We start from the raw sequence: 70,048 nt of genomic DNA on the forward strand, positions 1-70,048 counted from the left end.
ATACCCGAAATCATGTGTTTGATTCTCTCTATCTTCGATGTTGCTTGTTTTTTGGTTCAATAAAAAAAAAAGACACAATAATATGCTACATTTTTAGACTAGTAATCAAAATAATTAAACATTGCAATAGAATCCTATATCCATTGTAAATATGGAATCCGGCTGACAATCAAGAATAGGTATCTCTGACCAATTGGATTCCTAAAAGAAATACAAAAGCTAACAATCTGCAGAGAAATTTTTCCTTTGGTCTGTAATACAAATGGTACACCACATGTTGTTATATAAGTGGTAGGAAATGTTATTTTTTATGTTATTACTTTTTTACACAGAAATCTCATCACAGAGACACATGGTGTACCACTTCGTATTTCGATCATATTGAAATATCTCTCCAATCTATGTATGATAGAGAGCGAAGGAAAACTTCTAATAAATTAGCCTCCCTCAAATCTTGTTATGAAATGTAAACAAGATTAATCAGCAGCATGCATACTTGTATGGCTAATAGAGAAATGAAAGGCTGCGTACTAATTTGACCTAGAAACCCTAGATCCACATGACTAAATTTGAATCAAAGAAAGTGCCTTTTCAAGATGCTTGCCCTTGATGTCAACATACTCCTTTACTGTGAGTGAACGGTACTTGGGCATTTGTCCCATAACCCTAGAGAGAACCGGGGAGACAGTAAAATCTCTTGGGGGAGCATAAAAGTAGGCCATGGAAAACCGTTGGATCTGCTGGTTCACCACCGCACGATGAAGAACACTTGTATACATCCCATTGGAGAGAATGTGGAGATAGTCACCAAGGTTAACTGTTAGGGCACCAGGTACTGGTTGCACCAGAACCCACCCGACTCCATCTTTGAAGACTTGGAGGCCGCTGGTTTTGGATTGTTGGACAATGGTGACAAGGGATGTGTCTGTGTGTGCTGCCATGCCCATGGCTCGGGTTGGGTCGGGGCAGGGCGGGTAGGAGTTTAGTTGCAAGGCAGTACCCGGACTACTTAACCCACTGTCATTAAGCCAATTCAGTTCCTTAAAATTAATGTTCAAGGATTTGAAGAAAATGCGGATTAGTTTCTCTGCTAAAGCCTTCATTTGGTTCTGGTAATCATCTATTGTGTCACTGCAAACACGTAGAAAACTTAATGTAAGTTGTATTTTGATTAAATGTAACACTTAAAGGATAATATATATATATATATATATATGTGTGTGTGTGTGTGTGTGTATAATATATCTTTCAATTTTCTAGAAAGTTGGATGAAACTTTAAAATTTTAGAGAGTATATTCACTAAAATATATTTCAGAGAGTAAATTGACAATTGGGTAAAAGTTAGGAGGGTAAGTGACAATTTATTTTTAAATAAATTATTGAACAAAGTAGATATCATTTCTAAATATAACATATATACCCTCTCAAAAACAAACTTTTACTCAAAGTTGCTTCCAACATATATCCCAAACAAAAATCATGATATGCAAACTTTATAATTAAGATAAAATTAATTTTGTCATTTTGCCTACGTGCATGAAAATGCATGGAGGACTTACCAAAAGCCTTGATAGTCTTGGGGCCAAAGTTGCTTAGCATGATCGATTGGAGACCCCATGATGGTAAACCCTTCCTGCCACATATGTCTGTCAAAAAATGGCGATATATGAGGACGACCGTACCCAGTGGCCCCACCTGGAGATCTTAGGGCTTTCAGTTTTTGGTCAACAGGGAGACCAAACAATTTTTCAGCTTCAAACTCCACATCCTCCATAAGCTTTGTAAGGCCATGGCCTATCACCTGAAAAATACCCCATGTCTCACATGCCTGGATCATGAGACTTGAAGCCTCCGAGTCCATGAGATCGATGACAGGTACGGGTAACGGGTCGGCGGAGGGGACCCCGAACAAAGATTCGTGAGATATATCATGCCATACATGAGATTCAGGCAATTTCTGGACTGAATTAAAGTCGATAGGGATGATATGATGGAGATGAGCTCTATAGGGATCTGCCATAGCACCCATTGGAAATTCTATAAGGAGAAACAACAAAGTTAGGATGAGAAAAGGTCAAGGTTTAGTGAGATCAATTCGTTGGTGTTTGTTGATTGGATATATCAATTTGTTGGCACAGAGATTTATATATACATGAAGATAAGAGAGAAATATGTATGACTAATGACCTGACATTGAAGGGTATCTGATCCTTTATGGAAGATAATCTTATATATAGATTACCTTCTATAGATATAAACGCATACATGTATCATGTACATGCATGTTAATTAATATTATGAAATATGAAAAACCCATATGGAATGTGATATTCAATAGGGACAAATGACATTCTATATATAGATGATTGCTTAGGTTTTTAATTATAATGCTTTTAGTCGTCTGATATGAAATGTAATTTGTCTAGATCGTATCCAATGTATGCTCAATGTATATATAGCATATGAATTCACGTGCACATACCACATAGATCGCATTTACATACATATGAATTCATGTGCACATACCACATTCTTGGTTTGGATGAAACTCAAAGATAATCTAATGAAAAATGTTGTCTGATGTGACAATTGTTTTATGTCAATTAATGAGTTTATTTTCTTCATGATCATTTCTGAGATTTTGGGGGTCCTATGCGAAATTTATAAAGGGGTCCTTCCTTAAGATAGTTTTTAAAAAGGTAGGACAATGTATTGATGTTAGAAATCAATCACTTAAATCAAAACAAAATTTAGCACTCACTGATTGCAAGTTTAAAAATGTCATTAATAATAAGTATAAAGAGCTACAAACATAATGTTCACTAAATAATCAAAATCAATTCAATTTTAAACAACAACAAAACAAAAAACAAAAAAAACAAAAAAAAAGCTCTAACTTTGAAGTTTCACTTGAATATGTAACATTATTATATAATAAAATTGAAAAAAAAAATACCATTTTTAAGGTGTTATTATTGATATTATTGACACTCAAAATATCTCATTATACTCCAAATTTTTATACTTAAGGGAAAAAATTAGGCTTATAAGGAGTGCACAATGAAATTTAAAGTACTAATAAAATTAATTTTTAAATATAGAACATTATTACATATAAATATTATATGGTAAAAATTTTGGAGGCCTTTTTAAATTTGAAGCCTTGTGCAACTACATCTTTCGCTCCCCCTCAATACCCCCTCTAATTTTATTGAATACTAATTATATATACCATTTATCACATCATATAATATAATAATATGGTACAAATATGTGATCGGTCTAACGTTACTCAATCACTTAGGATGAGGATCCTCTCTAGATCCTTTTTGTAAGGATCTCAGGCGTTCTTACATCCTATTCGTTTATTGTCCATCGTTCGGCCAGTTTAAATAAAAAATTTGAAATGATTTATGATCGCACGATATATGATGAACGAATAAAATGCTTAGAATTTTCACAAAGAGAATCCGGATGGAATTCAAACCCATTCGGTTGTTATTTGCTTACATAATCCAAGTTTTTGTCGTATTAAGGGTTCAATGACACAAACTAATAATACTAGAATTAAAAATTGGAATTGGAGGGGATTACGTCCAATGATGCACAGTACGATAAGGGCGGCTGTTGTTCACAAAGTATGTCCGTTGTGGTTTTGGAGGTATTGTGGGATAATATTTATAGTTGAATGGGGACAAAAGAAGGAACAACAATTCAACAAGGTGTAACAATATTCAAAGATTATAAATTGAACAGTTTCGTTGTCCCATGATAAGGAGGACATTCTTTTTTGCTTTTGTGGACAAATGAAACTATGCCTTGTCCACAAGTTGGAAAAAAATAAATGAGTAAGGAGAGAGATTTGATTGAGGAACATGTTGTTATTGGGTATCCTATATCGGTGAGGGAAAGAAAGAAAGAAAGAAGAGTTTAAATATGATTACCATATTTCAACTAAAATTCAAGCTTTTTATGATAAAATTCACATCGAACGAGTTGGCAGTTGGCAAGTGGTAATTATCAAGTTAAGGACAAATGATTCTATATGTTTAAGTGCTGAACTAACTAATTTTATAAATAAATAAAATGAAATTAAGTTTGGTAGTCAAAATTTAGTTTTTGATCATTATAGTTCATTGCCCTAAAAAATTCATTAGGCAGAGATAACGACCTTGCTCCAAAAGTTAAAGAAATAGAAATTATTTTCATTTTCAAATTTCGAAATTTTGAAATTTCAAATAAGCCAATAAAATGTCTTTTTCATGCAACTGTTCTAAAGATTCTACAACATCTAAGTGCTAAACTAACAAATGGGTGATATGGTGGGTCTATAATGGTATCTGATCAATTTGACAATCAAGATTTAGTTTTTGATCATTTTAATCATTTTTTTTTTTTTTTTTGGTCTCAATGGAGGAGTCAAATCTTTGATCCTAAGCCTAACCTCTTTTTTCGTTTTTATTTTTCTATCAAGAACTATTCTCTAGAACTAAAGGGAAATATGATTCTCTAATAATTTATGTTGTGCTTATAGATATACAGTTGAGAATGTAATGTAGAGCTTATTGTTTAGTTTTGCATTAGAAAGATAACAAAATGGGAAGAGAAAAGTCATAATTTTGAATATATAACAAACGAAAAATATGAACAGAAAATTTTAAACTTAACTAAAAGGAACATGCATGGCTTCAAATCTTTTTAATACGGGAAATTTTATTTGAACCTATACAACCTCTTTATACACTGAATTTGTTTTTTACATCCATATTACTTTTAATTAAGATACCAATATCTCTTTAAACCCAAATTTATTACCTAAAATATTCTTACAAACCCAATTCAATTTGTAAATTAAGCTATACGCCCATTTATCTACAATGCAGTCGCCAAAATCTGTCACATCCCAGTATTGGCTTCGCTGTAGCACAATATTGTTCATTTTGAGCTTACCATTCCCTCACAGTTTTGTTTCTGGGAACTCATAAGCAACTTCCTGGTGGGTCACGCATCCTAGGATTGCTCTCATGCAAACTCGCTTAACTTCGGAGTTCCGATGGAATCTGAAGCCACTAAGTTCCCAAAAGGCCTCATGCTATATGGAGGTGGGCATGTACATATAAGGCACATCACCCCCTCTCCATTGGTCGATGTGGGATGTTATAATCCACCCCCCTTAGGGGCCTGACGTTCTCGTCGACACACTCCCACCACACGGCAGAGTGGTTCTGATACCATTTTGTCACATCCCAGTTTCGGTTTCGCCGTAACACGATATTATCCGCTTTGGGCTTACCATTCCCTCACGGTTTTGTTTCTGGGAACTCACGAGTAACTTCTCAGTGGGTCACCCATCCTAGGATTGCTCTCGCCCAAACTTGCTTAACTTCGGAGTTCCGATGAAATCCGAAGCCACTGAGTTCCCAAAAGGTCTCGTGCTATATGGATGTGGGCATGTACATATAAGGCACATCACCCTCTCTCCGTTGGTCGATGTGAGATGTTACAATCTCTGCTTTCAATTTTGCAGAACCTATCAATGTAGCATTGCCTCATGCCCAATATTTGCATCTACAGGCAAGGCAACCCCAAATTATTTCATAAATCAAACCCACAACAAAACTTCAAAAGGTCCTCCTTGAAAATTTTGAATTCTTACAACTTAATGTCATTTTGAAAGCTGGAAGATCTACGGTTCTATGAGTTTAAAATTTCTTTGAATTTTTAGCTCTTTAAAAATAGAGATTTCTGTTTTATTATTATTATTATTTTATTTTATTTTTATTTTACTATCAATTGCTTCAATGAATTTTTATTTGATCTTTTTCCTAAAGTTTCAAATTTCCAAATGGATTTTTGAAAACCCCATCCAGCAGATACCAGTGATGTAGAAAGATTTCATGATTTGATCTTTTTTCTTAAAGCTTTTTTTATTATTATTATAAGAGCTGTTAGGGGTTTTGTTGGAATGAATGTAGTATAAATAAGAAGTGATGGTATGGTTTAATTATAGGGTGTGGGTTTATTCATAAATTTTAGTTTTATTATTAACTTCATCTTGTACTCTATGATAATTATGCAATAGAGTAAAAAAAACAATTCACATTTAAAGTTTAAATTGGGTGTCGAGAGAGATTATGTAGCTTTAAATAAAATTACCCCTTTAATTTTTTGTGCCCTTTTCTGATTTTCCCAAAATATAAGCAGAGAATATTGAACAAAAGTAGGTTAGATACTGAAAATCAAATAATTAAAACCATGAAATTAAGTATGAGGTGAAATTAATGTTAACATTCTGCGGGCCAATATTGTGTTACAATTGACATTATAACATCCAAAACTTGCGTCGGCAGAGTGAAGTTGGATTTGATATACCCTTTTGCTAATTGTGCTGTAATATTTGCATGATTGCATCTTTTGAAATTGTATAACCTTCATGGCAAATTAATGTAATTAACGTATATAATTAGCTACCGAAGTCTAGAAAAATATGGCACCTTCTCGATGGAAGTTGATGTTTTATCATAAAATTAATTGGCAAATGGTTAGTAGCACAACTTACTTATAAGCTCATACGAAGTATTTTCTTCCATCAACGTGAGACATTCTCAATACGTTATCTTACGTGTGTCGAATTTTCAAGTCAAACACATGGACAACACAAATAAGGTGACGTAGAGCACATGTGTGACAATTTGCTTTGATATCATAAAGGACGTTGAAAGTCTACCATAAAACCAATTGAAAATATAGAAAGTAATCTAACTTACTTATAAACACATGCTTAAATTTTTATTCCAAAATTGTAAGATACATTATCAACACGTTTTCTTCTCCTGTCACTCGTAAGTTCATGAGTTCGTCACTGAGTCGAACTAACACAAAAATTTGTGCTAATTTTCTTTGTTTGCCGACGATAAATGAGAAGATGGTTGACGGATAATTCCAATTCCATGCGGGGAACAGTCAACCAGACGTTTAGTCGTCGGTGGCCCATTGCTGAAGTATTTTCTTCCATCAATGTGACTCATTCTCAACACGTCTTCTTATGTGTATTAAATTTTCAAGTCAAATACATGGACAACACAAATAAGGTGACGTAAAGCACATGTGGAACAACCTGCTCTGATATCATGAAAGACGTTGAAGGTCTACCATAAAATCAATTGACAATATGAGAAGTAACACGATTTACTTATAAACACATGCATACATTTTTCTTCCAAAATTGTAAGATAAATTATCAACACGTTTTCTTCTCCTGTCACTCGTACGTTCATGAGTTCGTCACTGAGTAGAACTAACACAAAAATTTGTGCTTATTTTCTTTGTTTGCCGACGATAAATGACAAGATGGTTGACAGAACTTAATTCTAATTCCATGCGGGGAACAGTCAACCAGACGTTTAGTCGTCGGTGGTCCACTGCTGTTGATGAAGTTAGAAGCTCTCTAGTTGACCACCTTCCATTGGAGGTTTTGAAGCTTTTGCAAATGGAAAAAATGCCTCCAAAATTACAATATTCCCACCACGTGCCAATCATCTCACGGAAAAAAAATAAAATGTGAAGCTTAAGTCAAGTGAGGAATAATGAGAAGAGAGATAACTTTGTATAATCAAGTTCGATTTCAAAGGACTTAATCATTAATCAGAGAAATAAATATATATTCAGACTTTATTTCAACCAACCCTTTATTCTAAAAAAAGACGATTCCAAATCAACAAAGTTCTTTTGTTTTGTGAGGGTCAAGGGAAACGTCTATCTTATGCAATCTTACCTTTATTTTGCAAAAAAATTGTTTCCTCGACTCGAACATATGACCTTTTAGTCACAAAGAAACAACATTTCTGTTACGCCAAGACTAACCCTACCCTTTTATTTGCTTTAGGATCATTTTATGGGAGCCGATTCATTTGAATAAGAGCATATGGACGGCAGATCCCTCTACCTATATATAATATGAATCATTTTATTTAACCAACGACCTTTTCATCTAGTGGTAATTATCTATTCAAAGGTGTATTGAGTTCAAATTCTCTCTCCTTCGCATCGACAAAAATAACTTAATGTAAAATGTCCGGAATCTAAGGATATTTGGAAATATAACTTCTTTTTTTCTAAGATCTACTCCAACTTTTGGAGTAAAACTCAAATTTTAGGTGCTAAACTCATCCCAACTTGCTCTAACCCTTGGGGCAAATATAAGTTTTAACCCAAAACTCATTTCTGGGCAAATTTAGGCCAGGATTTCCCTCTGGATTAGTGGGGCTGGCCCACCATATATGTGTATTGTTTTTAGTTTTATATTTATAAATTCATTGAATTCAACGGCTAAGATCAAATATGACCAAATCCAACGGTAAAAAAAATATATATATATATATATATATATGATGGTCCAAACAGCTAAAGCAATTAAAAGAAATTATTTTATGTATTTCATATTCTTTCATAGTGTTCCATGAGTTTTATGGTGTCGATTTAGTGATTTTTCAATATTTATTGGACTCTGTGGGAGCCAAAAATGACTCTTCCACTAAATAAGCCACTAGCACACCAAACATAAGGAGTGGAGCTACAATCAAGTAAATAATACCCACTCCATGGAACATGGAGAAATAGAAGGAAAGTGGGACTTGGAGCCCAAGACTTGAATGAGTATAAAAGCCCAAGAATCCCTCCAACCTAGGGGGGAAAAGAGGGAGGTATCTAATAGCTTTACAATGTCTTACAATTATTTCGAACAACGACTAACTTGAGCGTCGGAGTGTTTTTTTTGCTGGTCCCCCCACTCTCATTGTTGACAAGGGAAGATGGTATCCAAGGCTTCTCAACGTGTTCAAGATTACTTGTTGGTGGAGAATTGGAGTATCCGAAATTTTCCTCTCCAACAGTTGGCACCGTCTGTGGGAATTTGTACAGAAGCCGTATCAAAAAGTTATGGTTTCCACCTAAGCCACAATGGGGGCACGGGCCAAAACCCTAAATAATAGGTGTGCAGACTAGGCGTGTTCGGCAAGGGAAACACGCTTTTAGACTTATGTGCTGCAACTGTTGCTTTCGTCAGTTCTACAAGATAGGATAGAAGTTTATATAATATATACATATATGTATAGCATGTCAGACAACCTTTTCAATCAAATTTCGTCAGTCCTCGTTCGTAAATCCTCGTTCGTAAATCATATGTCAGCCCTCGTTCGTAAATCACGGGTTCGTAAATCATATGTCAGTCCTCGTTCGTAAATCCTCGTTCGAAAATCACGAGTTCATAAATCCTCGTTCGTAAATCATATGTCAGTCCCCGTCGGTCATAAATCATATGTCAGTCCTCGTTCGTAAATCATATGTAAATTCGTTTGTAAATCCTCATTCGTAAATCATATGTCAGTCATCGTTCTTAAATCCTCATTCATAAATCCTTGTTCGTAAATCATATGTAAATTCATTCGTAAATCCTTGTTCGTAAATCATATGTCAGTCCTCGTTCGTAAATCCTTGTTCGTAAATCATATGTCAGTCCTCGTTCGTAAATCCTTGTTCGTAAATCATATGTCAGTCCTCATTTGTAAATCACGGGTTTGTAAATCCTTGTTCGTAAATCATATGTCAGTCCTCGTTCATAAATCCTTGTTCGTAAATCATATGTAAATCGTCGTTCATAAATCCTTGTTTGTAAATCATATGTCAGTCCTTGTTCGTAAATCCTCGTTTGTATCATAAAATGTATGCCCTCACTTGTAAATTATACGAAGATATGACAGGGCAAAGAAAGCTAGTTGAGCACATGTCCCCCCGCTCTCACAAGCTACGAAGGAAGGTTGTTCAAGGAAGCCTTTAGTGAAGGATTCGACGAACGTAAGCGTGAGGATTGCAGTCAACGAATCTGTGGAAAACACAGGCATGAAGAGAAAAGAAAAGCCCAAAAGATCAGACAGTGAAGGATGATGCCTGATAAGCAACTTGCCCTTGAGGAATTACACGAAGAAACCATTTGAGGAATTGCATGAAGAAACCATTCCATTGGGGCAACAAGCACTCAAAAGATGAGAAGGACGAGACCTGAAACATTCAATTCTAGCTTGGGAAAACAATTGCACAAAGAGACAATGAGTTCAAAGCAAGGAAACACAATCAAAGTTCACTCTGGCTGCAACGGATGTAATGCAATTGCCTAACAGTTATTCGGCAAGCACCCAAGGGTTGTTAGCAAAGGAAATCCATTTAATTCGACAACAACGAAGTTGCCCAACAGATAAGAGTTTCTATCTTACACATGCTCATTAGTACTATCGATGTTATTCAAATTTTAATTACTCTGGAGGCATACTATTACTATATAAATTGATGATCGAAGATCATGAGACCATGGGTTGAAGACCTAGACCAAATAAGAGCCGAAACTTAAGACCGAAGGTCGAAGACCCAAAATTCATGGTCGAAGACCAATATGACCGCGGCCAAAGGCCAAACTCATGGTCGAAGACCATATGATCATAGCTGAAGGCTAAACTAATGATGAAATCTCAAGTTGAATGAATTTTTGCAAAGAAACATTTTTCCTTTACAAACTCTAAATGATATGTGTTTGCAGAGAAAAAATAAGGCAATGTGGGAGCCAAAAATGACTCCTCTACTAAATAAGCCACTAGCACACCAAAATGAGGAGTGGAGCTACAATCAAGTAACATAATACCCACTCCATGGAACATGCAGAAATAGAAGGAAAGTGGGACTTGGAGCCCAAGACTTGAATGTCTATAAAAGGCCAAGAATCCCACCAGCCTAGGAGGAAAAGAGGGAAGTATCTGATAGCTTTATAATGTCTTGCAATTATTTCGAACAACGACTGACTTGAGCGTCGGAGTGTTTTTTTTGCAGGTCCCCCTACTCTCATTGTTGACAAGCGAAGATGGTGTCCAAGGCTTCTCAACATGTTCAAGATTACTTGTTGGTGGAGAATTGGAGTATCCGAAATTTTCCTCTCCAACAGACTCTAATATTTTTTGGTTAAAATGTTCAAAAAATTAAATTATGATGGTCCACATAATTTTTTTTAAGTTACTTTAAGAAGAAAAAAAATTATCCTAAATTCATTCTTTGATAATCTCGGGCTAAAAATTTAACCCATAAGGGTTGGAGGAGAAAAACTGTTTGTAGGTTAAAACCTAAATTTGTTTGGTTAAAAATTTTAGGTTTTAATCCAAAGGTTGGAGATGTTCTAACACATTAAAGATTTTTAGCCATTTTTTCAAGAAATAGAAATATAGTTGTTGATATGAAGTTTGTGGAAGCGTTATAGCTATGCAGGATATGATTGCTTTAAGGCACGTAGTATCTAAGTCAAACCTCAAACACACCAAGAAATGAACAAGGTGACTCAAGTAAAGCTCATAAATTTGTTCTTAGTAGGAGAGCCTTTGTGTAAAACAACTATCTATGATCTGTTTGAATGAAGTGGTTATTTCTCGCGGGAATTCCTTCTCTATTATAAAGGATTAAGTGTCCTTTTTCTACTTGATAATTATAATTCAAATGCTTCGAAAATGTTTGTCAAGTTATTTCAATGTAACGTATTCCATATCAAACCTTCGAGGTAAAATGACACTATCATATCACTGAAAGGTATGAAAATTTCAAGTTCAAATCACAGTCCGACCGATCTTTGATCTAGCTCCGACCGGTAGTAATTTTCCCGAAAGCACCAAGGGTGAGTTTTTGGTCTAGTCAAGCGATCACTACATTGTTCTAAACATTTGCCCTGTATGGAACCTAAATCTTTGAGTTTCTACTAAATTTTGAATGCTCACCATATCAGTGTCGACCAATCAAACCCCTTTATTTTGATCTTTTTTTTTAAATAGTCACTCGATGCCACCTGAGTAGTGCTCCAACCCCCTTCAAGCGATCAAAATTGTGTCTATAACATGTAGCCCTATGGAGGTTCTGCTAAATTTTGACTGCTCACCATATCGGAGTCGATAAACCAAACCCCTTTACTTTAAAAAAAAAGTCACTCGATGCCACCTTGAGTAGTGCTTGATGAGTCCATATTATACTATATATTTTACTCTAATCTTAGTATTAATTTATTAGTTATTTTAGTAGAATTTTGATACTTTTTTATATATTTTCAATATAGCACATTCGACTTCTAGAGCAAAAAGTATTCAAACAGATGAATTTTGGAGTGATTCTAATTGGGCGATGTTTGTGAGTCTTTCAAGATATTTGTATCAAAATTTCATATTTTCCTACCAAGTCGTTTGACCGTAGAAAAGAAATGAAGACCCAGCGTGCAGCTTTCCCAAATTGATGTTTAAGGACGTTTTGGGTATTTTGAAAGTCAAGATGGTATATTTTGAGGAAAATTCCTTCTGATGATTTGTAGGGAACGTCTTCAGCTTTCAAAAAAGACCTTTTGGGACGAAATCATAGTTGATTTCGTTGGTCAAAAGTGTGATTTTCTGAGAACTCCGAATTCTAGTTCAAATAAGAAACCTTTTATTTTCTGTTTTATCATTTAATTATATTTCCTAGTTTTCTTCTAAGACCTTTTACTAGGAGGATTTTAATTAGAGTAGTATAAATAAGGCTTGTTAGCCATTAGGGTACGTTACACAACATTTTTTTTTGGGGGGGGGGGGGGTGAGGGGGGGTGAGGTGGTTGGGGAACGTACGTGGAGAATTTAGCTAGGCTTTGGCACTTTGTATTTTGAAGGTGTTTTCTATCTTTTTCCTATTTCAATAAATTTCTTTTGTTTTATGGTTGCTAGTAGCTAACTTTCGTTTGCTAGGGCAATACCTTGAGCCTTAGCATGAATATGTAGTTTTTATTTAATTGCTTATGATATTATGCATGCATGCTTTGAATTATTAATCATTGCGCTTTAAACTATCTCTATATCTTAATGCTTAACTACCATTGTGATGTTTAGATAAGTAATCGGATGCAATTCGGTCAGAATACCACCAAGGGATTGAGTATTGCTTCTTGTGGTTGATAGTTGTAATTTCACCTAGGGTGAATACCACGTCTTAGGGGTTGTATGGTTTTTCAAAGGCTTTTCCAAAGCGTAATGAGTCATACATGTTTATATTTGATATGAATACCACAGACGGATTGCATGTTTGATATACGTTCTGGCTTGAATACCACGAGTAGAATATGCATTAGGAAAACATAGCCTTCAAAGTTGCATGGGTAATTCATAAGTAATTGATAAATCTACATAGGATTGTTAGGGGACGGCGGAACCCTAGGCTTTTACAATTTTGGTTTTCAAAACTATTTCCTTTTGTTTTCTTTACTTTGTCAAGTTATTTATTTGTTTTAATTTAAAATTCATTTTTAATATTCGAGGTCATAAAATCAACTTTTTCCAATCTTTATTTTTAAATAATTAATTAAGATTTAGTATTTACATAAATTATTCATTCAATCCCTGCGGAAAACAACCTTGCTCGAGCTGTTTATACTATAACTACCTTGTTCTGTGGCAAGTATTTTTAAGTGTTTTTATCCCTACTTTTGCAGGTGGTAAAAATCCCTATCAATGCTCGAACCCCTTCAAGCGATCAAAATTTTGTCTATAAGATGTAGCCATGTCGAGATTCTACTAAATTTTGACTGCTCACCATATCAATGTCGATAAACCAAACCCCTTTATTTTGAAAACTTTTCAAAATAGTCACTCGTTGCCACCTTGAGTTCTTTTCAAAATTGGCGCTTGATGCCACCTTGAGTAGTGCTCGAACCCCTTCAAGCGATCAAAATTTTGTCTATAAGTTGTAGCCCTATTGAGGTTCTACTAAATTTTGACTGCTCATCATATCGATGCCGATAAACCAAACCCCTTTATTTTGAAAACTTTTCAAAATAGTCACTCATTACCACCTTGAGTTCTTTTCAAAATTGTAACTCGATGCCGCCTTGAGTAGTGCTCAAAACCCTTTCAAGCGATCAAAATTGTGTCTATAAGTTGTAGCCCTGTTGAGGTTCTGCTAAATTTTATTTGTTCACAATATCTGTGTCGATAAACCAAACCCCTTTATTTTGAAAACTTTTCAAAATAGTCACTCATTACCACCTTGAGTTCTTTTCAAAATTGTCACTCGATGCCGCCTTGAGTAGTGCTCAAAACCCCTTCAAGCGATCAAAATTGTGTCTATAAGTTGTAGCCCTGTTAAGGTTCTGCTAAATTTTATTCGTTCACAATATCTGTGTCGATAAACCAAACCCCTTTATTTTGAAAACTTTTCAAAGTAGTCACTCAATGCCACTTTGAGTAGTGCTCGAATCCCCTTCAAGTGATCAAAATTGTGTCTATAAGCTGTAGCCCTGTCTACATTTAAAGACTTCCCTAAAAATGTGTCATTGCTTACATTATGCAAGGGATATGGTGGTGCCCAGCCCACGAACCAACTATTAAGAACCCAATTGCTTTCCATCAGGAAGCGCTTCTTGACTGAGCACTAAAAAGTGACTTTAACAAAAGCACTAAAAAAATCAACATTTATCCTTAAACACACTTTTGTTAAAGGTATTCCCAAGCATTCCCTTTGCCGTGACCCATAAGTGAACTTGAGGGGAGAAGCTCTGCTATCACTGGCTTTCATGGCGGGATGTCGTTCACCAGAAGGCTTCGACAGAGATTCAAAATTATAGGATTAAATATTGTTCAATTGGAGAAGTCGAGACCAAACTGAAACATCAAGGAAACTACAATTGCGAATAAATACTGTATCCTGGATTCGAAATATGAAAACTCTCTAACATCACAGCTCATTTTTCTCTTTTGGACTGGGTTCCGCTGGTTGAATCATGTTTCTTGTATCTTTGGCTAAATTGCTGCCTTGGTGGCCACCTACAATACAAAGAAACCAAAGGAGCCATTGAATACAAGGTTGTGGGCTTATGTTTCCTCATCGATCTCTCGGTGTCAAACACCCCGTTGGATATGCATGCAACCATAATGGAGTTAGAAGATTACCTGCCGGTGTCAATGTTCGATCAGCAAAACCTGCGGCTTGACTAGAATTCCCAGGAATAGATAACCTCCCACGGTATTCTCGCAACAATGCGTTGTTACTTGCTGTACCGGTTTCAACCTCTCCACTAGGCATGCGACTTTCACTTCCTGGCCTCGCATTAGGTTTTAGTGAGTAGGTTGTTGACCAAGATCCTCCATTTGATCCAGCTAAAGCCATTATAACATCTGCCTGAAAAGTACCAAGTCACAACAATGTCACATGATGATAAACTGCGAAAGGGAATATGATATTCGAATACTATGTTGCTGATAGAAAAGATCGGTGAAGAAAAGGGAATTATCATTTTTTCAGACATCAATGACAAAGAAACATTCATAGTTTTCAATCCAATTCTACAAGAACAGACTCAATTCCTTACTCCAAGCTAAAATGTAAGGCACTTGTGTAAGCATATGCAGATATGTAAGGCATTTTAATCTGCTTTTATACATATAAATGGAGAGGTCCGCAGGGCCATTTATGGGTAACATATGAAAGAAAAACGCAGTAAGCTACAGGATGGAGACGAGACTTAAGTTTAGATTTGTTATTAATATTTAGGGAGTTCTTAGGGTTATTAATATTTAGATTTGTCCTATACATATGAATGACCAAACGATCGCCAATTTGATTGAACTTTTACATATAAGATCTTTAAATGAAGACTAAGAAAACGACTGATTCCAATTATGAGATTCACATGGCTAAAATACATACAATTACAATTGGATGGACAATCAGGTGCACCAATGGGGTGGACAACGCAAGCATTGTCCTTTTTTACAAGACTCTCATTTAAGGCATTTGCTGATTAGTTGAAATTACAAAGTTTACCCTACTCCCTCCCTCCCTCCCTCTCCCCTATGTGACATAAACGAGTGTATGAGAGACTTTAGCCTAAGTAAAATCACAAAAGAACAATCACCCTCCCTACACCATCCATGGCATAAACGAGTGTATGAGAGACTTTAGCCTAAGTAAAATCACACAAGAACAATCACCCTTCCCTACACCATCCATGGCCTATGTGACAAACGAGTGTATGAGAGACTTTAGCCTAAGTAAAATCACAAAAGAACAATCACCCTCCCCTACACCATCCATGGCCCCTACACCATCCACCCTACACCATCCATGGCCTATGTGACATAAACGAGTGTATGAGAGACTTTAGCCTAAGTAAAATCACAAAAGAACAATCACCCTCCCCTACACCATCCATGGCATAAACGAGTGTATGAGAGACTTTAGCCTAAGTAAAATCACATAAGAACAATCACCCTTCCCTACACCATCCATGGCCTATGTGACAAACGAGTGTATGAGAGACTTTAGCCTAAGTAAAATCACAAAAGAACAATCACCCTCCCCTACACCATCCATGGCCCCTACACCATCCACCCTACACCATCCATGGCCTATGTGACATAAACGAGTGTATGAGAGACTTTAGCCTAAGTAAAATCACAAAAGAACAATCACCCTCCCCTACACCATCCATGGCCCCTACACCATCCACCCTACACCATCCATGGCCTATGTGACATGAACGAGTGTATGAGAGACTTTAGCCTAAGTAAAATCAAAAAAGAACAATCACCCTTCCCTACACCATCCATGGCCTATGTGACATAAACGAGTGTATGAGAGACTTTAGCCTAAGTAAAATCACAAAAGAACAATCACAAAGCTTAGGTGTACAAGTCTTCAGTCAAACCAAACATAGAACACTCCCTCCCTTTTCTGTCTCTTTCTTAATTAGGAACTCAATCTCACATATGAATCACTACAAAAGACAATAAAAGGGCCAATACTAACGTATTACAACGTAAAACTGAAAGCAAATATGACGTCATAACTGATCGGCATGGAAAACCACTGCTGCATATTTCATGTGAAAAATACCAATGGCTACTCCATACCACCTGCATGAGAAACAGCAACCAAAGAACCTCCCCACACAAAATGAAAATGATGTAAAAGTGAACTTCCTCACATCAATCATGAAAAGCACTATAGGATGATATACTTTTTCTTTGTTACACCCATCTACATTGTAATTTCCACCAATTCGGTATAATAACAAAGAATCTAAGACCATGTAACATTTTTATTGCTAACAATGATTGTTTGACTTTTGAAAGCACTCAAATGAGGATCACTGATCCAACCAAAGTCATAGAATTAATGGAAGTGGTAAACCTGACTACAATGACAGGTGAAACCAGCACCAATGAGGAAGAAACAGTCACAACAACTCCGGTTCAGGGGCAAAGAGCAGATAAAAACTAAATAGGTCAGGAATGCAGTAGTATACTATAAAGTCAAGTGTGACCATAATGAACAAGAAAGTGTAACTCTAAACTGCCGCATACCAAGAGAAAACAAATTCGAGTCTTTTACAGCCTTGATAAATATCTTCATACCCAATTTCAGGGACTTCTTGTCATTAACTCGTCACCTCCCACAATCAGGGACTGACGGAGAAAGCAACTTCCACACAATCTTCAAACAGTACCGTGCTAATCCTAGCTAGGCATATTCTCAAAAACTAAAATCGACTCTTTTATAATGACTCCACATAGACATCTCAAAGGTCAAGCTTATAATAATATCAAGAAACTTTTATGACTAGAAAATAATTCAAGAAGCCATAACCACATTCTCTAGAATGCTTTCACTATACCTACATTAAGATCAGATCACACTTGTCCTGCAATTTACAGGCAACACCAATTTTACTCATCTGTATGCAATGACTACATGAGTTAGCCAATGTTGATATCCATAATAAATATATTCTTTAAAGAGACTGTCCACATATGTTTGCTATAATAGGAAATATAAACTCATAAATCAAGGAAGACCGCTCTACAACAATCAAACAGTAAGAAAAAAACCTTGTTTGGATGGACATCGTCAAAAACATGAGCTTGACCACCATAAAATATGGTCATCTGCCGACCAGCTGATGTAAATCCATATTGACTGCCACAACAGAAAAAATAAAAATAAAATAAAAAATAAAATAAGGCATCAAGTTTCCTCTTACTTGAAAGAAGAGCAAAAAATAGTAACAGACATGTACTATATCTTGTACCTTGGATTAGAAGGTTCTGACTCTACAATATGAGTCCCAGATTTCTGCCTGCTGCCACTTGGCAGCACCCCAGACGAGTTTCTTTCTGGAGCATCACTACCGGCATTAATAGAACTCAAAATTCCTGGGCCTTTAATTCCAGTTCTGGATCCCTCATCTGCTGCTGATTGAGAAATATTGTTTGGAATGGCATTGGCATCCCTAAATCGGTTTGAAGGTAATTGATGCACCATGGGTACAAAATGACCGCCTCGTGGAGGGTACTGTACTGCAGCACCCATATTCATGGGAGCAAGTCGTTCCCATTTGGTATCAACTCTACCAAGTGGAGACTGAAAAATGAGAGAAGCAGAAGTTGGCCTCAGTGGCTGTGTAGTAAAGACTGCTTCATCGTCATTGGACCTTCGAGGTCGCTCTCCCCCAGGTCCATGTCGAAGCATCTGATTTCAGGACAACTAAAATGCATCAGATTAAAAAAACATAGGGTGGGGCTTTTGTCTTATGCAAGAATAGGATATCAGTATCGTATCATGTCGCACTCACACCTTCATCAAATGCGACCTCTCAAGGTGATCAGGACCCATATGTGGGACACCATCTCTGGATGAACCCATAAAAGTCGAGTCTGAATTACTCCGCTTACTTCCTAGTAACCTGTTACTTATCTCAGGCACAGAAATATCACTCCTCGGGCCATAGAATGGAACCCCCTCAAGATGATTTCCAGCCTGTCTTTCTACCAAATTTAATGAGACAATAATCAAACTCATATCTAATCCAGATAACAAAGGACACACTGTATGCGTGTTGAATTTCAGTAATACAATCATAACAGACAACCAAGATTAGTAGTTAATGTGCATTCACCAAAGTCACAGACAAAAAGGCCAATAATATAACATAAACATCAACACAAAGTCATAAACAAATGCTCAAAGTCTCACTTTATAATGACAACTTTTGACAAACACTCTCAACTTTTTGCACTACCCAATCGTTAACAGCATCAAAAATGGAAAAAAGATCCCGCCACATTATAAATGACAACAAATACACAAAACCATTTTAGCATCATATTTCTCAAGCCTAATTCCAAATGCTCCGATAATACACAAATTAAGAGAGCCAACAAAGCAAGTGAAAAGCTTGCCCTCAATTCAACCTATCCATAAAAATGAACAATTTAACAAATCAAATGCACAGAGGAAAAAGAGAAAGACTACAACAGCTGCCAAACTCCTTCACTAACTAATCCATAACATAGAAAAGTATAAAAATACACAACTCCTTACCAACATCACTAACTGCATCAAAAACTGAAAAAGATAAATCCACTCACATAACATAGAGAGTATAATCCCACTCCCATCTTTTTCATTTGCATTTACACAAGCAATCCAAAACAACAATAAAAAAAAAAACAACCCCTCTACAAAAAATAGTAAAGATATGAACTTTTTCAAGCTGATTACAAAATTATATAAAAGCACTTTAATAGAAAATGATGGGTTTTTGTTATGAACTCAGCTAAAATCATAGGTAGTAAAAAACACCATAAATGGGGAGGAACTCACCGGAACCCAGATCAGAGGTGGTGGAGATGGGGCCACCGCCGGAGGAAGCCCCAAGGGAAGCGGAGGCGGAGGGAGAAGGCTCAGAGAGCCTACAATCGGTGGAGGCTTTTGGGGCTAAAACCACAGGGGAATCTCCAGGCTTCATGCCCAGAAAATCATGGAAGATGGTGTGCTTCCCCTGCTGCTGCTCCTCTAGCTTCTGCTTCTGTGGCTGCTGCTTTTGCTGTTGGCTGCTGAGAGTTGTGGCATTGCTGTTGGGGATGCCTTGCTGGGCCATTTTCAGAACAGCCATTCCATCTCCATCCCCATTCCACCACTCTGCATAGCTGCTGCTTATCTGCTAGCAAGAGAGAGACGGTGTTTTTGTGAAAAGAGAAGAAAAAGAGAGCTCGATTTTCAGAAAAGGAAAAAGAACGAGGACTTGAAAAGAGAAAGAGAGAATCTTTGGGGCTCTTTTACGAGCAGAGACCGAGAGAGAGAGAGAGAGAGAGAGAGAGAGAGCAAATAAAAGCGGAGGTTCTTGGGCAAGTGTTGTGACTTGTGCTTGAGTTTCTCTTTCTCTCTGTAGATTGAACGGGTGTGTCTCTGAGTGTGGGTGTTGGGTTGTTTGGTTGTGTGGGGGAATATATGTTGGGGTTGGAAGGTGTGTTTTTTTCTGGCAATTATTTGATATTTCTGTTGTGTTATTGCATAGGGAGAGGAAAAGAAAGAAGCAATCGAGAGCTCAGATAGAGTGTGATGATGGGTTTTCTGTCTCTTTGTGTATGCACTAACGTGGCCCGCTCCCACTGCCTACCTTTTCATGGCCACTTAATGAAGCATCCTTTTGTTTTTGTATTTTTTTCGTTTTTCATAAATGTTATTTGCATTTTAAAAAACATATCTTCTTCAACAAAAGGCCATATCTTTTCTGAGGTTTCGAAAGTACATGTTTTCATAGTACAATTTTCATGTCATGGCATCATGGCATGTCTCCATCTTTTTGCATCAAAGTTTGAATTTTTTTTCAATAAACAGAGTAAAAAATAAAGATTCAGTATATATTATCTAATTGAAAAAATGAGTAAAAAATCGATTATAGTTTCAAATAAAATTATCAAAAACATTAAATCATTTGCAAGTAATTACAAATATCTAGCATTTACCTTCAAAAGTTGTATCAATATAGGTATATGAGTTGTCCTTAGGGCAGTCTAAAGTTGACAATGATTAAGATGTATTTGGGATTTGTTTGGTTGTAACCTTGCACGTTCCTTCACTTGTTAAGTTGTTATCAATTTTTTGTTTCTACCCATTGAAAGAAGAAAATATGATGAATACTAGGTTTTAGCTCTTGAAAAAAAGAGTGAAACTTAGTCCTTAAACACTTAATACAAACCAACTGCAGCCATAAAATGGTTTGACATTAGGGGTGTTTTTTGAAAGGATCAAATTGGAAACGACGTTTCCAATTTCAATTCCAAAAGTTTGAAATTGGATCGGATCAAATCACAATTTTTAAACTGGAAATTTTTGGCATATTCAAAAATTTTGGAATCTAATTAATCTCAAAAATTCGGAAACTCATATATTTTATAAGTTTTTTAATATTCTATAACTTTTTTGTACACAGAGTTTATTGTTCTTTCTTATGTACAAATTCAATTAATTTAATATGCATATTTTTTTAATATATAAGTGTATGTTTAATATAAAAACAATGAACAAAATATATCCAAAAATAACAATAAAATACAAAAGTTGATTACAAAATATATAGTTTGAGTAAATAACTATAAAAATCAAAAGTTTTCGAAAGCTTTTTTTTATCGGAATAAGTTTGGAACACTTCGAAACAAATTGGTTTAGAATTCATAATTCTCTAAATCTTTAAATACATTCTAATTTCTGTTCCTTTTTTTTTTCTTTTTTTCTTTCTAATTTCTGTTCTTTTTATAATAATAAAAATATTCGAATTCAGAATTTTTGACTTCGGAATCGAAAATAGCATTCCAACTTGCAGCCCTATTTGGCATGCATATAATTCACACCCATGTTGTGCATTATATCACACATGAAATCAAATCAAACGATAAAACCACTCAGATATGTGATGATACCGAACAAAATCAAATCAAATGATAAAACCACTCAGATATGTGATGATACCGAACAAGACAAGATTATTCATTAAAAATGTGAAATACTTTGGTTTAGGTTCGAATGCACCTCCTTGATCAGTAGTTAATTAGTTTTTATCGTACGTACATGTAACAATCAACACCATTTCTTTTATAATCACCATATGAAGTGCACACCTAACAAAAAGTTCAGTGCATATTATCTAATTATAAAATAGTGAGTATGAAATCGGTTATAGCTTCAAACAAAAATATAAATAAATAAAAAATTAACAAACATTATCTACACTAAAGGGAGGAGGTGGGTTTAGCCTCACAATAGGCTAGCCATAATGTGGTTCAAATTCGTCTTTAACGAGAAAAGAACTTCAAATCTCTCACTTACAAGTGAAAAGAAATATCATTAAACCGTATTATTAAGTGACACATATCTAAACAATTTGCTGGTAATTCCACATATACCTTCAAAAGTTGTATCAACACAGGCATATGAGTTGTCCTTATGGCAATCTAAAGTTTGCAATGATTAAGATGTGTTTGGTTCTAACTTGTACATTCCTTCACGTGTTATCAATTTTTGTTTCTACCCATTGGAAGAAGAAAAATTGATGAATACTAGGTTTTAGCTTCTTGGAAAGAAGACTGAAACTATAATCCTAAAACACTTAATGACACATTTCGACCGAAATCAAGGCATGCTGGGCGTCACGTGAGAATGATGTAATCATGTGCACAGTGCGGAAGCTAAGAATAATAATAAAGTACGAACAAATAAAAATCAAACTACACACAGAGTAGTTAACAAACATGTGCAAGCGTAAGTGTGAAAAACAATATTCAAAGCACAGAAAACCTAATGCAGTCCAGAGGAACAAATACTAACTAAACACACCCAGAGGGGGTCCTACACTAGTGATAATCTATCAGAGAGGACCATTCAGACTTTGGAAGATATGTTGAGATCTTCGGTGTTGCAGTTTGGCGATGCTTGGCACAAGCAGTTGGATTTAATGGAGTTTGCCTACAACAACAGTTTTCAGAGCAATCCCAGGATGGGTAACCCACTAGGAAGTTCTCGTGTGAGTTCCCAGAAACAAAATCGTGAGGACGTGGTCGGAGCCCAAAGCGAACAATATCGTGCTACGGTGGTGAAGCGGGCTCGGAATGTGGTGGACCCCGGGACGGGATGTGACACTTAACACAAACCAATTGCAGCCATAAAATTGCTTGACGTTAGGGGTTTGTTTTTTTGGGAAGGATCGAATTGGAAACAACATTTTTTATTTATGTACCAAAATTTTGGCATCGGGTCGGATCAAATCGCAATTTTTAAATTCAAAATTTCCGGCATATTCAGCAATTTCGAAATCGGAATAATCTCAGAAATTTTGAATTAGAATTTGAAAACTCATATATTTTACAAGTTTTTGAATATTCTCAAGCTTTTTCGTACATGAAATTTATTGTTTTTTCTTAATATTTGGTCTATGCTTATGTATAAATTCAAGTAAATTTTGTAGTATAATAGTATGCTTATCTTTTTTTAATATATAAGTGTATGTGTTAATATAAAAAACAACGAAGAAAATGTATTTGAAACTAGCAATAAAATACAAAAGTTGATTACAAAATATATAATTGGAGTAAATAATTATAAAATCGAAATATTTTAAAAGATCAGAATAAGTTCGGAACACTTCAAAAAAAGTTTGGATCAGAAATTTAGAATTCTTGAAATCTCTAAAGGCATTATAATTCTCTTCCAAAATTTTCAAAAAAATATTCGAAATCATAATTTTTGAGTTTGGAATCGGAAAAACCATTCCAACTTGCAGCTTTATTTGGCATGCATATAATTCACATCCATGTTGTGCTCACACATGAAATCAAGTCAAATGACAAAACCGCTCAGATATGTGATGCTATAAAACAAGACAATAATATTCATTAAAATGTGAAATACTTAGGTTTTGATTCGAAGGCACTCCTTATTCACCTATTTGTGACATCTCACATCGCCTAAGGGAGTGATCCTCAAATGTATATTCTCATCCCTACCTAGCATGAGGCCTTTTGGGAACTCACTGACTTCGGGTTCTATAGAAACTCCGAAGTTAAGCGAGAAGGGGGCTTGAGCAATCCCATGATGGGTGACCCACTGGGAAGTTGCTTGTGAGTTCCCATAAACAAAACCGTGAGGGAATGGTAAGCCCAAAGCGGACAATATCGTGCTACGGTGGTGAAGCGGGCCCGGAAAGTGGTCCCGCCTGGGCCGGGATGTGACAATTTGGTATCAGAGCCTAACCCTGGCCGCGTGTGTGTCGACGAGGACGTCGGGCCCCTAAGGGGGGTGGATTGTGACATCCCACATCGCCTAGGGAAGTGATCCTCAAATGTATATTCCCATCCCTACCTAGCACGAGGCCTTTTGGGAACTTACTGACTTCGGGTTCTGTAGGAACTCCGAAGTTAAGCGAGAAGGGGGCTTGAGCAATCCCATGATGGGTGACCCACTGGGAAGTTGCTCGTGAGTTCCCAAAAACAAAACCGTGAGGGAATGGTAAGCCCAAAACGGACAATATCGTGCTACGGTGGTGAAGCGGGCCCAGGAAGTGATCCCGCCTGGGGCGGGATGTGACATATTTGTAGTTAACTAATTAATACAGTACACATGTAACAATCAAAACCATTTATTTTATAATCACCATATGACAATCATACCTACAGAAAAAAATCAAATTGAAGGTGGTTTTGTTGTCCATATCAAAATAAATGAACAATCATCAATATGATCCTTTTTTTTTTTACTACATACGATAGTATTTACACAGTGAGAGTGAGAGAGTAGGCTAAACTTCACGATGAACTAGTCATGATAATTTGGTTCAAATCCGTCCTTGGCGAAAATCAAATATAAGACATCTCATTTATAAGTGAAAAAAAATACTACTAAACCGTAATAATAAGTGATATAATGATTAAACGATATCTAATTTGTTTAATTTTTTACAATTATAATTTTTAAATTGCGATAAACAAAATAAATAATCCCGATAAATTGTGTAACATAACAATTTATAGATTACAACTGAATGAATAAAGAGATTCGCATTGAAGTGCACCTAAGTATATATTATTGGTTAAAAAACAATGCATGTCTCAATAATATTATGATATGAAGTATAATCTTTATGTGTAATTAAAATAAAAATAAAACATCAAAACTCACTTTTGCTGCCTAAAATATATTTGAGGTTGATATAATTATTATTTTTTTGTGAACTTGATATCATTATTTAATCAAAACACAAAGAAATGAAAGGAGTCAAGAGTGGGAGAGAGAAAGGGAATTGATTTGGTGGTGGAAGCCAAAGGTGACGAGTGGAGTGGGGGAAGAATATTGAAGCACAGGTTCTCTCTCTCCGTCTCTTTCTCTCTCAATTAATATTGTTGACTGTAAGCAAATCACCATCGAACCAAAGCCCAATGCCGTCGTTTTCCGACTTCGAGCATCGTGTCGGACGCTCCACCCCAATTCACTCAAAAGATTCATCATTCAAACTATCTCCGATGAAATTTTACAACAATCCGGTGTATAAGATGCATTAATGCATTAAACGGTTACTTATTTATCATTCTTTCTTCGTCTCTCTCAGTTGTTTGTGATGGCAACGGCCTAACAATTCCTCTCTTTTTCTTCACACTCTTATTTGTCTTGAATGGAGGAATGGTGACTGGTGAATGGTGACTGAGTTGACACAAAGATTCGCTCGTTGGCCTTGATGCTGCTATAGACTATCGTATACATGACAGTCGCCGTTTACAAGCTATGTTGAGAAGAAGTACAACTGTGGCCTTGATGCTGCTATAGACTATCGTATACATGACAGTCGCCGTTTACAAGCTATGTTGAGAAGAGGTACAACTGTGGCCTTGATGCTGCTATAGACTATCATGTACATGACAGACGCTGTTTACAAGCCATGTCAAGAAGAAATACAACTGTGTCTTTATAAAAATTAAGTAAGAAATTATTATTGACACTTTAAAATAGTTATTATATTACGCGTTTCTCTTTATCGTTATAATGAAAACAGGTACTAATAGGAATATTATCATTGCAAATACTAATTTAGCGGAAAGAGTTTAGGCTAAATTGTAACAAAATGCCCTGATCTATACCACAAGTTTAGTTTTCATTTTTGAACTCTACAAATAGTATCTATCATCTTCGAATTATGTCATTTGTTGCGTTAATATTCCTTTTTGTTAACTCCGTTAACTTTCCGTTAAGTTGAGGGATTGATTTTTTCAAAGAGAAATATTTAGTCCCTCAAGGATTAACGTGGAACTTCTCCTTAAATATCTTGTGACTTATACACGGAACTTCGTACTTATGATCGCAATTTTTTAAGAATGACTAAACGATCTTAGTTTTAATTGAATTTTTGCAAAGATGATTTGTAAATAGTAATATGAATGGTTTTGATCATAAGTACAAAATTCTATAAATAAGCCATACAGTGTTTTGAGTAGTAACTCCTTAAATTTGACGAAAAAGAAGGCATATTATACGGAGTGACCATTCATGCAACGCAGAGCTCAGTTGGAGAACGGGAGAAATTAATATAGGGACAAAAACTAAACATGACGTAAAGTTCAAGAATCTTTGCTACCACGCACCAAAAACGAATTCACTTATCCCACTCCATCCATCTAATCTCAAAAGTTAAATTTAACGGAACTTAATATGACAGTGATATCAAACACCAATTTCCGTGATCAGCAAATAGTTGTCTCGGAATGGGAAAGATCATGTGTTTCGCTTAAAGCAAATAATAAGCAAAGAGAAAGGCAATGAAAAACTTTAGAAATATGTATACGTTGGTGATGCCATTATGAGGTATTTTAAGCAGTCACACATTGTGACGGTAAATACAGTCACATTGACATTCCTGTTGTAATGTAGGTCTGTCTTTTTTCCTTAGGTAAGGGTAGATCCTGGGGTTGGTTGAGGGCAAATCGCTTGACAATCCACGTGAGATTGGATCTCTTCAGACGTGTCTGTGAATTTGGTCCTCTTATATATATATATATCCGATCCAATTGTCCATACAAGGGTCTCTTCAAGCATGATTGAGTAGCACGATCAAAATAAGTGCAAAATCACTGTGAAATCCATCCAAATTGACGGAAACTTCCACAAGCGTGAGACTTTTTCTAACATCTAGTACTACAAATTGTACAAATCCACTAAACACCAAATGTATCAAATGATGACAATGCTCTGACCAGCACAAATTACTAAAATAAAAGGGTTTTAATTACAAATGGTCTATGAAATTGACTCACCCCATCAAGATGGTCCATAAAATTGAAAATCGATCAAAGTAGTCCCTGAAAATAGGTATCACAAATCAATGTGATCATTCTTGCATAATTTAGTTTGTACGGGTAGCGAACCTGTAAGAAGTTGTATCTTAATATCCTCCATCAACTGGTTTGCTCTTGAAACAAGATTTTAGGCGAACTGTAGACTTTCTCCTTCCACGAGATGTGTCTTAATCTCTGACGTATGTATCCGGCAAGTTTGTTGAATGAGGAACAGAGGACATCATTTTGCAAAGCTTCCGCGCCATTTCATTCATTCCTTGGAATGTAAGATACTGAGGAACTAAACCCCTTCGTATCATGTCCTCACACTCTTCAAAAGCCTCTTTGAATTTATGCATATTGCAAAGCTAACGAATCGACATGGAGCTTGTAGCTAAATCCATATCCATCCCCTAGACCCCATTCATTCTTTGGAAAGTAAGACACTATTATTCATACTTTTTTGAAATACTGACATGTTCACTCAAAATCGTAGAATAAGCTCATTTCTAATAAGTAAACGATTCATAATTTCAGGTCATGCTATCTACTCTTTATCTTCATGGTCATTTCTCTTGTACTAAAACTTTAGCTGTGCATATACTTTCTAAGGACAACTTTTTTTTCTTTTTCAATTTCTAAAGACCTTATATACATTGTAAAGGTCGTTTGCTTCAGGATTCTCAGATAAAGTTCAGCTTTTTCTAACAACGGTATTATTCACACACCAGTTTTTACTTTTCATGTACCCTTCTCAATTTTCAAACGTCAAATTGAATGAATTGAAGAAAATCAATTAACAAACTATTAAATGCCCAACCTAGATTGTTTCCACCGTTAGTCCGTCCATCAAGCATAAAGATAAAAATGGACAGAAGAATTAACCTAGTAGACGGATTGGACCAAAATGAAAATAAAGTTGCAACTACACAGGTGTAAATGCAAAAAAAAGAAACTCTATGGGGGAAAGTGGTAAACCCGGATAAACTTTTCGAAAACTATTTTTCCCCAATTTAAAACGAACGATATGAAAAGGCTAAGGGAGGCGAGTTTGGACTGCGCTGCATCACAATGATTTCCCTGCATTTCCCAAACGCCGCGTCGTTCCGGCCAGCGCAAGTCTCCGGCGCCGGCCCCCGAAATTACCAACAGCCCACCGAGTTTGTCGCTAGAAAGAAGTGCGTTTCGGTCTGTTTCGCCGGTATTTCGGCGGATTCGTCTCCGACTCAGCCCGGAAAGCCCGAAATCGAGCTCGAATTCATCGGGGTACGCGCATTAATCCCATTAAATTACAGTTATTTGCCGTTTTATTTTCCATATTTATTTGGGATTTTGGGCTTGGTTGGTTAGCCGAAGCCGGGAAACGACGGGTCGTATCCGGTGGAGAGCGCGAAGGCGATAAGTGGAGAGAAGCTGCTGAGGGATGTCATGTCGGATAACAAGGTCGAGCTCTACGCCACGTATGTGAGTTTCCTATCACTTCACTCTGCATCCTGCGCACTAGTTTTTTGTCGTTGCCCTTTGTACAGTGCGTTTTGGTGTTGGGCCTTTCTAATTGTGGCCCAATATCAGTACCACCCGACTCAAAGAAAAAACACCAAATGGTCACATAAGAACGCATAACTCTAGCGGGAAGTGATTTCCGCACTTTCTTGTTAATTTCGTTGCACTTCCTTTCAGTTTCAATATGTTAGATTGAAATTTGAACAAATCAAGGGGGTGTTTTTTCTTATGGTCAAATCAAAAGAAAATTAAGAGATGAAACAAATAACGGAGTGCAAAAAGAGAAAACGAGAGTGCAGAAATCCATTCCCTAACTTAACACACTATTAAAATTCCGTGTGTCACACCCTCACATATCCAAATTAAATTTACAGTCCACGTAGTTTTACGGATCTATTACAGAATTCATAGTTTGCTTAAATATTCAATTATGGACAATCTTTTAATTATAAAATGGAAATTAACATTTTTGTCAAGAGTGCTTATGAACCGTATTAATTGAACACATTGTTGACCACCTCTCTAATAGAAGTGGGCTTTATTCATTATTTTGGGACCCACTTGTATTACAGAAGTTGTCAGCAAATTGGCCATCAAATGTGGGTCCAAATATCAGTTTCGTTACTTCAGCTTTGGAACACTATTTCGAGAATTTTCATGTCGGATTTGAGTACAATTTGGTGATTTGAGGTGAACTTACTAAGCCCCAAAGGGTTCATTTTGCTCTCCACATGTTTATCATGGGACAAGAACGTCAAGTTCGAATGCTTAATTTAGCGGATTATCATTAATTGAATTCTTAAGCAAACTACAGGAATTCAATTGCCAGAACTGAAACTACAAGGTTCTTAAGTGAAAGATCTGCAAAACTACGTGCGGATTGTAAATGTAGTTTGACTCTCTCACACCATATTGGTAGAATGATAAATTTGTGAAAAGTACAATACAAGTGATTGAATGTGTTTTGAAATGGTGTTGCAATTTAAAATATAGGGGAAACTGATGAACTGTGGAGGTGGTGGAAGCTGTGGGACTTGTATAGTTGAGGTATGAACTTTCCAACATCCGCATTCTTCTGTCTTTTCGAGTTTCTTCGGTTGAAGGTGGAGGAAAGCTGTCAATTTTCTTTGTTTAGTAATGGAATGGCAAGTACTGAACTCAAGCATTTGTGGTTTTTGTGCAGATTATTGATGGGAAGGATCTTTTGAATGAAAGAACAAATACTGAACTCAAATATTTGAAGAAGGCAACCTCTCTCTCTCTCTCTCTATAAAAAAACACTATACTTTTTCCCATACTCACTGGTTACTAATCTCAAACCTCATTGCTTACATGTAAAGAATGTCGGTGTGTTCTTTAACGTCAAATCGCTTGAAATACTTCGTTTCAGTTTTTATTCAGTTCCCATTTGAAGTACATACTTAGTAAATGTCCGGTTATTTTGACATTGACTGAACATGCAGAAACCGGAATCTTGGAGACTTGCTTGTCAAACTATAGTGGGAAATAAGGAAAATTCTGGCAAGGTACTTGTCACTCCTCTGCTTTCTTTTTTATTTACAAATCTCTCGCTATCGTAATCTTACTGGTTATTGTGGTGATTGGTGCACTAAAAGATCCATAATTTATTCACAACTTGTATAATCCTCATTGAGGAGCGTGTATAAGGAGTTGGGTCGGGTCCTACATTTCCATTTGGTTTTGGAGTTTTCTTTACATGTAGTGCCTTTTCCCTTCATGTTTGCTGGCGTAGAAGAAACCAACATTCTTATGTGTACCAGAGTTTTAATCTCCCGGATAACAGTAATGCTTTGTCCAACATCATGTAGTTTCGCTGCATCAAGTTTATTCCCAAACAAGGTGGGAAATGTGATGCTATTAACTTAAGGATTCAGAATGTTACTGTTTGTGTCTTGGATTCAGAAATTAGGTCATATAGACACCAAACTTAAGTTGTGTCGACTTAGAATAGGATGGCACGGCGATTCTGCACTCAAGCATTCTTTTTCTAACAGATATCTTTCGGATTTTGGATTGCTGCAGGTTGTTGTTCAGAGGATTCCCCAGTGGAAAAAGTAATCGATCGAGCAATGGCGCCATGTGACATTGATGAATATAAATACGTATAGCAAATCGAGAATTATGATCACGCTTCCTCCCTAAACTCACGGTAATCACTTCGAAATGCTTTAGAACAGATTAATATGTATATCTCTCGCGTATATTAATTGTTGTAATACCATCTGTAGACTACTTGATGTTAAACAGGGGATAAGAGTTAATATCTTGTCTTCAAATTTCCTAGAAGTTATCCAAAGGAACCAGATAGTTCTTTGTTGTGCTGACTTTTACTCGTACGTTGCAACACGATACAACAAACCAATAACGAGGGCGATTCATGTAAGTAGAAAACTTGCTGAGACCGGGGTGGATTTACATATTTTTCTTTCTCGATATCTCACTCCTCTTGTGACTTATCACGAGAGATAAGAGATAGAGAAAAAAGGAGGATACACCCCATTACATGCCATGTGAGTTCTATTAGAAGAATCAATAAAGGTTACATGTGATCTCGTATGTTGTAACAACGTAGATCTCCGAGGATTTAAATTAGTTTTCCCAACCTAATTTATGTCCCATGTTTTTTAACACTTTCATGCTTCACCTTGTTGGAATCCACCTGTCTCGTCAACACTATTAACCGCTGAAAATTAACAGAAATTAATTATTAAATTCCATCACATGTCATTTTATAATTAAATTGTATGGCCACTCAACACTGTCATATGAACCTAATAACGTGATACCTATTTTTTCTAGGTGATAAGATAGCAGAGACGCATGGTTTCTTTAGGTTGCGTAAAGTTGCAACATTTTGGTACCTTTAATTTGCACTTTTTGCGTGTCCGGTGAGATCCAAATTCTTCGTTATTATTGCCACCTTTTGAAGTCAGTATTGGTCTCATTATTCATTCTTCACTCAAATAAATTAATATTTTTGACAAAAATAAATAAATAAATATTTTATTGGAAATTTTGAAGCACATTTATCCGATATAGATTTGGATTTGGACTTTCATGGTATGAAAAGTTGTTGGGCCCACCTTGCGGAAGAGCGTAGAGGGCCACAGGGGACCACGCTTTCAGATCTGCAAACTTTCAAATGGCTTGGTTTGGCTTTATGACAAACAATTATTATTTTTTCTTTTTCAAATATAAATAAATAAACCTTCACCGAATATTTGATTTTTTTAGCGTAAGAGTGGTTCGATTTCATTCAGTTTGATTTTTTTGTTAAAACTAAATATCAAACCGAAATTACGGTACAGTTTGGTTCGATTCTGTTGAGGGTTGACAATAAGATATTACCTCCCATCTTGAACTTTCGTATATTCTGTATGACTTGCAGTACTCATATTTGGTAACTTTTAATTAGATTTGTCAAATCTTTCATTAGATTTTGGGGAATTTGTGACTAGATTGGGGGAAATTTTCACTAAATTTTCTGGTGAGTTATTATATATGGACTGTGTCAGCTCAAAATTTAAGGACAAGTGGGATGATTGGGAGCAAATTTGATTTTAGCTTTTGATATTAATGTATCAGTTCGTCTGTAATATTAATAAATCAATTTATCATTTAAAAAATAAATAAATAACTACTAATAATTTTTTTACAATTCATAATTGTTGGTACCAAAAATCAAGCAGCTGATACAGTAGCACGAGCTACAATAAAAGCTCAGTGTCGAAAAAACCATTAATAATACTTTTATAGAATATATACTAACAATTTCAAAATCGATACAATGTTTTTCTTCATAATGACACAACAAGGCTGGACGGTTTAAGCCATAAACACAAAAACAACTTAACCAAAAAAGCTTGAACAAGTAGCTCTATCTCTATATTTTTAAGAGTAATATTATTCATACCATGTTTTTATACCACATTTCTGTACCACCTTAGGTGGCATCCGATGTGGACAATCACATCATTTGAAAAATTTGCAAAACTCAAGGAAATGAAGGAGAAAGATTCCTCATATACCATAATCATCATTTAATTAACTAGTTTTTTATTATTATTAGTTTATTAAATAATAAATTAAAATTAAAAATCTGATTAATTTAAATGATGTGACTGTCCACATCAAACGCCACCTAAGGTGGTATAAAAATGTGGTACAAAAACATGGTATAAATAACATTACTCTATTTTTAATCAGCCTCTTCTGCTATCATCTATCTAATATTATTCTTCAATGTATTGCATTACTCTCATATTTTCTGCCTTTATAATTTGAAGCATGAATGTTTAACGTTTCCTTATTTTCTTGAATTTTATTAATCATTAAGGATAAAATGACAAAAACAGAAAATTGGCATAAATTAGTTTCCATAAATGGCTCAATGGAGAATCATACACATAACCTAGACTAACATAAATTGAATCCCATTTTTCCTTACAAATAAATGAGCTTAATTATCATAATTAAGCAATTAATTAGAGACATTTCCACCTGAACTTGTGGGAATAATTACAAAAACGTCTCAAACACTTTCCTTTTTTCTGGTAAAATTAACAATTTGATTTGGATTGATTCGGACCTGATACAAACACGGTGCTAAGCTGGACTTATCTCAATAAAACCTTTTTCCAATTAAGTTTTAATTGATTGATTTGTCAATGTTGAAGAGAACCCAACTGGAAATTGAATGTTTAGATTTTCATACGAAATTCATTTGACTCTTGTCGACTTCCTCCTTCACAAGGGGATATGGGATAAAATTTTTGAATGTGACACATAGTGGTATTTTAGAATTTATATAGCTGACTTCACTTAGTAAAATAAATTTTTTTTGTTGTTGTTATCGTCAAAAACACCATTATTTACTCAAATGAAACTGACAATAAACTGTCTGGACAGTGCCATTTTGTCTTGATTAAGATCAATCATTTTGTGAAACCTCACTTTTCCATTGCTTTTGAATAGAATTGACAATACAAATGTTTGTTTGGCTATATTTTATTGGCGATCTTTCTAAGTAGATTGTAATTTTAAAATGATTCTAGTAGTACAAAAAATTGTCAATCGTACTTACGAGGTGAAGCCCGTAACCAATTATAGTATTATATATATATATATATATATTATAGATGTAGTGTCACATTCCGGTCCAGGTCCCCACCACAATCCGGACTTGACTCCACCACAGCACGATATTGTCCGTTTTGGATCCCTACCACACCCTTACGGTTTTGTTTATGGGAACTCATACAAGAACTTTCCAATGGATCACCCATCCTGGGAATTGGATAAGTTATGCAAAGGGTTTTATTTTATAATATTACTCTCTTATGCGACGAAAAATAAAAAAGATTTGATGCAACAATATTTCCTACATTATATATTTGACTCGTTATGGAATTTATTTATGGGAAAATTAATTAAAAATGTTTGAAAACTTTAAGTTTTAACCATAATGACAAAATAAACAGTAAAATGAATAGTACTAGAATTAACTTTTTAGTGTAAAAATATGATTTTTTGTTAAAGTGAACAGTAACAAAAAAAATTCGTTAAAGTTCCATTTATTTATTGCAAAATAAAATATTTCAATATTAATTGGTAACTAAAATTTGGAGTAATAAATCATCGAGAGTCAAAATTTCAAACTAGACGTCCTTTTATTTTATTTTTTTGGAGATTTGAACATTTGAATACTAACCATTGAATTCCAATCCAACAACTTAGGGTATGTGAGGTCCCCAAAAATACACTAGGGTAGCTAGGGTTCCTTCAATTCAAAGTCCGACTTGGAAGTTGGGGATGGCAGGCTTTTGCCCCTTATCTTGGCACCTAGCATAGTAGCACACACTACCTTACAGGTGATTGAGACCTTTCCAACCCTTTTCATACATAAGAATCAAGATTCTCTCTGAATCTCACATTTGAAGTTTTACGATCTTCATAAGTTATTATATTAACTCATTTCACATAAATTACAGTTTAAATTTCTTTTTATTTTTTTTGAATTTTTGAATTACTTGATCCGTCAACTCAGATTGAAAGAACCAAAAGAATCTGAATTTCATATGTAGGACACGTTTTTAGAGGTCAGCGTGCCCTTGCATTGTTGCATGTAGTAGGGTCAATGTTATTTAATATAACTTGGATCAATGTTTATTATTTTATGAACACTCAATTCAAATTGGTTCGAAGTTATTCAATATTGTAAAGCATAATAAATACATTAACTAATTTCAGATCATATTTTAATACTCCTTATTTAAATATTACAAATCCATAGACAAAAAACAAAGACTATAACATAGTAGAAAAAAGACTTCACAAACAACTTTTGGGTAATGTTCTTTATGCTTGTAATGCAACGTGAATCGTGATACTCGTTTTATTTATAAAAGAGGTGCTTAGAATATTATTATCGTTGAATAGAGGATAACTTGTTTGGATACTCAATACTCTTATGTCTAATGTAAACATGTTAACTCTTTACCTTATGTATACATCTTCATTAATAAAACTCATCAATATAATGTTAATATTTCGGTAATAATTTTTTACGCTTACACGTGAACGCTTATGTCTAAAATTAGAGTGAAAAATACTCCGTCTTACATTTATGTCTAGACCCTTATGAGTCTGATTGACAACGTATAAACAAAACATACCATATATTAAAAAAAAAAGCCCAAAATTCACAACACAAATCCAATGAATGTCATTGCCAATATCGTGTGAAAAAGGAAATAGCAAGAAGTCAAAATAAAAAAATAAAATAAAATCATAAAATATTGGTGCTTTTTGGCTTCCGTTTGGAATTTTGGAAGTTCAAACTATAAACCCCGTCCCGCTCACGCTCCCCACCCCCTCCCCCTTTATATCAACTCTCTCTCTCTCCCCCTCTCTCTCCACTGTCACTTCTACACAATTCCTTGTCCGAAGCTGAGCCTCCGGACCCCTCCTTGTTCCTCCGAGCTCTTCCGGCAGTGGCCATCGTCGGAACTTCCGCCAACAGAGTAAGCTCAGCTCCCACACTCTTTTTTCACTCCCACTCTGCGTGAAGGGAGAATTTTTAATGCATTCTACATGTTCGAGCCTCGTCGCTCTGTTATCCACTGCCAGATTCTCATGAAACCACGTCGTTTTACGCCTCGCTGGTTCGCTACATGGATCTGGCGCTGGAGTCTTTTATTTTTTTCCTTCGATTTTTTACGTTTTTAACGTAAGAAATTTGGTGCATTTTGTATGAAATGCGTTTGCGATTTTGTTTGTTTTGTGGTTTTTGACGATCGGATGGGGATGGGACGTGGGAATTTTGAAGAAATTAGGGTTTTTGGGGCTGGGTTTTCCGGTGTTTTCGGCCTCTTCCTTTTTTGGTAAAGTAGTAATTTTTGTTTTAATTTTCTGTTTGGTTGCTGGGAAAATGTGGAAGATTGCTAAACATTTGTCTTTCACGCATTCTGGACCTGACAAAAAAAAAAAAAAAAAAAAAAAAAAAAAACCTTTCTCACATAACTTAATTAAAAACAGCCAATGGCTCATTAGTTAGAAATCAGGGGAAAAAAAAAAAAAAAAGCTTTTCTTTTTCTTCCCATTTTCTCAAATTTTTAGTTTACAAAATAATAAGTGTAATAGCAAAGCTAGAAAATTGTTTTGGTGGTTATTGTATGGGAACCCTTTTGAGATATCTTCATGTTAATCCCCTGTTTTGCTTTCACATTGCAAGTTATTGTGTGTTATGTCAAAGGAAAACAGAGTAAAAGACCATAAAGTTTTCTTCTTCAATTGAAAAATGATTAGATTTATCTTTCTGTTGTGTCAAAGGGAATTGAATTTCCGTAGATGACCATAAAGGGCATCTCTTTTTGGATCCCTTCGTAGTTTGCGTGGAACACTATCTCGGGTTGATTTGTTAGGCTTGTTTGTGTTGAGTTGCACAGTACCACTTGTTGACATCAACTGATTTGAAAATGCAGGTTCAATGAACAAGGATTCGGACTGAATTCATTTGTTGGTCTTCTACAAGGCAGGTAAATATGAATAAGGAAAATGAAAATGCTGCCAAAGTTGAAGAACCTAATGTCCGAATCACAAGAGCACGGGCTAAAGCATTTGGCGCATCCGGGGAGGAACTCTCCTCCTCGATACTTTTCACTAAAGAAAATCAGAAGCGTGGTCTTCGAGCAAATTCCAAAAGAGCAGCATCAGATGAGAACAAAGCATCTGCAATTGCTACTGTTGGCTTGCAGCATAAAAGAAGGGCAGTGCTTAAAGATGTAGGAAACATCGCCTGTGAGGATTCAAAGGTTAACTGCACTAATGCATCTCAGATTCAGGTATTATTTGAATGTTTCGGTTTCTAACCCTACGTGCAAAAGTTCTGAATTGTCAATGAATATAATGTTTATCAAGAAATCTCACATGATTTCGAATTAATTAACTGCATTGTTGCCTCTGTACTTTCTAAGTAATTCTAATTTAAAATTTGTTGGTACTGACAGACTAACAAGCAGGCTAAAAGAGGACTTGGAAAGAATGTTAAGGTGGCCTCAAATATCTCTGAAGCAATTCCAATGGTTCAAGACGACGCAAAAGCAAAGTTAGCTGAGGAATTATCCAAAATAAGGGTGGCAGAACCCTTAGAACCCACTCTGCCAAAAGCGCCAGTACCCCAGGGTATATGTCGTACCTTGGGACAGCATAGAGGAGCAGATTTGATGCCTACAATACAGGCTCCTTCAGAATTGGCTGAACTTTGTAACCCCAAAAAGAAAGGTATAGTTTTATGTTTCATTTTGTTCAGGAGAGTGCAACAGTATATGACTTATCTTCTTGAACTGGCTAATTTTCTGTGCTGTGCCTATACTTGGTTAGAGTGATGCTTGCAATGTCTAAGATGACAAGTTGAAATCATTCTTTTTGCTCTGAGCCTTCCGACTGTAATGTAGAAATTTTGATTGATTAGTAAATGAGGAAACTTGATTGACTTTTAACGGAAAGTGAAAGTTAATTACTGGCTTGTGTTTTCATGTTCATATTAGCAATGCGTAATGATTTTTTTTTTATTGGACTGTGTAGAAGGAAATATGGCCTTGGAGATAGTGGGGTACTCAAATGACCCAGACATTGTGAATATTGACTCAAACTTAAAGGATCCTCTGGCGTGCAGCCTGTACGCCCCTGATATTTACAGTAATATATGCCTTGCAGAGGTTAGTGTTTGAGCCATGACATTATCAATTTTAATAAGATTATTGCAATATTTAGTATTCGCTTGTGTCGACAGGACATAGAAATTAAAAGTCTCCTTTGTAATTTTAAACATGAAATAGTTTCTGATTTCTGTGATGAATTTATTCAATTGTGGTGGAGCTTGGTAAATGAAAGTGCTATCTGGACTTGGTAAAATAACATCAGGAACATTATTGATTCTGACTTGTAGAGGAAATTTATTCTTCCTCAGGTAGCGCGAAGACCATCAACTGATTATATGGAAAGATTGCAGCGAGATATTACTCCCAGCATGCGAGGAATTTTGGTTGATTGGCTAGTGGAGGTCAGTATCATCGGATGTAGTTATCCAAATGGCTCCAATATTCTGACGTTATGGTGTGCCTTTGCTTGAAAGCATCCATGCTAATGTCTTCTTAAATGGGATACTGAAAAACCTGGATATCAGTCCCAATCCCAAAGAATAAAGTCCAACTTTTCTTCTTTTACAGAGTATGAGCCATTTTTGTGCCATATAAAATGGATGCTTTAGTGATAATATCTTATGTCTCTTTCAGGTTTCTGAAGAATATAAGCTGGTTCCAGACACACTTTACCTTACAGTAAATCTCATTGATCGGTTTCTCTCTCACAATTATGTTGAAAAGCAAAAACTCCAGCTGCTTGGAGTCACTTGCATGTTAATTGCCTCGTAAGTGCTATATTAGGTGTATAGATGGTGGTTTCTAGTGTACCATAGTTTATCTATTAATAAAAAAAATCCTTACGGATGTTTACTCGGGCTATTTGATGGACTCATCTTCGGTAGACATGGACAAACATTTTTACATATGTGTGTGGTATGTGCATTGGCATATGAGTGTAGATGAGGAAACAATGACAATATTCCTCTCTTGATTATTTTATCATTACATTACTTGAGGTGTATGTATTTTTTGTTATGGTTCAAAGGAAGTATGAAGAAATTTGTGCACCGCGAGTGGAAGAATTTTGCTTCATCACTGACAATACTTACTCAAGAGAGGAGGTATGTTCTTAGCTCCATAGACTTTGCCTATTTTAGACTCATAAAACTTTTATTTGTTTCCGTAGCATAATTCGAAAGCAAAAACTTGGTCTTTCGTTCACATGGCAATGCCCTTACGTTTTTCCTCTTTTCCATTGGTATAACTAGTTACGTACTGATACAAAAACTTCCTGATTAAATCTTGCAGGTATTAAAAATGGAGATTCAAGTTCTAAATTTCTCGCACTTCCAGTTATCTGTTCCCACCACAAAAACATTTCTTAGGAGATTCATTCATGCAGCTCAAGCTTCTTATAAGGTATTCTAAATTAAATGTCGTCCGCACTTTGGCTTCTGAAAAATCAATTACCATACAAGAACACAGTTCTATTTCAATTACTTTGTTATGCAGGTTCCTTGTCTTGAACTGGAGTTATTGGCAAATTATTTAGCAGAGTTGACTCTTGTTGAATACAGCTTCCTGAAGTTCCTACCTTCCCTCATAGCGGCATCTGCTGTTTTCCTCGCCAGATGGACGCTCAATCAGTCAGACCATCCATGGGTCTGCAATTCTGTGCCTCTCTTTTAATTGAGGTTTTTACTTTTGTTCTCATTGAAAATTATCTGAAGAACTGTCATTTTTATTTCTTGCAGAACCCTACTTTAGAGCACTACACCTCGTACAAAACATCACATCTCAAAACTACAGTAGTTGCACTGGAAGATTTGCAATTGAACACCACCGGTTGTCCTCTAAACTCTATTCGCGAGAAGTATAAACATCAGAAGGTAATATGACTATGAGTTTGTTTTCTGATTGATCATGTTTGTCGGAAGACAATTCTTAGAAACAGCACTTCAGTGTTCAAAGTCATGTCTATTTACAGATCGTTTAGATTCAGTATTCTGATTCAAATTCTTGTCTTGATAGTTCAAGTCTGTGGCTACATTGACCTCCAAACAACGGGTGGTTCACTCTTTCGAAGATCAATAATTCGCTGACTCTTCTATAAGAGCTGAACCGGGATGGATGTTTATCAGCTAGGAAAAGCTCCCTGCATTCAGGTACTTCGAGTTTGAGAGACATCCAGATCTCCGACATGAAAGTTCCTTAACCTTCCATCTAACTTTGTTGTCTGTCTGTCCGCCCGCCATTCATTGCTAAATGTTATCTCGTTCTGGTGCTTCCAGATCTGTCGTTGTAGCCTCAAATTTTTCTAGATTAAGACACCGTTAGGACAAACAATTATGTATTTGGGTCTTGGCAAAATAATGTACCAAAACTTCTCATCGCATGGGGGAAGTTTTAAGAGCGACTGTGCCTTGGGTTGCAAGTTTCAAACATGAAATGTAGCTCCTTGATTGTTTGTATCTAAAAACTTCATATATGAAAAAGAAAAATGTTGAAAAATAGTTATCAGTCGTTCTGTTGTGATATGTGAGTTTTTGGGTGGTCGGATCTTTTTATGGTGAAACACCTATTATATGCTTTTTCAAGAAGTACTTTCAATGAACGTGTTTTTTACGCACTTTTTTAGGAAGCACTTGAGTTTTAAATAAAGTTTCACATATCTCTAATGAAATTGCTTTTAACAAAAATACTTATGAGCATAAGTGTTTTTCACAAAAGTAATCTCAAACAAGTCATATAATCCAAAAACTTTTCATACAAACCAACTACTCAGTTCAAGGTGTTGAAAACCCTTGTGTTATGAGCCTTTAACCTAATGCAATTGCAATGGACACATCAACGGTGTCCCTCATCGAGAAGAAAACTTTCATGCACCCGTTACATGAAATAGTTGTCTCATATTCAAAATCATGCACTAGAAACAAAATATAACGAATGCAACCCATGTTTCATGCAACGGGTGCATGAAAGTTTTTCTCGTTGCAAATTTATTATTTTTTTCAAACGACATGCCAACCAACAGGAGATCCCATCATGGATATGATGTGACAACCTTACCTAGTTCCCTCTTTTATTTTTCATATATCTGATCTTGCCCATACTTTTTGTTGGTGGAATCATACTTACCCATAATATTATTCCCCTTCATCATACCAGGCAGCATGTAGGGATCCATTAAATCATGAAGATCTAAATAATTAAAACTGAAAACTGCCTGCTATAATTTGCTATAATTTGGCATTGACAAAAACATTGATCTATAAATTAGTTTTGATAAAGACATAGCTGAAGCTGAACAACAGGAGAACGACTTGCATAGACAGGAATGTCACTAGGGTAGTAAACCCGTTACATGCGAGTTGTTCTTGAACATCAAAGGTTACAGAGGGCTAAAAAGGAATTAGCCAATTAAGCTAGTAGCAGTAGTACAGAAAATTGTGGGAAGGTCCTTCCCAAGAAACACCATTCGGGGGAAGCAAAAGACAAGGTTACAACCAGTGGCTGTCAAAGGACCATTACAAAAATACAATCCCACCCCTGAAACTATAGCCATTTTCCATACATTTCTCTTAATCCCGTCACTCCCAACCACCGTAAAAAGAGAGGAAATACGGGAAAACATCGGTTGCAATAGCATCAGTTCGGAAGTTAACTTTTAACAGGCGATTGAGGTCGCTATAGGCATTACCAGAACTGCAGTGTTTCTGGTTCCCGGCTGGAGACTAGCTGCATTCTCTAACTGTTCCCATGCTTCCTTTCGCTTCTTGGCAGCCGAGCTTTGCTTTGCTTCTTCCTCCATGTAGTGCGTGTGGCTGGAGAGGAATAGCTGATCATCCATCTCAACAAACATCTTTCGGACATTTAAAGTTAAATTAAGAACTGCTTGGTTCCAGTGGTTCTGGGAGTTCCTCTCCAAGGCTGGTAAAATGATGGGCAGAATCACTTGACGGTTATGTGTGATTAAGTTCACAATGTTGTCATTGTTCCAAAAGAAAAGGGCCCTTTCAGCTACCTGAAACATTTTAAGATAAGTTTCAAATTCTTTTCCGGAGAGTGAACTTACACAAGCATTCATACAATCCACGACAAACACTAGAAGCAATCATCGAATTCCACTTTATGCATTCCTAAAACTTCTAGGTCCAAAATATACTTCAAAATAAACATGATACAGGGCAAAGTGAAGAATAAACACAATACTTATTAAACGGGAAACCAAACCCGAAGGGAAAATTACCTGGAAGTGGGAACTGTTAATGCAGCATGCAATCCGGCAGAACAAAGGGGCCATGATCTTTTGAAATTCCACCATGTTAACCGATTCCAAAATCTCTTCTAACTCACCCAAGAACATCACCTCTTTCTGACTACCTGTTATCGGCCAGTATTTCAACAAACCCTTTATAACAACACTAGCCAACTTCGGCTCCTTCTCTATAAACTGCGTGACGCAATAGGACAACTGTTGGAAGTAAGACCCTAGATTCTTCGGCTTATGAAGAGGAATCAAAACCCTCCACAAGAATACCCTGTGCTCCTCTTTCAACGGCAACGCAAACCCACTAATAATACTCCCAAATATCTCCAGCAACTCAGCAATCCCATTATGTCTGTCAGTCTCAAACAAAAACCGATAAAATATATTGTTGATAGCCTTGCGAATAAATGGCCTATGAACCATGAACTTGCCATAAATCCTATGCAGAATGGTCTTCAAACAATCTCTCTCCCTAGGGTCATCGGAATCAAACAACTCAAGCAACCTCAAAATAAACGAATGGTCTACATACTTCTTCGCAACCTTCGCGTCAAGACACGAAGATGTCACGAATTTAAGCAGCAATTCATACACAATCTGCAAATGCGGCCAGGCGGGGTCGAACATGGGCTCATCATCATCGTTCTCACCCGCCCCGCCGTTGGAATGGGACCGGTAATTTGGCGGGAAAACTCTAAACAGATTAATGGCACACATTCTACAGGTTGCTAAAATGGCTGGCTCGCTGAATCTCATCGACCCAGTTGCTACAAAGTCTACAAGTTCAAGCAATGTCTGCCTCTTAACATCTTTCTCTATCGAATTCTTAGATGGGTCTGTGAAATCAAACGTTACACAGCAAAGGCTCACCTTGCTGACGAAGAGGTTCATCTTCTCTGGCGTCGGCACGTCCTTGAACGGCACCAAAGGCTCGATTCCGGCCACCACGCTCGCCGGAAACACCGCGGACGACATGCGTTTCGGTGCGTTCGCTTTACCTGGGCCCGAACTATTTCCGCCGTTGGATCGAGGGGTGCCACCGCCCAGGCCCGACGGCCCAGTCCGACTCCCGGACCGGGTCGTGTTTGTCCGCGGCGACTCGGGCCGCTCGTCGGATTTCAAGGCCTTCCGCGGCAGTTTACTGAGGAATTGCTTGAGCATTGTGAAAATTTATCAAAATATCAATCAAAGACAGGGACTTCAGATCAAACCCATATGAAATTAGGGAAGAACAAACCCTTAATTTATCTCTCTCTCATAAATCTGAGCTCGAATTGGGGAAAACAGAGACCATATCTGAAATTTCTTGAGGGAAATGTTTGAAATTGAGGAGGGCATTGATTAAAAATCAAATCTTGGCAATGTGGGTCCCCGGATTCTGATTCCAAAACCCAACACCAGCAAGAACAGCAACAATGCAAAACTCTGAGAGGATTCAAATTACATTTGCAACCTCACCAATCAAACATGAAACCTCCCAATAACTGTGGAGACAGAGAGGAGGAAATGTAAATGTAAATGTACATGAAAAGTGGGGGCAAAGTTTCAGATTGTTGAAGGTTTGAATCTGAAAATTTGGAAGAACGATTTGAACTTTGAAACAAAAAGGAACACCCTTTTATTTTTGTTGCAAAAAATGAAGAAAAAGGACAGAGATTCTTTGGCTTTCTTATTTTGTGATTATGGGATGCAGAATTGCAGATTATTTTTTGTGATCTCCATGAAAGAGAAATGGACCCATCTCTGGGTTTTTACTTCTTTTTTTTTCTTCTTTTCTCTCGGTAATTTTATTTTATTTTTTTATCTTTTTTGTTTGATAAGAGAGAAAATTATGGCATTTTCTCGGGAAATGCGGGGTGTTCTCTTCAGGACAGTAAGTTAACGAAGTGAAATTAGTAGTAATTGGTAAAAAGTAACAGGTAAAAATAGTTTTTTATTTTAAAAATGGTGGGTGAAAAACAGGGATTTTGGCGTGTAGTGTGAGCTGGATTAGGGGATTGATAAAGTGGTAACACGAATATGACGTGATTTGGTTAGTTTCTTTGTTCTGTTTTTTTGACAGGCAGATAGAGGTGGATTTGTGGGACAGGGATCCCAGCCGGATCTCTCTCATCAAGTTCTAAGAATCTAGAAATTCAGACTTTTGAAATTTGATCCAACGATTACAATTATTATCACTTTTAGACATACTTTTCTGTTTGTAACCGTTGAATTAAATTTCAATGGTCCGAATCTCTGGATCCCTAACATTTGGTGGGGTGACATCCCGGCTGGGATCTTTGTCTGGATTTGTGAATCACAATGTTTTGGAAATTATCTTTCTCTTAAAAAATGGTTTTCAAAATATATCTAAAAAAAAAAAAAAACTAATAAAGAATGCTTGAAATTTTTGAGTTTTAACGATTGATTTTTTAGTGTAAAAATATGATTTTTCGTTAAAATGAACAGTACCATGAGTTTTTCATTAAAATTTTCTAAAAAAATTGTAATATATTTTGCGAATATAAATAAGATTGAGACAATTTTTAATATCCCCGTTGTAATATACTAGAGGAGATTGCGACGTGGCATACTGTTTTTAAGAGCAAACTTTTTCAGATAAGTCATAGTCACGTATTGTTATCATCTGAGTTTAAGCAAAACCAAGGCAAAACAACGGTGGACTATTGTTTAAGTGCAATTTTGATGAAGCATGGGGAGAAAGATCAAAGAGGGGAGGTTATGGTGTGGTAGTGCACGATTGTTCAGGCAGCTTTATTGCTGCACTTTCTGGGCATTTTTGCCATGTAGTAGTTCACCACTACATGCTGAGATGCTTGCGGCTCGAAGAGCAGTGGAATTTATAAATGGCCTTCATAGATTTAGTTCGAATACGGTGTTGGAGGGAGATTTGAGGGTGGTGATTGCAGCGGTGAGTCGCTCTGAGGACGACTGTTCTTTCTTGGGACCTATAATTAATGACCTCCGAGGACACAATGCTAAATTTTGCGCATCAGAAGCTAACAACGTCGCATATAGGATGGTTCGTGCTGCTTTGGGAGTTTCGAGCGGAGTAACATGGGAAGGAGAACCCCCGGATTTGATTTTAGATGCTCTGTTAGAAGATATGTGTTGAAAATGGTTATTTGTGCAGGACGCTTTTTTCCTTCAACTTGGTTGAAATTCCTGCCAAGCTTTTTATCTATATATATAAAGTGAAAGCCCCAGTTTGGTGAAGCATTATAAAATACCAAGAATGCCCTCATTTAAAAAAAAAAAACAGCACAAACCCATTCCTATATAGAAGGACTATAATTGTAATACACAAATAAAATAGGGTTAAAATCGTAAGTCAGGAGGCAAAAACGAAAGTAATATTTAAAATGAGGACAAGACAGTAAAATCAGTGGAACAAAACAAAACACGGAGAAGGCACACGGGTAATGGATCGGAAACTGCTATGCGTCTAACCGGGAACCGTTTTGCGGAAGGAGAGAACGTGCAGAGTGGGTTGAGGAGGAAAAGAAACGCCCTAATCGTGAAAAAAGGAGCAGTTTTGGTGGATGAGAGATATATAGAAGGCCACAAAATAAGAACCTGAAAAGAAAAATCTGAAAAATCTTGCAGGAAGAGAAGATGGTACTAAAGCCATTGCTCGCTCAGGTTTGCTCTTCTCTAATTCCATGCAGTTGTTGGAACACTACACTCTTTTCATTCTTTTTGTTTTTTTCAATGGGTCACACAATTTGGTTCTAAGATGAGCACATAGTTATGTTTTCATATCTTGCAGCTTTATGAACAAGGATTGGGTGTTTATTTCTCTCTGGTGATTCTGTGGGTGAAGCCGGTTTCCTTTCTCCACTTTTTACTGATTTATCATCTATGCCATACAATTGTTTGGGAGCTTATTGGAATTTAATTCAATTCCTCTTTGTGTTTCAATATTTTTTTTTGTCTCTCTTTGGTACACTACCCACTTACAATTGAGATCAAATTGGTATCGTTAGATTTTGCGGGGAAAACCTTTTATCTTCGTCCCCTGCTCTATATTTTCATGTTTTAATGGTCTCTTCTTTTTTTTTTCTTTTCTTTTTTAATTTTTTTTATATGTTTCCGATAGCAGCTGTGGGTCCTCTATACAAAAAGAAAGTTATCCAGATAAAAGCTATGAAGGTATCTGACTACTTGATTTCCATGGCAACTTGAAGCGGCAAGTCCAATATTTGGTTTGTTTGACATCTTATATTTTGTTTAATGTGTATAGTTTAATGAAATGCCTGAAAAAACCATCATGATCATGATGCTTGGTAAACAATTTCCATAAAAAAATGTTCGACAAGAGAAATTCTGAGCAAAAGATGTCTGTCATCGAGAAATCCTTCTCTTTGCATTCCTTTTTTTGTAGAGAACTTCTTTGCATGGTTGGCTGCCTTTTCTATCTCTTTTGGTTAGATGAATTATACTTGCTTTACTCTTTTGTAGATATAACATAAAATTAGTCATACGCTTTATGCATGTATAGGTAAAAATTAAAAAAGAAAAATTATCGTTTTTATATCTTAATGTGGTTGTTCCTACTTTTTTTAATTAGGTTCCTTCGTGGTTCTGATGGATTAAAGTTTTAGATCAAACACCAGCTAAAATTTATTATATAGCTTTTTGCCTATTAATTGGTGCTTCGGTTGAACCTGATGCAGGATTTCTTGCACTCTGTCATGATCAGAACCTCACCTTCAATTGAGTATGCCTACATGCATTTTGACAACACTCCAGTTGTTATTGGAGCATTTAATATGAGCATATTATGCAGCTGTAGGACAAGTTGCTTCTAATAGAGAAGGTTTTAACGGCTAATGGAGATACCGAGAAGATGTTGTCTTGCCTTGCTTTGTGATTGAACAAAGATAAAGTTCCCAACAATATTGTTGTCTTGCCTATTGTTTTGAAGAAAGCACAAGAGTGTCTTTCAAATATCGACAAACTAGACCCTCAAAACAGAATCATATGTTAGGACATGCTAATACATGTTTTTTAATCTATCAAGATAGAGAGTAATATTTTTCTTAGTTTTATTCTAGGCGTTTGTTAAACATGACCAATGTGTGAGACGCCCATTGTGCGCATGTTTAATAAAGCCTCTCACACGTAGTATATAGCCAATTAGCATACCTTCATAGCTTTTGTTTCACAGGTAGACAACACTTTGATAGAGAAACAAAGGAAAACCTCAAATTACACGAATTACGTATTTTTTCATAACAAGTTTTTAGAACGTGCATAATAAAGAAAAGATCTCTCCCTTGCACGATGCATTAAAAATATATCTTGACAATTACAATAAGAAACAACTAACACAATGAAAATTTGAAGCATCAATAAGGACAATTATATGTGGCATTTACCTTCCAGATCACGTCTTCAGTCATGGACAATTATATGTGGCTTTATCGAGAGGGGTCTCAAAGTCAACCACAACCGTGTTAGTAAAAAACGGCTCTATAGTAGGCCAACAAGGTGTATTTACATGGAATGTAGTATACAAAGAAGTCTTGCTTCATTCCAGCTAATTATGGTGACACCTAATAGGTAACAATTTTATTAACGATAACCTTTTAGTATGCATTCCTCGCTTATCAATTAACTCCTTCTATTTTATTTTTAATTTTCTCACTATCATTTGTAGATTGGCAATGAAAATTTGAAGCATCAATCAGGAACAAATGGGTGGAAATTGCAGAATTGATGTCAATATGTAAACTTTCTTTTCAAAAGAAATAGTGACGTATAGACTTTATGGGTATTGTGAATAATGTACATATTGTGATGTAGGTTTTAAATTTTGACATTTAAGTTGTTTCGTATTTTGCTACGAGTACTTAATGTTTTCATCTACTCTTTTTTTTTTAATTTACATATACTTGCTATTGTTCATGGGCTTTAGGTAGGAACTTGCATCTAAAATCGTATGTTGTTTGATAAGTGCATGAATAACATTTAAATCATTACTTTACACAAAGTAAAAACGAAAAACATGATAAATTTTTAGGACGTGCATGATAAAAAAAAAAAAAGTTCCTCTTTGCACAATACATTAAAAGTATATCTTGACAATTACAATGGGAAAAACAAACACAATACACCTTTAGGAGCGCGTAGCGCCCGTGATGCAAAAATGCCTCTCGCACGCACGTTAGTGCGTGCAGAGATGCTAGTGGAGACCTATACAAGCACCATATCCTCTTCTAGTACGTTTTATTTGTATTAATAAATATCGTACTTTCTTTAATAAAAAATAATAATAATAAAAAATAAAAAAAAAGGAGCTTTGGTAGGATCATCATAGTATTACACAGTTTAATTAGTTTGTTCATATTTACTATGTATGTTTATTTATTAATAGTAATTCATAAGTCCACGAAGTATTAATAATATTGCCAATTATATTATAAGCAGTGGATTAATAACAAACTATCTCAATGTGATTATGATACTAAAAAATTTAGGTTTATTACACAAAATAACAGTATAATGATCATTCTAAAATTTATCGCTTTTATAATCACGTGAAAAATCTTCACTTCAGTTTTTATTTGTTGGTTGAAGAATGCCTAAGTTTCATGTAAAGAATGTTACGCAAACAACATGTTTGCTTACTTGAAATTAAAATGTTAAGAATGGGGTCAACAATTCTCTCCCTAATAAACATAATTCATAGTATTTCAGTTATTTTGGTATTAAGTTCAATTCTCGCTAAAAGTGAATTTGAACCGCATTATTGCTAGGAAAAAAATAAAATAATAACCCACCCAGTATTTATAGATGTCATAAAATGTTAGCATAGACTCTTCAAGATTATATTCGGGTGAAATACTTCTAAGTTCCGAGGCATTTAGGCTAACCAGGATCAGAAGAATTATAAAAGGGGACTTGTAGTCCATTCATTTTTAGCTTGACATCAATCAAATGAAACTTCAAAGTTCTATCATCCAAACATAGCCTAAAATATGTTTAAACTATGTTTGGATGAAGGACTTATAATTCTCGAGGAATTGAAGCCAAGTTAGTAGGAGGAATTGATCGTGAAATGTTAGATGAGATTAAAAATGCATTTCATGCGTATTACAAAGACATGTGAAGGAGATTTACAAATAGGAATTAGTCACTTACAAATTCCTCTACATGCCCTTGTAATGATTATGTAGTGTATTTTATTCCCTTTTTGTAGTCGATTTCTTCCTCACTTAGGTCAGTTTGTCATTGTTTGCTTTTTGAAAAAAAAAAAATGTTTCTATTGTGCTTTAAGAATAATCAAATGTAAAATAAAATAGTTGAGCATTGATCAACTGAATTTTTAAATTGTTGTGAGTATGAAAAGCAGTGTAAAAGCGTTCAATAGATTTAATGTAAAAGCGTTCAATAGATTTAATGTAAAAATAATATAATTGCATACAATGAAAAAAAAAAAAGAGGACATAATAATCAGGGTAGTGGTAACAACAATGGTGAAGGGGGCAGTGGCGGTGATGGCTCCGACAGTTGTGGGCGTATGGGGTTGGTGCCAATAACAGGGTGTACTGGTTGGGGTGCAGACGGTGGTGGTGCTTGTGGTCGTAGTGGTGGTGGGGGCGACGGCAAATTATGGATGCGGTGATGACAACTTTGGTGGTGGTGACTGTTGCGCTACCAATGGTGACAGTTGTGATGATAGTGATGGCGGTTGGGATTGTGGTGGTGGCAGTAACGGTTGTAATTGTGGTGACGATTGTAACAGGGACAGTGACGACAACAATAATGGTGGTAATTACAATAGTGATGTAAAGGTAATAGTTGTAGGGAGGTGATTGCAGTCAATTTATTCTTTAATGGAAATAATGTGTGTCGTAGAATGACACATTTAGCTTAAAATGAAAATAATTTTTTTAGGACAGAAAGTCGTTCTATCGGATAATTAGTCCTTTTTAGTCGCTCCGAGTCGAAAAATATAACTTACGTAATTGATGACTAATGCATTTATTTGTTTCAGGCCTAGGCCCATTGACTTTGGGACTAACTGGGAATGGGTTTCTTGGACAGCAACCTGGCGAATCTAACACTTTGGCACAGAACATAGAATCCACACTTGGGGAAAAGCTTTTATACATGCATATACTACTGCGTGAATATGCCATGTCCTGGCCCTCCCAACTACTACTAGGCCAAGTAGTACGCAATTTTGGTCTTAGCATCTTGGTTCTTTCCAAAAGCTTTAAGGGTGACTTTGTTGAATCGGACTAACTCGGACTAAATTAATTTTAGGGATTAAACTGAATTGGCTTATACTAGACTAAGCTGGACTGACTTAGTGAAGCGTTTAGTGCAATGTCAGACTAGAAAACTGGACTAACAATAAATTATTCTTATTCTTATTATTATTTTAATTTATTTCCTATTAAAAATATCAACATTAATATGAAAAAATGGGGCATCTTCTTCGCAAATTGATGGTGCTCCTCTGCACACAGAATTTCCATTCACATAATCGAATAATCATTCAATGATCATAACTAACTAGCATCCCAGAAAACTCACAAATGCAAGCCTACATTCAAAAACCAAATGCAACCAATTCACATAATCCATCAAATATTCTGAAATTTAAAGAATAGAACAAATAAGGTAAAAAAAAAAAAACAAAACAAAACAAAAAGGAGATGAAGAACGCAAAGCACCCAACCCATAACCCAATCAACTTCTGCAAACCCTCCATAGTCGTAATCCTTCGTAAGGAAAATTAAATCCTAGAAAAATCAAATCCTTCAAGCTCACTTGTACATGCAAGACCAAAAATTCGATTTGAAAACCTTAAATCGCCGGAGTTCTGTCGAATTGGAAACGGAGCTCGTCGGTTCTCCGATTGAAGATCGAATTTGAGGTCCCATTCGTGATTGTGGGTTGGGGCAATGAGAGAGAGATTGGTGGTGGTTTGGACCGGTGGTGTGATCTTAGCTGTGTTTGGCGATTGAAAGATGTGTAGAACTTCTAATGAATTTGGTTTTGCAATTCGAGTCTGGGATTTGCGATGGAATTTGGGTTTCGCGATTTGAATGTGGGTTGCAATTCAACGAATATGGGCTCTATCTACTGGCTTTCGGGTCTGGGTTTTGTGATTCGAATCGAAGTGAATCAAACGACGGCGAGAGCAGAGAGAGAATGCGACGGGTAGGGCTATGAGAGATTCGAAACAAGAAGACGATGCGATTCTGGGTTGGCGAGTGTTGACGATGTTGGCAATGCAAGCAGACGAAGCGAGCAAAGAGAGGAGATGGAGGATGACGAGGAGAGAGAACGTGAGAAGATAAAGACATAGTGAAGGTCTTAGCAGTCCCATGGTTATTGAGAGGTCTCATTAAGACCTCTTAGTGAAGGGTTTTGTCCATGCGAGTCCCATTTAGTCTCATTAATGTTAATCCCAGCATGGAACAAACACGGTATTGGACTAACAGCTAGTCCAGTCCCACTTAGTGAGGACAAACAAACGCCCCCTAAGTGTGTTAGATAGTAAATTGCTACTGAATAATCCAATGACTAAGGGTGGTGTAGTCAAACTCGGATTTGAGAAGATTTTAAAAGACTTTAAAATCCTAGTGTAGTCAATTAAAAGATTTTAAAGGATTTTAGAATCCATTCAAATCTAGGTGTAATCAATTAAAAGATTTTAAAGGATTTTAAAATCCATCCAAATCTAAGTGTATTAAAAAAATTAAGATTTTGGGGATTTCAACAAGTTGTGGATTTTGTAGGATTTGAGAGCAAACAATATATATAATAAAGACTAAAAGGAATCCAACCTCACCCCCTAGGATTTCAAATCCTTCCATCACAATCCATTCAAATTCTTTAAAATCCATATGAATTTTGTAGGAGTCTTTCATCCTCTTAAATCCTATAAAATCTATCACTTTTAAAATTATTTAAAATCTTAATTTGACCTTACCCCCTAAATCTAATAGATAGTTAAACTCGCCTAATATTTCTTTTATCAGTTTTCAGTTGATGACGAGGACCTCATATCTCATATATTGTCTCAGTTACTCTGATATTATCATATCGTTTCTTAAAGAAAACCAAAAAAAAAAAAAAGTATATATTGCACATCATTGAATTTATGGAAGTTCAAGTGGGAGTTAATGCTAATGTTGAAGAGTTTAGTTTAATAGACTTGTGACAGGCTTGTAGATATCTTTCATTAGAAGACAATAAAATGTAACTCTGGTGTGAGTCGGTCTTTTCACTTTTTAAATATTCGACAAGATTTTTCATTTAAGCATTGATTTGACACCCTATATTATTTATATGAATTATTATTGCCTTTAACGAACATTATAATTCTTTAAAATCCTGTTGGCATTCATTTCCTCAGTGGTAGTGTTTTAGATTTGTAAATAGTTGGATGCGTTTGGACGAAACAAAAGGTAAGAATTATTTGGTATAGTGCTATTTGCGTATATATAATATTAGTTTTTATGTACATCTCAGTTTACTACTTTTAGATTTCGTTATTTTCAACATTTGGTACATGAAATTTTTTTGTCCTAAAATCATATCTAAAATATTAATTTTAAGACAGTTTCATACATTCGTTAGTCTGATTGTTAAGTCTCCCGTTAACTGACGACGTGGTGCGTACGTAAATAATAACTAGACACTACGGGTTCACGTGGGGAAAAAAAAAAAAAAAAAAGAACCCCTTCTTCCACCCGATCCTCCATCTCCTCCAATCTCCATAACCACCGCACCACCCCTCTTCCCCGACACCTTCTCCCTCTCCTCCACTCTCTTCACCTCCCCTCCCATCAGAAAAACGCACAACTTTACCACCAAAACCCGGCTCTCAACTTTCCTCCTCTTCCTCTCTCTATTCTTCTCTACCCAAACCCCAAAATCCGTCTTTCTTCCAATCCCTTCCAAAACCAAAACAAACCCTAATTCCAAAATCCCCACATCTTGGTGATGACGATGAAGACCCAAATCTCGGCGGTGGAAGCGGTGACTCGCCCCACGACCCGATGCGGCTCGGCGGACGACGACCAAAGGGATCCCAGAAAAATACCTATTGCGAATGCAAATTTGAGAAAATTGTTTGTCATGTTGTAAATACAACCTAGCTGGGCTCCTTCGACGACCAAGAACGAAAGGAAGACGACGGAAGGAAGAAGACAAAAGCAAAATCAAGATACAACCCAGGTGAGAAAAGGGGTTCAAAGGCGAAATCGAAAAATGGGTCAGTTTCATCTCTTCAAATTCTTCCAATTCGTCATCTGGAAAGTGCAATTTTCTCTTCATCTAAATAGAACCCATATGAGAAGCAGCATTCTAAGCCCAAATCGAAATCTCTATCGTTTCATTCTCCGCTGCCTTCTTCTAATTCTAAGCCCAAATCGAAATCCCTCTTTAGCCGTGCGCCGCCAAATCTGCGGCGAGACCACCCAACCCACTTGTTCCTCCCAGTCCACTGAGACCACCCAAGCCGCTAGTGCCCCTAAGCCACCCAGGGGAGAGTTCGAGAGAAAGCTGGGAGGGGAGCGACGCTGACGAAGGAGGAAGGAGAACGGCAGAGGAGGAGGAGGGGATAATGGTTTTCTGCGTTAGATGGAGAAGAAGAAACAGAGAGAGGAAGAAGGTGGAGTGCGAAGAAGGGGGCGACGGCGGTGAAATTAATTTTAATTTGCCACGTCATCACTTAACAAAGTAATTATCGAAAAATTTAACGAAAGTATGAAAGTGTCTTAGAATTATGACTTTAGATACCAGATTGGGACGAAAAAAAACTTGATGTGAAAAATATTGAAAACTAAGAAACTCAACGGAGGTATGAAAGTGTTTTAGAATTATGACTTTAGTTACCAAATTAGAACGAAACAAACTTGATGTATGAAATGTTAAAAACAATAAACTTTAGGGTAGTATTAAAAAAAAGACATGTTGGACTTTGAGATTTTTGAGTCTTTGGGGCAGGTGGAGGTTGACGTAAGCAATAAGCATGCCACAATATTAAATTTCAGTAAAGTTCGGGGTGGAAACTGATATTTGCTAAAAGGACCACACGGAAACCGAAGCTCTGGTATCTGCACTCCGAGCCAACTTTATTTTTTTATTTTTTTTTAACAAGTTTATCTTTATTTTTTTCAAAGGCAAATAGGATATAAAGTCTGCTTACATTTCAGAATTCACATCATGTTTGGAGATTTTTTTTTTTAAATGAATCACAAAATTTAATTTTTTATATTGCTTTATAAAATATTATGATTGTATATATTTGTATTTCTAGTCTTATTGTCACCTTGATCCTTCAATAAAAATGTTATAATGTGAATTAGAGCGTCACTGATGATATAAGCAATTAAATTTAGAACAAGTAAAATTGTACTATAACGGCTGATTTGATATGTTACCGACTGAATTACCTCGTGAAAAATTTGTCACTCCAATAGATCATGTATACGTAAACCAAGTGTACAAAATTATGTTTTATTATTTTCTTTCATCTATAACATCTACTTTTATCTTTTAATTTGTCATCTTTCACCACATATAATGTTTTATTATAAAAAATAGGAGCCCGATTTGCCCACGAAAGAAAAAATTGCCTACTTTGGACGGGTATGCAAAAATAAAAAAATTTGCAAATTCAATTGTCTATACTGTTTGAGCTAATTTTGCAGAGTGACTTATCAAAATAAATTTGCCTACTCAGTTATACTATCGGAAATGCTCTTAAACCCGTACATGGTCTGATACGTAGCTATACTTGCGTCATGGGAATAAAAGATTAAAAGTTTAAACCGAAAGAAATATAATTAGCTGATAATTATATAAATAAATAAAAAGAAGCAAAAAGGAAATTCTTTTCTTTTGCCCGCAGTGAAGGTCCAAAGCTCGTCCTCAAGTTTCTCCCTCCCTCCAAATACCAACAACAAAATCCACCCAAATTCCACAGCAATCACTCGATTCCCAGGACGGCTCTCCTCGTTTTCTTCACCATCGTCCCTCTCTCTCTCTCTCGCTCGCGCTTCTTCAATCTGGTACTCTCTCTCTGTCTCTTCACGTATCTATAATTATTGGAAATTGATAATTTATATCTGTTGATTTGATAAAAAAAAAAAAAAAGGTTTAATTTTTCATTTTTTGGGTTTAAGGGGTGAAATTCGAAAGTGGATTGGTGGGTTTTGGATTCTTTGACTGTTGGGTAATTCTTGAATTTTTAGGATTTTTGTTGGTATATATTATTGGGATGCTATGAAATCAAGGGTTGAACTGAAGATTGACTTCGCTATTGGGAAATTCTTGAAGCTTTATGATATAGGGAAAGAAAGGGTGGAGTATGGACTGATTCCTGCTGTTGGTTTGCCTGAGAAAGTCTAGGGAAAAGATTAGGGGGTTTGAACTGGGAGTAGAATTCCGTTCTGGAACATTTTATTTTTTTATTCAAAACTGTTGGATTGTAGCTTCTTGTGTTTGAAAATCCAATTTTTGATAAGAAATCCCCAAGATGTTATTTCGATTGTAGTTTCATGTTATCCGAGTGACCGAATAAATTGTATATATTAGTTGGATTTCAGGACGGATTTTGGTCTCTAATCTTAGTAATATCTACATCAATCTTCTGAAATTTGGTTTCGATCCATGGGCCTTGAATTATTCTTCTGCCAAAGGTGCTAAAGGATTAAGAATTGAGTGTTTTGATTCACAGGGTTTCAATCCGTGGGGCTTGAATTATTCTTCTGCCGAATGTGCTGAAGGATTAAAAAATGAGTGTTTTGATTCACAGGAAACTGGAGTGCTAAAAGACCCAGCCTAAACTGGTATAAGGTTGGTCTTGCTGCTTCCAGATTTTTTCTTTGTACTGGCTTGAAATACTTGTCTTTTCTCCGGTGGATTTATGATTGTTTCAGTTTTACCGGTTGTAAAGGGGCTTGCTTCCACCCCTGTTGATGGGTGCCCGTGCTTAGGCCCCCACGAGAACAGAGAGAACTTGTGCAACAAGTAATACCAGCTCAAGAAATTAAATGTTTTTGGAATTCGGAATTTTAATGTGAATAAGCATGATTGTCTACTGAGCTGCCCAGATTCCCCAGCCAGTACGAGATTATTCTGGGGTCAAAAGACAAATGCAATAGTTTGTCTGTCATTCCAACTGGGGAATATAAGTAAATAATTAATTTGATATACTATATGTTTGGAGGATATCTAAAACTCAAAAGAAAGTTTTCTTATGCACAATTTTTTAAGTTGGTTTACAAAGAGGTTTTATCATACACAATCGATAGCTCAACATGAAAGTTTCTTTGAAAGATTAAATTCAACTTCCATCATCATTTGATTTAGGTACTGTGTGAAATCTGACCTTTTCTCCCTGTGCGGTTTGGTTGCAAATTAATGTGAGGAAAGCGCTAATCAGTCCTAAACATGTATTGTTCGTTGTGAGTACAGAATGAAAGTCTCGAAGATGTGATACAGAAAGATGTAATTATTTGAGTTAATGGTTTTGCTTAACCATAACTATGTTTCTGATCGTGTCCCTGTGAGTTCTCCTACTATAAGGCTTGAAGTTCAGTGAGCCCTGTGTATTTTGTAGACTTGAAACCTTTTGAGCCTCTCAATATTGGCGCTACAAGCAGTGTTCCTCTTTTGTCTCTGTTATTAACCACCCAATATTAGGAATTACTATTTGAAAGTAGTGTCCCCTAGGTACTCTAACTGGTTGCTGTGTATTAGGTTTGTATTCAAGTAAACATTTGATAGAACTTTTATTTCTACTTTTCACCCACCAATTCTCGCATATGTACCTACTGGTTAGATATACTAGTTCTTTTTTTATCTATGCCCTTCTTTCGTAATGTCCTGTATATTGTTGAAATCTACATTGCTGTGAATTTAGTGAACAGAGTTTTGTTGTATTTTCATTGTATGTTTTTAGTTGTTAAAGGAAGATCATGTCCCGATCAGTTTCTTTTCTCTTCTATCGCAGTTTATATGTTTCTCTTTGGAGTTACACCTGTTGAAGGCTAGAAGCAAACTGGGAGCGTCAGGAAACTTGATGTTCTGATCTAGCATGTCAAACAATCTTCTGTCACCACGGTTGCCAATATCAGTCTTGGAAGATCTTGTTAATGGATCAATCACGACCTGAAGATATGAACCACACTCAGCATATTATTGAAATACCTGGGAGTAGTGATGCCTCCCCATCTAGCTTGCCTCATGGTAGATCTTTAAATAACTCAAATGCGTCACAGCAAGAGGACAGACCTTCAACTAGTCCAAGAGGACCCGCATTCCAACCTTCAATCTTTTCATCTAATGGACCAAACTCTAGGAACACTTCAATGGTAAGGAGAGGGGAGACTCGCCGCCGCAGAAGTCCATTGAATTCTGGATTGTGGATTTCTATTGAACTTGTTCTTACAGTGAGCCAAATCGTTGCATCTATTGTTGTTTTGTCTTTGTCAAGGCATGAGCATCCTCACACCCCATTGTTTGCTTGGATTATTGGTTATGCATCTGGATGTGTTGCTATTCTTCCTCTTCTTTACTGGCGCTATCGTCACCGCAACCAGGCTGCAGAACAAGAATCTGCTCAAGCTCGTCAGAATTCTCAGGTTAATGTGCCAGCAAGACCATTTTCTTTTTCTCTTTCTAGAGCTTCAGAAGGAGAAGATCTTCAAACTGGCACTGCATCTTCTAGGAGCAGTCAAAGTTCCGCAGTACAGAGCAGAAGGTATGTTTCTGTTGCTGTTTTTCCATTTGGATGCTCTTTCTAAGTTGCATGATGACGACTGATCATATTTAAAACAGTTTGTTTTATTGACGAAATTGAAGCTCCATTTTGACTTGATATTATGGACATAGCATGTTTCTTGGCATTCCAGTAGACTATTTTATGAGCTGTGGCTATACACTATGGAAGTTAAAACGGTCAGTGGTTTATGCACATCTACTCAACCACCTTTCCCAACCCTTAAGAGATTCATTAAACCTTTTAGAGAGGAAAACACTCTGTAGTGTGCATAGTTTAAGATTCTGTAATCGCTCATGTTGAAGTTACACAACACAGCTGCAGGCTAAGACAAAATGGTTATCAAACTGGCCCTTTCTGTGAAAGTGTATTGGTATCTGGAATTTTCTTTTCCCTTCTCTTTATTACGAGTTTACAACGTATTACCGATGTTCCAATGTAGCTGTCCATTGACGTGTGCTTTTTTTTTTTGGTAATTCTATTTTGTCCATGAAAGATACCTATTTGTTGAGCCAAATCCATTTGGTCTGTGTCAATTTAAATTAATTTCTAGATCTTCCAGGGTGGCTATTATTGGCAAATTCTAAAAGACTGATGAATTTTGTTCAATTTAGTATAATCCTATATTCAATGTGGCAATTACGTTTCAGTTTTTCCATTCAAGTTCTCTACTTTAGCAGGTGTATTATAATCTTGTTCAATTTATGAAATCATTTATGTTTTTTAGCCTATGTGCCTTATCTTAAGAAAGTAACTTGAGTTGCAACTTGCAAGTTGGAACTTAGTACTTGAAAAGTTGTCTGATACATGACTTCATTTTTCATTTACAGAATCAAGGTACTTGTGGAATACTTCAAGATGGCATTGGATTGTTTCTTTGCGGTTTGGTTTGTCGTTGGCAATGTTTGGATTTTTGGTGGGCACTCATCTGCAGCTGATGCTCCTAACCTGTACAGGTACTTTTGCCAATTTGATTAGTTGTTCTACGTAAACCATTTCATTGCTGTTGAGAGTGGGGGACATCATACCATGTTTTCTGTGTGCAGGTTATGTATAGTATTTCTGACATTCAGCTGTATTGGATACGCCATGCCTTTCATTTTATGTGCAACAATCTGCTGTTGTCTTCCTTGCATTATATCAGTCCTTGGGTTTCGAGAAGACCTGGCACAGGCACGAGGAGCCACACCTGAATCAATTAATTCTCTGCCAACATACAAGTTCAAGATAAAGAAAAACAAAAATGGCGATAACAGAGATGGCGGCAGCTCAGGTGCCACTGAAGGTGGTGTTGTGGCTGTAGGAACTGAGAAGGAGCGTGCAATCTCTGGAGAGGATGCGGTATGTTTTATCCGGCGAGTTTAGCATATTACTTTTCGTCATAATATAATCTAGGTCTTATGCCTGCCGGATTAGTACTTGTGTGATAATTGAGTAATGAATGCATGATATTACTAGCTTGGTGATTACAAATCTTCCTCCCACATTTAGCATAACATAACATGCCATTTGAAACCTGCTTCCTCTCATATTCACTTGAGTGTACTGCTGCTTTATCCAGTCAGCCAAGATCCTGATCAATTTGGTGACTGGATTTTAAATGCTTGAAACTCTTTCTAGTGACAAGTGACGACTTAGGTTGACGGTGGTTTGATTCTAGATTTTTCCATATCTGCTTGCCTGTTAATATACTTGATAATTACTGATTATGTCGTAAAATTGAACAGGTTTGTTGCATCTGCTTGGCTAAATACTCAAACAACGACGAGCTGAGAGAGTTGCCATGCTCTCATTTTTTCCACAAGGAGTGCGTGGATAAGTGGTTAAAGATCAATGCATCATGTCCCCTTTGCAAGAGCGAGGTTGGCGAGAGCCTTTTGGCCTCCCTCTCCGCAATCAATAGCAGCATTCAGCAACGGGTGGGCAATGAAGTGGCCAACACCGTGTTTTAGGCAGTGAGCTACCTTCTCCTTTGTGGCTTGGACTACGTCGATGCTAGAATTCTGTTTTAAGATGGACGGATGATTCTCCATGTTCTCAACCTTTCCCATTCTTTTTAACTTTTTATCTTGGGTGATAAGAGCTAGGTGGATATACAGACAGTTTACTACGACGTCAGTGTAAGTAAAAATGATATTTTTTTTTTTTTTTTTTTAAATTTCAAGGACGGATGTAAAGATCAGAGGTTCCGAGATTTTTAGTTAGATAATAATAGATGGATTCTTGTTTGTATATACATTCTCCTTTTCTTCTCCTCCAGTTGTTTATCCCTTTGAGCGGCTGAAACTTTGACATGTTCTGTTGTAGAAAATTGACTTGGCAAGTCCTTATCGAACTTTAATTGTATGTATCAAATGGGATAAACATGAGAGCAAAAAGACATGTGAATGTCATTGCAAATAGTCATTAGACCAAATGGATATTTAAGTTGGACGAGAAGAACTTGCATGAAACGGTTGCATATCAGTGCATGTTTACGATAGAGGTCAAGATCTGTGTGCATGAGGATAGAGATCAAGAATTTTGTAAATGGTGAATGTTTCTTCTTTAATCAACTGCATTCCGAGTTCAAACCGTCTCTCTCTTCTTAGTGTAATTTAAAATAATAAAAGGGAATTGTTATTGGCATTTAAAATTTCTCATTCTACACTTCAAACTTTCTATATTTAGAAATAAAAATACACTTATGAAAAGAGTAAACTCATTTGAAATGCCAATAATAATTCCCTAATAAAACTAATTATAATAAAAAATAAAGTGTAGAGATCAAGCACTGATGGGGCTTTCTACCTCTTTTCTCTTTCGGTAGCTTCTTTTTCTTTAATGGGTAAACGAAACCACGGTGGCATCTAATCCCACCTTAACAAAGTTTTTTTTTTTTTTTTGACAATGGGATATTTTGTTATAAACCATTTTAGTTTGTGAGGAGGGAGTTTCGAAATCAAATGAAAAGAGGGTGGGTACAATACTTTACCTCACATTTGCCCCAATTTAAAATAGTAAAAAGTCGAGGATAGTATCTGCTATAAAGTTGAATTCACGAAAAATACGACAAAACTAAAGGTGGGACATGTCGCACACTCTTACTAGATGAAATAGATCGTGTGACTTTAATTTAAAATCATATCGATTTGCACCTTATACTTGTTTGCCTAATTATTCTTAAATTGATAACATGACTGGAGTGAAACACATATACCAGTTGATGTGAAAACCACACTTGCAAACATGAACCAAAACGTGTCATCATGGTGCTTCAACTTCTCAAATTTGTACCGGAATTACCACAATTTTGTTGCACCTTGCTTCAACTTCTCAAATTTGTACTAGAGCTACCACAATTTAACATAGTAAAAAGTCGAGGATAGTACCTGCTATAAAGTTGAATTCACAAAAAATACGACAAAACTAAAGGTGGGACGCATTTCACACTCTTACTAGATGAAATAGATCGTGTGACTTTAATTTTAATTTGTACCTTATACTTGTTTGCCTAGTTATTCTTAAATTGATAACATGACTGGTGAAAAACATATACCAGTTGATGTGAAAACCACACTTGCAAACATGAACCAGAACGTGTCATCATGGTGCTTCAACTTCTCAAATCTGTACCGGAACTACCACAATTTTGTTGCACCTTGCTGCCCAAAAGGTCACGGGGTCGAGTCGTGAAAACAACATTTTTACAAAAGCAGCAAAATAAAGGTAAGATTGCGTACAATAGACATCTTCCGCCCACCTCCACAAAGCAGAGAGACTTGTTGGTTTAAGATCGCCCTTAGTATAATTTTGTGTAAAATGGTTGTTTTTTTCCCTTCCATATATCCAATGGTCACAAGGCTTGGCAAAATGGTTGTCTTTGTCGTGTTCGTATTGTTTTCTTGTCATATTTGTTATCTTAAAAAGTTTGTTAACATGTGACCCATAACGACCTAATTGTTAACGGGTTATGTCGTTTCACGTCAGGTTAAAGGGTTATGCAAAAAATTGACATGCAAAATGTCTAGATTTGACAAATAATATTTTATTAGACTCTTAACAGGTGACCCGCTAATGACCATACACTTTAACGTGTTTTTACCAAGTTACTTGATAACAATCAAACTCGTTGACAGGTTGATTTTCGTATAGAGTTAACATGTCGTATAATAAATTGTTAGGCCTAAGAGTATCTCCAAAGAAGATGTCAAAATTGCCACGTAGGCATGCAACAGTAAAAAATGGCAGCAAACTTTCTCCAACCGAGCCTTTAATTTCTTAGGTGGCGTTGAGTCATTTGAAGGCAAAGTTTTTTGCTGTCAAATTTGACAGAAGATGTCAAATTTATTAAATATTATTTTAATAGATTAATATAATATATATATATATGTATATATAATAAATGTTGTTATGTTTTTGAAATATTCGATTGGTTGCCTTAATCATTGGATTTCACAAAAAGATAAAAAGTTTATTAAATGATTTTATTATTTAACATATCGGGTAAAGAAAAATATTATGCAAAATGTTAAATTGACACATAAGCTATCAATTATCATTTTTTTTTTTTGAAGAACTATCAATTATCATTTTGATATTTAAAATTTGACATCTCTTTTAAAGATGTTCTAATGATCCCACGATGAGTGAGGACGTTTTCTAAAGTGGGCCATGGATCCAGATGGCGGTACCACACGTGGCAACTCACCTTTAATCTACAGAACCGCTCTTCGGCGCTCCAACTCGATATATATACGATCTCCTCGACTCGTCCCATTCAGATTTTTAATTTCTTTTTATATAATTAGGGTTTTCTATTTTCCGCTCTGGCGAATCTTCCAGACCCACCCAAAACCTAATCCTCACTACTCCACCCGACTCTCCTCCTCAGCTCAGCTCGCACAAAGCTTCCCCGCCCAATCGCCGATCAGTTTCTCCGACCGCCGCTCCATTTTGTTCATGTAAGTATACGGTCTAGATTAGATTGGTGGTAATTTCTGATTGGATTTTGTGTTTCTGGATGCGATTTCGGTCGTTTTGATTTGATATTAGTCATTTCATGCTGGTTTTGCTGTTGGTTTTGAAATTAGGGTTTTTTGAATTTGGATTGATGTGGGTTGATTCAGTTTTTAGTTTTTATGTTGGTGAATGAGATAATTACCGTTTAGTTTTATTTTGTTTTTGTTTTTACGTATGTTTATTAATTTTTTTGTGTTTTTCTTCGCATTCGGGTCGAGTCTAGTTGAATTGTGTTTGCTGGTGTGTTTAAAATTAGGGTTGTTGGGTAGTAGTTTTCTGAAGATTGACGACTTTGGTATGTTAAGACACGTTTTTCGTCCATAAAAAAGGACCCCTTTATGTATGTACTATGTAATATGTTTTGTTGAAGAACAATCTATGCTTCTTGAGTAAGTTTTCGTAGATTTTCCCAGAAGAGGCGATTGTGCATACTCTTCTTCCGTAGAGGGAAAAGAGTTGGTGTATTGTAGATTCTTCTTCCTTCTCTTTTTAATTTGTTTGTTTTTTTTTTTTTTTGAATATGTGACAAAAGAGATTACCTTAAGCTGGTGGATTTACTGGTTGGGCAGTTTTTGTATGCAATGTTGGGTGCTGCTTTGCCAATATTTGAGAAGCTCTGGGCCCTCAATGGTGGACTTGCTATAGCAAAAATGAAGAATTTCCTTGAGGGTTATTGTACCCTGTGATGAAGAAATCAACACTAGTTCAATGCTCAATCGATGCGGCCCACAAGGTGTTGATTCACGGGAAACTAGAGTGCTAAAAGACCTGCCTAAACTGGTATAGGGTTGGTCTTGCTGCTGCCAGATTTTTTCTTTCGACTGGCTTGAAATACTTGTCTTTCTCCAGTGAATTTTTGATTGTTTCGGCTTCACCGGTTGTAAAGGGGCTTCCACCCCCGTTGATCGTTGCCTGTGCTTAGGCCCCCAAGAGAACAGAGAGAGCTTGTGCAACTAGTAATCCCAGCTTAATAAATTGAATGTTTTTGGAATTCGGAATTTTAATGTGAAAAAGCATGATTGTCTACTGAGCTGCCCAGATTCCCCAGCCATGTTATTGTGGGTTCAAAGGCGAATGCAACAATTGGGGAATATAAGTAAATAATTAATTTGATATACTTTTAAGTTCGGAGGATATCTAAAACTCAAAGAAAGTTTTCTTATACAATTTTTTAAGTTAGTTTAAAAAGGGTTTTATCATACACAATCGATAGCTCAACATGAAGTTTAGTTGAGAGATGAAATTCAACTTCCATCATCATTTGGTTTAGGTACTGGTTAGGAAAGTGCTAACCAGTTCTAAACGTCTATTGTTCGTTTTGAGTTGTGAGTTGCGAGTACTGGGTACAGAATGGAAGTCTCAAAGATTTGATACAGAATGATGTAATTATTTGAGTTAATGTTTTTGCTTAGAAACCTCTTATGTTTCTGGTCGTGTCCCTGAGAATTGTACTACAAGGCTTGAACTTCAATGAGCCGTCTCTATTTGGTAGACTTGAAACCCATTAAGCCTTTCAATATTGGCGCTACAAGTAGCTTACCTGTTTTGTCTGTGTTATTAACTACCCAATATTAGGAAATTTGTGTTTGAAAATAGAGTCCCCTAGGTACCCTAAATGGTTGTTCTGTATTGGGTTTGTGTTCTTTTATTTCTGGTTTTTGCCCTTGAATTCTTGCATATGTACCTAATGATTAGATGCACTTGTTCCCTTTTGGTCTTTGCTCTCCCTTTGTATTGTTCTATATATTGTTGAGGTCTAAATCGCTGTGAATTTAATGAACTGAGTTTTGTTGTATTTTCTTTGTTTGTTTTTCGATGTTAAAGGGAGAACATGTTCTGATCAGTTTCTTTCTCTTCTATCGCAGTTTATATGTTTCTTTTTGGAGTTGCACCTCTTGAAGACTAGGAGCGAACTGGGAGTGTCAGGAAACTTGATGTTCTGATCTAGCATGTCAAACAATCTTCTGTCACCACGGTTGCCAATATCAAGCATGGAAATGCCTCAGATGGACCCCATTTTGAAAGGTATGGACTCATCAATGCCAGAATTTCAAATGGCAGGGATGAGCTCTGTATCTAGTAACCCCGAGTCACAGAACCTTTCAGTATCAAATCAGCAAATGGAACTGATGCTGGATCCTGTGCCTGATAATCCTGGGTCACATGGCTTATCAATGTCATACTTCCAAATGGGACACATTGCTAATGCGAATGGGAATCTTGGTTCACAGAAAATTTCAACACCTAGCAATCAACTGGGAGAGCTTGGATCATTGGCCAACAATTCACATCAGTTGTCATCAATTAAGCGAAAGGCGACATTGGAACCCATGACTAATAATCCAGAGACACCTCAGTTGTCAATGCCAAACAAGCGTGTGGCATATATGGAACATAGACCATGGCTGCAGCAAGGGCCTGTATCAAACAGGAGAGCTGTAGAAATGGGATCTGTGCACAATGCTCCAGGATCACCTCGTTTGCCAGCGGCAAATAAGAAAATGGTAAAGCTGGAGTCCATGGAGGCTGTGCAGAATGTGCCAGGATCTCCTCATTCACCAGTGCCGAATAAGAAAATGGTAAAGATGGAATCCTTTTCTGGTAGGTCTGGGTCTCAGCGGTCTTCTAGTCAAAAGAATCAAACACCGCGGATACAACCAACTAGAAAGCTTCAAAATGAATCATTTGATTCTGTAAGGTCCAAGATGAGGGAATCGTTAGAGGCTGCATTGGAATTGGTCAACCAGCAGCAAGATAAATGCGTGGATTCTAGAAAGAAGTCTCAGGGGGAGGCTGGAGCAATTCAGGGGCAACCACAGGAAGCTCCCCAGCCTGGCTCTCATCCTGTTAAACCTGAATCTGAAGAGCGTAAGGAGAATTCTCCATCCACTGAAACTTGTTCTATGATGAAAAGTAATGATGAAGGTGCGGGCCAAACACATTTGGCTGAAGCAACTACAAATGTGTCCACATTGACCTCAATATGTGATGGGAATGAATTCCAACCAAGTAATATTTTTCCTCATGAAAATGTTTCATTTAGTGACAACTTGTTTGTCAAAGATGAACTTTTGCAGGGAAATGGGCTGTCCTGGGTTTTGGATTCTGAAATGGAAATGGAAGAAAGGAAGGAAATTCAACCTGCTGAAGAAGAGATGTTGGATCTTGAGGAAATGGGTGGACCCCCAGAAGAACAAGTAGTTCAGTCTCCAGAAGAGTTAGCCTTTAGAATTGAAGCAGAACTATTCAAACTATTTGGAGGTGTGAATAAGAAGTATAAAGAGAAGGGAAGGTCCCTTTTGTTCAATCTAAAAGATCGTAATAATCCAGAACTAAGAGAGAGAGTTATGTCTGGAGAAATACCTCCAGAACGATTATGTTCAATGACTGCAGAAGAACTTGCTTCAAAGGAGCTTTCTGAATGGCGGATGGCAAAGGCTGAAGAGCTAGCACAAATGGTTGTTTTACCAGATTCGGAAGTTGATATGAGACGTTTAGTGAAAAAAACACATAAGGGTGAAGTTGAAGTAGAACAATATGATAGTGCTTCAGTTGATATTCCACTGGATGCAACGTCACATAATCATAGTGAACCAAGAAGCAGGGGGACAGAAGTGTCTACCCCTTCGAAACCCAATAAACCCAAGGACAAAGTCAATGCTGCAGGTGAGAAGAGTAATACAGAAGACAGAAGTGTCTACCCCTTTACCATTCCTTCTACTGAAGCTACTGATTTAATGCAAGGCCTTATGGTGGATGATGGATTGAAGGATCTTCCTCCAATTGTCTCCCTAGATGAGTTCATGGAATCCTTGGACACAGAGCCACCATTCGAGATTCTCCCTGATAAAGTTACACCCACCTCAGACAGGGATGACTCCGAGACTGTCTCTGAATCGAAGTCTTCGGTACCAAGTCTCAAAGATACCGTTAATGCCTCTCCACAGAAGGTTGATGATGGTTGCACAACAGATACAAAGTCAGATGCTGACTTGAAAACTGGTGGCGGTCCTGCTGTGATAAAAACCGACAGTCCTACTGTGATCAAAACTGAGAGTCCTGCTGTGATCAATACTGACAGTCCTGCCGGAAACAAAATTGACAGTCATTCTGTTATGAAAACCAGTGATGGTGCAGATATAAAATCCCATGATGTGAGTGCCGATGTGAAATCCAGTGGCAGTCCCAAAAAATCAGTATCTAGACTAGTTGGCACACCGAAGGGTGAACGTGTTTGGAGCGGCTCCCTGCAATTGAATCTTTCACCCATGGCCTCTGTTATCGGAATCTATAAAAGGTTTGTCTTTTAAACATTCATATTGTAGTAAATTCTCCTTGTTCTGCATTTCCCGTGTACAGATTTGTTCAAAGAAGATTCTCTTTGTGGATAGTCCACTGCATTGGTGGGCTACTCTTTCAATCAAAGTTTATTGCATGTCTGAGTATTATGTTTCTGTCTTGAACTTCCTCATTCTGAGTCATGAATGGTTATTAGCCATATTTGGAGACACTCTTTAAAGTTAAATTTACATTAGAACTATGCCAGGGTGTAGTATAGGTGGACTATTGCCGTGACAAGTTTGTGATAGATGTTCCTTTTTATTCTACTTTAGGTTCTGCTCCCTCTTCTTTTTCATCTGTGTATAGAGGGCCATGCATGTGTTCTGTTTGATAGTAATATGGCTCAACTGAAGTAACTAATTGAAACTAAAGATGATACTCGAATTGAAATTCGGTAAATTTAGGAGATCGACATTGATTAATTATGTTTGATACTTCGACAAAAAGGGTGTTTTGTTTGGTATTGCAAATTGCATGCATACATGCACACATAAACATGCCAAATGTAAAGCTTTCAAGCATTCTGCAATCCGTATTAGACTAATGTCTTTGTTTCTGATTCATGCTAATCCAACTTTTCTGTTGCAGCGGTGAAAAAACCAGTGCAAAAGAGTGGCCTGATTGTCTTGATATCAAGGGAAGAGTCAGACTCGATGCTTTTGAGAAGTTCCTGCAAGAGCTGCCACAATCCCGAAGTCGTGCTGTCATGGTATCTCCAAGTTTATTTTTATTGTTTACAGATTCTTGTATGACGTTATTCTGTGATAACTCAAAAAAGGAAACATTTAGAAAACTTCGTTTTGGAGGTAGCTTAGTTCTATCATGCAGTGCATTCTCTTTTCTGGGCAGTTTTGTCAATTCATAAACTCCGCGAATACAAAATTAAAGAGAAGGGAAAACGATTTTGTAGTTTCTAACGTAATAGAGCAGGATCTATGACATTATATGGGGGTCTCCCGAATCCCGTCAGCGTCTGGAACTTGTGTTAAATCGTTTTGTGCTTGAAATACTGTCGGTATTTTACAGCCTTTGTTTTGGACGGGCGAATGAAACTTAGATAATTCAGTAACCTGAGTTAGAAAATTAATCACTTAGGAGTGTAATGGGGAAATGGTATCCAACGAAGATTGACCAAAAATGTTGCATGAAATAGACTTTCTTTCGGTCATTAGAAATTTTGGATCAATTTATCTATGATTTACTTTTTGTCTGATACAGCTGCAGCTTACTGATTTTCGTTTTGTGCAGGTCGTGCATTTTGTTCCGGATGAGGGGTCGTCGGAAACGGAATGTGAAAGCATTCGTGAGGTAAACATCAAACGCAGATCCAGATCCAGATCCGTCTGTAAACTCCCATTCCCCAACATGTGTCTGTTATTTTCATACTAAAATTTGTGTTCCGCCGTGCAGGTGGCTGACGCGTACGTAACGGATGAGAGAGTTGGTTTTTCTGAGCCGTGTTCCGGCGTGGAAATTTATTTTTGCCCTCCCCATAATAAAACCGTAGACATGCTCAGCAAGATTATTGAGAAGGGGTACATTGAGGCACTTAACACTATTGATAATGGCCTCCTTGGTGTTATTGTCTGGAGAAAATTAACTTCGCCGAAATCCTCTCACCACAAACACATTTCGAAAAAGCAACAGTTTTCTGCTGTTACTACTACTACTACTACATCTTCTAGGAGACAGCAGCACGATACCAACTACACATCTAAGCCGGCTCAGTCCCGGGCCTTACCTCCCACCCACACTACACCTGCACAGGACGACGATGACGACGATGATGTTCCTCCCGGGTTTGGCCCTGGTGCTTCTCGGGACGAAGATGATCTCCCTGAATTCAATTTCACTGGTGGGTCGAATCAGTTTTCTGCCCAGAGGCCCTCATCTAGGGGGCCTGGAATGGCGGCGCAGCCCTTGTACCCTAAGTCCCATACCCCTTCTCGCCCTGTAGATCAAATGAGAGAGCTGATACAAAAATATGGACAAAACAATAGTAGTAGTAGTAATACGTTTCATCAGGCTAGTAGTGTTGCAGTTCATCCGTGGAATGACGATGACGATGACATCCCGGAGTGGCAGCCTAATGTACCTTCCCAACCCCAAACTCAGTACCAGCGTTTGCAACCGCGGCCGCCGCTGAACAGTTACCAGCAACAAATGCCGGGAGCCCATATGAGTTTAGTAAACCAGCCGCAGTCTCTTCAACCGATGGCACCCAACGTACAAAATCCTAATCTTCCTGTGCAGCAAGGCTGGTGGGCTCCGCCACCACCGGCGCAGAGAGCTGGTCAGTTTTATGGTGAACCAGATAAAGGAACGGCTGCTCAGCCGGGTATAGCCTGGCGGCAAAATGTTCCTAAAAGTAGAGGGTTCTGATTTTATTTTATTCTTCCCCCTTTTTTTTTTTTTTTTTTTTTTTTTTTTGTAAATTAAATCGTTTCCTACTGTGTCAGGGATATTTTTCCTTGTGTAATCGTTTTGCAAACACAAACGGGAGCTTTAAGCTTTGCTAGTGTTGTTAGACAAAGTAACCATAAAGTAGGCATTTAGCTGCACAACATTTTTTTAAACATTCAAGTTATTTTTTCGTTTATGACTGCTTTTGTAAGAAACACTCGTATGCTCGAAGATGCACGTTTGTTATAAAAATCTTGAAATTTTAATTAAAACTTACTTTCTAGAAAAGTACTTGGTAGGGGTTTTCAAAGAAATACATGCTCGCTTTTTCTAAAAGCGTTTGTACGATCTATGAACATTTTTGAGTGTCGGAAATGATATAAGACCGCGTTTGATGGATGTAAATCACGCTCACAT

The 70,048-nt window shown here is 36.6% G+C and overlaps 7 protein-coding genes across 11 annotated transcripts; 4 read left to right on the plus strand and 3 right to left on the minus strand.

The window, feature by feature from the left end:
• Positions 1–460: 460 nt before the first annotated feature.
• On the minus strand, positions 461–2,194 carry LOC137732064 (gibberellin 3-beta-dioxygenase 1-like). Its single transcript, XM_068471363.2, has 2 exons — positions 1,561–2,194; positions 461–1,131 (listed from the first exon to the last, which is right to left on the minus strand). The coding sequence occupies exons 1-2, from the start codon at positions 2,028–2,030 to the stop codon at positions 564–566; spliced, it is 1,038 nt and encodes a 345-aa protein (XP_068327464.1). The 5' UTR covers positions 2,031–2,194; the 3' UTR covers positions 461–563.
• Positions 2,195–14,426: 12,232 nt separating this feature from the next.
• On the minus strand, positions 14,427–20,496 carry LOC137746077 (protein TIFY 8). The gene is made up of 6 exons (XM_068486141.2): positions 19,703–20,496; positions 18,674–18,864; positions 18,129–18,568; positions 17,929–18,016; positions 14,989–15,217; positions 14,427–14,862 (listed from the first exon to the last, which is right to left on the minus strand). Exons 1-6 carry the CDS (start codon positions 19,992–19,994, stop codon positions 14,774–14,776), a joined length of 1,329 nt encoding a protein of 442 aa, XP_068342242.2. The 5' UTR covers positions 19,995–20,496; the 3' UTR covers positions 14,427–14,773.
• Positions 20,497–28,194: 7,698 nt separating this feature from the next.
• LOC137717341 (2Fe-2S ferredoxin-like superfamily protein) lies at positions 28,195–31,043 on the plus strand. The gene is made up of 6 exons (XM_068456669.2): positions 28,195–28,461; positions 28,546–28,659; positions 29,692–29,745; positions 29,882–29,944; positions 30,162–30,224; positions 30,742–31,043. Exons 1-6 carry the CDS (start codon positions 28,267–28,269, stop codon positions 30,775–30,777), a joined length of 525 nt encoding a protein of 174 aa, XP_068312770.2. The 5' UTR covers positions 28,195–28,266; the 3' UTR covers positions 30,778–31,043.
• Positions 31,044–35,589: 4,546 nt separating this feature from the next.
• LOC137715617 (cyclin-A2-2) lies at positions 35,590–40,375 on the plus strand. Its single transcript, XM_068454963.2, has 11 exons — positions 35,590–35,741; positions 36,702–37,061; positions 37,227–37,500; positions 37,804–37,937; positions 38,189–38,281; positions 38,514–38,647; positions 38,908–38,983; positions 39,171–39,281; positions 39,375–39,524; positions 39,617–39,751; positions 39,894–40,375. The coding sequence occupies exons 2-11, from the start codon at positions 36,762–36,764 to the stop codon at positions 39,954–39,956; spliced, it is 1,470 nt and encodes a 489-aa protein (XP_068311064.2). The 5' UTR covers positions 35,590–35,741; positions 36,702–36,761; the 3' UTR covers positions 39,957–40,375.
• Positions 40,376–41,160: 785 nt separating this feature from the next.
• On the minus strand, positions 41,161–43,996 carry LOC137707532 (serine/threonine protein phosphatase 2A 57 kDa regulatory subunit B' kappa isoform). The gene is made up of 2 exons (XM_068446420.2): positions 42,112–43,996; positions 41,161–41,886 (listed from the first exon to the last, which is right to left on the minus strand). Exons 1-2 carry the CDS (start codon positions 43,291–43,293, stop codon positions 41,530–41,532), a joined length of 1,539 nt encoding a protein of 512 aa, XP_068302521.2. The 5' UTR covers positions 43,294–43,996; the 3' UTR covers positions 41,161–41,529.
• Positions 43,997–54,960: 10,964 nt separating this feature from the next.
• Positions 54,961–60,120, plus strand: LOC137716753 (C3H4 type zinc finger protein). Of its 3 annotated transcripts, none has more exons than XM_068456135.2 (6): positions 54,961–55,172; positions 55,841–55,959; positions 57,119–57,868; positions 58,717–58,842; positions 58,933–59,227; positions 59,614–60,120. In XM_068456135.2, exons 3-6 carry the CDS (start codon positions 57,261–57,263, stop codon positions 59,836–59,838), a joined length of 1,254 nt encoding a protein of 417 aa, XP_068312236.2. In that variant the 5' UTR covers positions 54,961–55,172; positions 55,841–55,959; positions 57,119–57,260; the 3' UTR covers positions 59,839–60,120. The 3 variants fall into 3 exon arrangements, with proteins under 3 accessions (XP_068312236.2, XP_068312252.2, XP_068312244.2); XM_068456143.2 differs by having other exon boundaries at positions 54,995–55,172; positions 55,919–55,959; XM_068456151.2 differs by lacking the exon at positions 55,841–55,959 and having other exon boundaries at positions 54,977–55,172.
• Positions 60,121–62,646: 2,526 nt separating this feature from the next.
• Positions 62,647–69,827, plus strand: LOC137736478 (uncharacterized). Of its 3 annotated transcripts, none has more exons than XM_068475744.2 (6): positions 62,648–62,829; positions 63,420–63,667; positions 64,753–67,184; positions 67,817–67,937; positions 68,477–68,536; positions 68,639–69,827. In XM_068475744.2, exons 3-6 carry the CDS (start codon positions 64,837–64,839, stop codon positions 69,608–69,610), a joined length of 3,501 nt encoding a protein of 1,166 aa, XP_068331845.2. In that variant the 5' UTR covers positions 62,648–62,829; positions 63,420–63,667; positions 64,753–64,836; the 3' UTR covers positions 69,611–69,827. The 3 variants fall into 3 exon arrangements, with proteins under 3 accessions (XP_068331851.2, XP_068331845.2, XP_068331858.2); XM_068475757.2 differs by having other exon boundaries at positions 63,457–63,667; XM_068475750.2 differs by lacking the exon at positions 63,420–63,667 and having other exon boundaries at positions 62,647–62,829.
• The last annotated feature ends 221 nt before the right edge of the window (positions 69,828–70,048 follow it).

Source organism: Pyrus communis, chromosome 15 (genome assembly GCF_041283825.1).
Source record: "Pyrus communis isolate YQ-2024b chromosome 15, ASM4128382v1, whole genome shotgun sequence".
Lineage (NCBI taxonomy): Eukaryota > Viridiplantae > Streptophyta > Magnoliopsida > Rosales > Rosaceae > Pyrus > Pyrus communis.

Coding starts and splice junctions, on each gene's coding strand:
- LOC137732064 (XM_068471363.2), bottom strand. CDS start 2,030: ATGGGTGCTATGGCAGATCCCTATAGAGCTCATCTCCATCATATCATC. Junction 1,132..1,560: donor CAAGACTATCAAGGCTTTTG/GTAAGTCCTCCA, acceptor ACGTGTTTGCAG/TGACACAATAGATGATTACC.
- LOC137746077 (XM_068486141.2), bottom strand. CDS start 19,994: ATGGCTGTTCTGAAAATGGCCCAGCAAGGCATCCCCAACAGCAATGCC. Junction 18,017..18,128: donor TCAGAACCTTCTAATCCAAG/GTACAAGATATA, acceptor CTGTTGTGGCAG/TCAATATGGATTTACATCAG. Junction 15,218..17,928: donor ACGATGTCCATCCAAACAAG/GTTTTTTTCTTA, acceptor GGTACTTTTCAG/GCAGATGTTATAATGGCTTT.
- LOC137717341 (XM_068456669.2), top strand. CDS start 28,267: ATGATTTCCCTGCATTTCCCAAACGCCGCGTCGTTCCGGCCAGCGCAA. Junction 28,462..28,545: donor TCGAGCTCGAATTCATCGGG/GTACGCGCATTA, acceptor TTGGTTGGTTAG/CCGAAGCCGGGAAACGACGG. Junction 29,746..29,881: donor GTGGGACTTGTATAGTTGAG/GTATGAACTTTC, acceptor GTTTTTGTGCAG/ATTATTGATGGGAAGGATCT.
- LOC137715617 (XM_068454963.2), top strand. CDS start 36,762: ATGAATAAGGAAAATGAAAATGCTGCCAAAGTTGAAGAACCTAATGTC. Junction 38,648..38,907: donor ACTTGCATGTTAATTGCCTC/GTAAGTGCTATA, acceptor TATGGTTCAAAG/GAAGTATGAAGAAATTTGTG. Junction 39,282..39,374: donor CAGCTCAAGCTTCTTATAAG/GTATTCTAAATT, acceptor TTTGTTATGCAG/GTTCCTTGTCTTGAACTGGA.
- LOC137707532 (XM_068446420.2), bottom strand. CDS start 43,293: ATGCTCAAGCAATTCCTCAGTAAACTGCCGCGGAAGGCCTTGAAATCC. Junction 41,887..42,111: donor TTAACAGTTCCCACTTCCAG/GTAATTTTCCCT, acceptor AAAATGTTTCAG/GTAGCTGAAAGGGCCCTTTT.
- LOC137716753 (XM_068456135.2), top strand. CDS start 57,261: ATGGATCAATCACGACCTGAAGATATGAACCACACTCAGCATATTATT. Junction 58,843..58,932: donor GATGCTCCTAACCTGTACAG/GTACTTTTGCCA, acceptor TTCTGTGTGCAG/GTTATGTATAGTATTTCTGA. Junction 59,228..59,613: donor CAATCTCTGGAGAGGATGCG/GTATGTTTTATC, acceptor AAAATTGAACAG/GTTTGTTGCATCTGCTTGGC.
- LOC137736478 (XM_068475750.2), top strand. CDS start 64,837: ATGTCAAACAATCTTCTGTCACCACGGTTGCCAATATCAAGCATGGAA. Junction 67,185..67,816: donor GTTATCGGAATCTATAAAAG/GTTTGTCTTTTA, acceptor TTTCTGTTGCAG/CGGTGAAAAAACCAGTGCAA. Junction 67,938..68,476: donor CCCGAAGTCGTGCTGTCATG/GTATCTCCAAGT, acceptor CGTTTTGTGCAG/GTCGTGCATTTTGTTCCGGA.